Here is a 72,089-nt window from a genome sequence, read left to right as displayed (position 1 = left end):
CTTTCTTAAAACTTTACGAGGTAAATATTGTTATAACCATAATACAAATGAGGAAATTGAGGCCAGCTGTAATTTGAGGCAAGTCAAAGATCGCAAGGCAAAGAAAAAGGCAAAGCATGGTCATTCTCCTTGGTTCCCTCACTGACTGAACAAACCAATCATCACGTAACTATTTGCAATGACCAGTTGATCAGAATATAGTACAGTTTAACTCAGAATGTTCTGATGCATCCAGACCTTTCCAAAGGAAATGGGACGAGTTGGTTTTTGGAGGGGGTTGTTTGTTGTTTCTTAAGATAAAAAGAGTGATGTGTGTATGGAAGTGAATACAAAGTAGTAGGAAGTGAACACAAACCTTTTAAATAAAATGCTTCTCTGCAAGTATATGAATCTGTCATTGAAATATAGGCAATACTGAAGTCACCATTTAGAAGGATATGGATTTCTTGGCATGTTTTCCAAAGCCACATTCTCTTGCAAGCAGAATTGTCAGGCATGGTCCCAATACCTTCACATACAAGACCCTTTTAAATAAGTATTGAATTAGCCAGTGAAAAACAATTTTCCCTAGTATGTCTTCAATTATGTTTGGTTTACGTCACAAAAAAACCCTCCTGCTCACAATCCAAGAAAGTAAATCAATCAAGACTTGGCTCATCACCTTAGTATATTTATGAATGAATGAATGGATGGGTGGATGAATAAAATTCTGAGGTCATGGAGGCTCTAAAATATCATGGAGTGCCACAAAAAAATGCCATCAAGAAAGCAAAAAGACAACCAACAGAATGAGAGAAAATATTTGCAAATCATATATCTGATAAGAGACTTGTATCTAGAATATATAAAGACCCCCTAAAACACAATAACAAAATAATAAATAACCCAATTAAAAATGAGCAAATGAACTGACCGGCATTTCTCCAGAGAAGACATACAAATGGCCAGTAAGCACAAGGAAAGATGTTCAAAATCACTGACCAGCAAGAAAATGAAAATCAAAACAACTATGAGCTATCACTTCATATCCACTAGGATGACTATTATTAAAGGGACAATCACAAGTGCTGGTAAAGATGTGGAGAAACTGGAACTCGCAGACACTGCTGGGGGGCATGTAAAAAGGTGTAGCCATTCTGGAAAGCAGCTTGGCAGTTCCCCAAAACCATTATCTATGGCTGAAATGACTTTTGAAAGAATGTCATGGTGTCACATGCATTCTAAAAAACTAAACTGAAGACACTGATATATTCATTGGGATATTACTTAAAATTAAATGGCCATTAAAAAAAAATAACTAAACCAAGCATGCAGTTATAGATCCTTTGCGTTAGAAGTGAATCCAGATAGCATCTACCTATCCGACAAAATATGGCACCGAGGAAAAATGCTCAAAGAGCAGCCTGTGTGCTGCCTCCCTTTGAGTGTGACCTCTTCAGACTTCATCACCGTTTTGGCATGTCCCTCTCTCTCTTACCACCACTAGCAACCATCTTGTGACTAAACTGAAGCAGAGAAAAATCAAAAATCAAGAAATCAGGCTGCCTCGTAGTAAACTGTAAAACGCTTCAGACACCATTACTTCTAAATCAATATAAAAGCATTTCTAGGATATTCATTACCCTCAGGAAATCAGTCTTAGTGGAAAGCTCTTCCAATTAGTGAAACGTATCCTTTTTAAAACCAAAACTTGTTTTTAAAAATTAAAACATTAGGAACACTCTCTAAAATGTGTGATGTACTTCGTACCTTTTCAAACAAAACCATGGAACAGCCAGCAGTCTTTTTTTGATGACTCAGGGATCATCAAGGACATCCTATATTCACAGAATACAGGATCTTTTCAACCTTTACATTAAACGAGTCTGGGAATCCTATGGGTTCTCTGACTTTTCCCATGTGGGGCTACTCCAGTGGATCCTACTTCTCTCTTCCTGCCTTGGAGTGGCTCCCTTCTGGCCTTGCGATTTGGTCCTCGTGTGCTGTAGGTTTGAAAACCAAATAGCAAAACTCCTCGGAGCATTTTGACTCTTACTTGATGCACTATCTTAAATGAAAGACTTGCCTTCGAGTTCGTCTCAGAATCTTGAGCGTATGTGCCATTGCTTTCTGGGCTTCAGAGTTCCCTCATGATCGGTTCACAGTTTCTTTTGTTGCACATTGTCATCTGACTGGACAACTGAGCTCCAAATAAATGATATGGTGAACTATACATTCATCATCTCTCAGTGAGGACTTGTATTTGCAAGTTACCCAAGACCAAACCAGATTGGCTTAAGCAAAATAGGGAGTGTATTGACTCATACAGCTGAAAACTCCAACCAATTCAGGCATGGCCAGATCCAGGTGCTTAAACAATATTGTGAAAGCTCTATCTCTCAACATCTTTGCCTCTATTTTCCAACATGTGGCCTTTGATCTCAGGCAAAGCTGGCCACCAGCATATATGGGCTGTTGCAGAGGAGAGAATAGAGGCAGGCAAATGTAACAGATGTCCACTGATGTTCATCACAGGCCACTTTAGTCTAGGTTTCCAAGGGGTCTAATACAAGGAAATTTTGGAATAATCATTTTGCTGGAAAGTCGTATCTGATAGTAACACTCCTAAAAATTTTCTGTAGGCAGGAAGCTGAACTTGGCCCTAAAACTGTACCATGTACCTCTAAGTTAAGTAGAACATATTTCTGTCTGCTGATGACAGCATGTTTCTATCATCACCCTTATAATAAGTTTCACTCTTTTTCTCTCACTTGAAGTAAAAATTTCAGTGTGAAATTTCTCTCCTGTCTGCAATGCCATTATGTTAGCAGTTTTTCTGTCTTTGTAGGTCTTTCTGGAACACCATTTTCTCCTAAAACAGGAAGTACGAGAGCCAAAAATAATCTTTCCTTTAAGCCTAGTAGCTCTCCAGTGAGTGTGGCTGGACGCTTTAATAAAAAGCAGTGTTCGCAGCCAGGGCACTCCAAGCTGGTGGTGCACAGAAGGCATCTTTTACATTCCTTTGGGGATCCATATCGCAGGCAGGTGTCTTTCTCCCTTGGAGAAGACTGTTTCTCCGCAGGGAACCGGCTGGGCTCTGCCTTTGGTGCGGAGCAGGAGTCTCCGAGACGCAGATGGACGCGCGGAGTGCAGCCCCACTCAGCGTTCCTGCCCACGTGTTCACATGGTGAGAACCGGCCAGGCACCTCCGTAAACGCTACTGCAGGGGAGGGGCCAGGAAACAGATCTGCTCTCTCTTCAAAGGCTGAGGAGCCAAGAACTCTCCAAGTTCTTGCGTCAGAATCACCCTTCACTAACTCTGCCTCGTGTTCTTTCTCAACGCCCTCCTGGCAAGGGGCCACACCATCTCTTGGAATCATCGACCTTCCCGTGGCTCTGGAGGAAGAACACTGCGCTGGCTTGCGGTAAGGGGACGGGATTTGAAACTTGATCCTGCCACTTACCAGCAGAAGGGTCATTCCTCTTCACCTCCATGGGACCCTTCACTCCCTTTGCTGACCACACCACTGTTTCCTTTTAGCACTCCTCCCCTCCGCCACCTCCCATGCATGTCTTCCAAGCAGGGCTCCCCCAGAGGCTAAGCCAATCAGCACACTTGTATTCCCCTGGATACAGCCACTGGTTCAGAGACAGGCCTTGGTCTGAGACAGTCGAGTCCGAGCAAGTCAGAACAGTTTGCAAGAGCTACTCAAATAAGCATACTCTTTCCTGCTGAACATAAAGCTGACCCCATACCAGGGACCAACTGTGACAGTTTGCCTCGTACTTTCTTGGCTTTCAAACTGAAAGTCGAGTGTCCAGGGCACCCTCTCTGTCTCAGGCAAACCAGAGTGGTCGGTCACCCTGGTTGTGAGGGGTGGAGCTGCTGCAACCACATTGTTACCATATGAAACCCCAAAATGAAATCAGCACAAAGAAAGTTGCTGAGAGGTGGAGAGACGACAGTTCCTAGTCAGGTCTTCAAACCCCTGGATCTAGCAATGCCTGTAGCCAGAAGCCCTTGGAACCGCCCACTGTAAGAGCTGATTTTTGTGTTTGTGTTTGTGTTTGTTTTTGCTTAAACTTGGAGTTCCTTAAACTTGTTTTTGCTTAAACTTAGACGAACTTGGATTTCCCGACACGTGCAACAAAAAGTCTGCTCCCTAAAGCATTCACTGTGCAATGTTGTACAAGTTGCTTAACCTCTCTGAGCCTAGTGAGTTCATCTGCAAAGCTGGAATGATATTTTCTGAAGATCAAAGGAACCACAGAGTCAAGTGTCTGTCCTAATGCCTGGCATATAGATTTTTTGCCTCCTCGTTTAAAAGCAAGAGCACCCATAAACTCTATAGAGTGAGGGCTGGAAAGGAAATAGAGGTGCACTTGTTCCGAAAGCTTATTTTACAGATACAGACGCTGAGACACAGGGGAAAACTGATTTAGCTAGAGCCCTGCAGCTAGTGATGAAATCAGAACTAGAACCAGCCCTCCTGTGTTCTACCTACTGCTATTTCCATCACATCATGAACCCCAAATCTTATTTTCTCAGGTCAGCTTGTTGATGCAAAAAAGAGGAGGAATCTCTCACAGCCCAAGGAGACTCTACCCGAACATGTCTGGGCAATGCCAGGAGCCAGCCCACAGCAAGGGGCTCACCTGACCAATCTTTCTAAATGGACATTCGTCTAGAATCCTCACAGGTCGTTACCAGTAGGGCTTTTCTCCTGCCCCAGGAGCCCCTGTCCCAAGCAAGAGAAGTCTTTCCCCTGAAATGCAGACTTGAATTCAAGTCGGAGGGACCCATTCTTCTAACCACATAATAATGAAATGGATCAATATCCAGTGACACTGTAAGATTCAGAAGCTACCTTCAGACTTTGTTCTCTTCTTAGGAAAATAAAATTCATTCTCAAAGTGAAGCTCCCAGCCCTGTTTATAAATGCCTTTCCCAAAGCAAATGATCCTGGGGAGGGGGTGGGAAGCAGAGGGGACAAAGAGGAGAGACTGTAATAACCATTCAACCATTCACCATCCTGGATTTCTGGTGGGGGTGGGGAAAGGGCAAGGAAGGCTTTGTCCTTTTTTGTCACCTGAGGGAGCTGCTCAGCACTCAGCTGGTCTGCTCTCGCCTTCCACATCTTGGCAGTGTAGCCAGGGACTCACCAGGATATGGGGAGGGGAGCCCAGCTGTCTGCTCTGCAGGTAATTTATTTGCCATGCCCACCGCCTGTTCTCTGATAGCCTGAGCTGGTTTTACTCTAAGCTGACTTGAGATCATAAAAGGAATATTCCGCTTGACTGCCTCATGTTTGGGAGGGAGTCTGGGACACAATGGCCAAGTGATTCCCCCAGGAGTACTGGGCTCTAATCCAACTGCTTTAAAAAATCTTGAAGGAATGTACAGTACTGAACTGAAGGAATTTTCCTCTCCGTAGACTAGATCCAGAGTCAGAAGAGGGTGCTTATAACCCATGATACATCCAAATGTGCCTGCCAGACTCTTGAGGGCAGGGACCATTACTGTTTTGCTCACCAACCATCACAAGACTATGTGTCCGGCACATAACAAATTGGGCAAGTGGGAGTTTCATGTGTGCCGTGTTTAAGAATTTGTTTCTTCACATTTCTCAACCCTACCGATTCTAGACCAGTGGACAAGTAGACGGAAGAGTCAGATCATGATCCAAGCATCACTTGTATCCTTGCTCAAGCTGGATTAGAGGTCTTAGCTTAAGCCTGGGGACAAAAGAAGCTCCCTTCTCCCTCCTGAGCCCTCCTGACTCGGGGAAGGCAGAAGAGCTGGATACCTGCCTGCTCCATTCCCTCCAGGCCCGGACTTGGTGAGCTTTTTACAAGAAGATGAGAAGGGCTGTGGGCAGGCAGCTCTGAAGGAAAGAGCCATTAAGGGCCAGAGCATGACATGTTGTATGACTCCCTTTGCCGATCCCACCAATTGGATAAATCACGCCCTATCCCAGGAGGAGGGAGTCACAGAAGGAAATTCAGAAGGAGTTTGCCCATTGCTTTATCCAGAGGTTCCACAACATTGCCCTCGGAGTTCAGAAAGGCGTAACTTACAAGTAAAAGTGGCTTCTCACTAAGACTGTAGATTCTCCTAAAAATAAACTCCCTAAATGAGCTCTCCAATAAACCCCTTTTCCCAAAGTCCAAATGAAAACAAAGGGTCCTACGGCAAACCTCTTACACTACTTTGTGCTCTGCCATGCCTTGACCACATTCTTTGGTTTTCATGAGTTCAGAATACACAAGTAAAATTTTCATTTAAAAAAATGTGATGATTAGCAGCCCTATTTCAAAATACCTAACCATCAGCCCAACCCAGGCACCAACAATCAGAGGACAGGCTGGTGACCTCAGTCATGGAGATTCCTAGCTGGGCCATGTGCAGGCCCAGACTTGTGTATGAAGCATAATCCATAAGATTAAGCAGCCAAGAGTGCTGACAAGCACTCATGCCTACAAGCCCTGGGAGGGGCGTCAGCAGTGTACACACATGGTGGTAGGTTTTTGTCAAATTTGCAAAAACTAAGTGAAATTAATCCTTATTGGCTCAGGGGTGTTCACTGTCTATTTCCACCCTGCTGCCCCTATCACACTTCCCTCCATGTTGAGTGGTACTGAAGTAGCTGTGGGCATTTTGGGATCTGGCTAGAGAAAAATTGATGTAGGAATACGTTGGTTTGGGCTTAGAAATAACACATGTAGTTTGCAGTCACTTCTGTGTGTAGTTAAGTTATTATTAACTGTTGTAGGGTAGAAATAACTTGCAGGAGTATTTTTAGATTTATTTTTAATGACATTTTCATTGAAATAATTGGAGGTTCACATGCAGATGTAAGAAATAATACAGAGATCCTTTGTACATGTTTCCCAGTTTCCCCTAATAACTTTTGCCAAACAATGGTGCAATATGACAACCAGCTATCAATTTTGATGCAATTCAGTGATCATCTCGGGATTTCCCATTTTACTTACATTCATTTGTTTGTGTGTGTATTAAGTTATATCAGTGTCATCACTTGTGTAGGTTTGTGTATCTATTATCACAGTCAAATTACTGAGCAATGCAAACACTAGGAACCCCGACGGGGCCCCTTCTAAGCACACCCACCTTCCCTCATCCCCTCTTCTCCCTAACCCCCAGCAACCACTTACCTGTCCTCCATCTCTAAAATTTGTCATTTAAAAATGTATAAATTTAATCATATAGTATGTAGCCTTTCGGGATTGGCTTGTTAATCACTCAGCAGAATTCCCTTGAGATGCATGCAAGTTGTGCGAATCAGCACTTCATTCCTTTTTTATTTCAGAGTCATGTTCCATGGAATGGATGTACCATAGCTTTTTAGCCACTGACCTGATGAAGGACGTCTGAGCTGATTACAGCTGCTATGAACATTCAGGTCCAGGTTTTCGTGAATTTACATGAATATAAGTTTTCATTTCTCTTGGGTAAGTGTCCAGACGTGCAATTGCTGTCACGTGGTAGTCACATGTTTACATTTTTTTTAAAAACTGACAAACTTTTTTCTATACAGCTATACCATTTAGCATTCCCACCAGCCAGGTGTGAGTTAACCGGTCTCTCTGCATCCTCAGCAACATTATGTATTATCACTATATTTTCTTTTAGCCATTCTGATAGGTGTGTAGTGATAGCCTATTGTGATCTTAATTTGTGTTGCTCTAATAGCCAATAATGCTGAACACCTTTTCATGTGCTTATTTGCCATCTGTGTATCCCCTTCAATAAAATGTCTGTGTATGTCTCTTATTCATTTTTCATTTGGATATGCATTTTTTTACTGTTGCTTTTATTATTGTTTCTGAATGTTTGTGATGCTATGTTATTTATCAGGTGTTCAAAATTTATAATTTGTTATGATTTCTTACTCTACATATCTTTTCTTGCCTGTACCTAGTATTGTGTTCTTGTTGTGAAAGTGGGGACTCCAAATTAAATAAGCTTCAGGTTCCACAAAATCTAAATCAGCCCCTGACAAGGTATGAATCCTTTAGTTGCCAGATCGTGAGATGTTATGTAGTGTCCCAATGGAGGTGGCCATAGGGGGAGGGAGAAACATGGTAGAAGAGTATTGAGTAGGCTCATAAGAGTAGCTAATTACCAACTAGTATGGAAGTATTTCAGTGTTTTACCTGGTATGCACCTACTAATGAAGTCCCACTAACTACAAGTCCTGTCCCTTATATTTATGTCAGTATTTTGTTAGGGTAGCAGAAACTGGACAAGGAACCAGAGGCCTTCAACATGAGGCAATTCTTGAGAAAAATAATAAACTTGCCCCTTGAAGTATTCAACTGGAATTTATTGAAAGAAAAAGCACTAACTTTGGAGGTCAGTGGCTCAAAAATAAATAACAATAAAAACAATTAAAGTAACTACTGCTGCTATTATCAACCAAATCTTGTACATTTTTAAACCGCCAACAAAGAAGAAATGATACTCAACATTGAGATGCTGACATTTGTCAAAGTAACAGAGCCTTTTAGTCATTCCTATCAGATATTTACTATCATGGGACAAGACTATTGTTGGAACTACTATCACTGATCAAACTTTCATTTCCAGATTGCTATTTATGTTTAAAGTTTTCTCTGCACGAGAGAAAAGAAAGTCTTCCACTTCATTCCATCCATGCACGAACAGTTTTAGAGAGGAATTAATTAAACTTAAAAAGAAATCCATTTCTAAAACTCTCAAAACTACAAAGATATATTCACAAATATGTACATGCTTTGTTAAACCTTGAATTAAAACATGAGATCAGCAGGGTTATATAGTACCCTTTACAGTACTTACAAAAATAGACTTAGTAAGCAAATTAGCCATTTTCAGATAGATTTCAAGAAAAAAATGTTCACTTCAAAATGTTTCTAAGAGTTTTTAAAGCAAAAGCATAATCTAAGTGCTAATCATACTTTGTTATTAATCTCATGACAGCAGGCCCCTAAAAATGTTACCTTTGATACCTTTCAGGATGAAAGCCTGAGAGTAATCAACCTGCATTGGGGAAGTGATTATGGTCCAGGGAAACACGCATAGACATTTTAATCTAAGACACAGATTCAAATTTGGATTCAAGAACTCATTAATTAGCCTGTAAGTTCTAGGACCCTTGGTTTTCTCATCCATAAATTGAAATAATACTTCATATCAGAATTATTACAAGAAATTAAGGTATGTCAAGAACTCCAACATTTCCTTATTCAAATAATTGTTTTTAAAACATTTTCAATTCAATCTGATTTTTTCATACCAATTATCCCAACGAAAAAGTTTTATTTTATATAATTTATGTTATATAATTTTATACAATATGACACATCGTGATGATCTGGACTATTCTTTCTATTAAAACCTTGGAAAAGTATACATTTATTTGAAAAAATATTCTATTGAGATATTTTGGGTCACAGCGAGCTACTTTAACTTCTCTCTTGAAAAGAATGTTCCAATTTTGATCTAAAATATAGTTCCCTTGATAGCTATAAACATCAGAGCCCAACCTATATTTCTTATGGAAGCAAAATTCCTGCCAATCTTTCTGACACTCTTGCCTACAGAAAGTCTGAAAAATTCAGGCCAATGTTTCTTCACCGTAGTTCTTTTTTCTGTTCCTTTATATGAATCTGGTAGGGCCTCAGGGAAGGTAACCAAATATAAAAAATATCATCATAAATATTTATATTTAAAAAATTGGTGTTCACCCCTTTTCAGGACTTGGCTTGTCTCGAACATTCTGCGCCTGTTTCAAAGACACACCGAAAACATCTAAGGCATCTACCGTAGCTGCCAGTTTCAAATCCTCACACAGTGATAAGACAATGGAATTTTTAAATAAACTAAATGGTTTTTGGCCAATCCTGTTTTCTGAGTCATGTGAAAATGTATTTAATGCTGTTGACCAAGGTGGTTTTGTTTTTTATTTCATATTCTCTAAGGACTGACTGAGAACTGGGTTTTGATCATTTGCCCAACAGGATTTTGAATGTGGTGTCCCGGGCAGGCGGGCAAACTGGCACTCAGCAGCCTCATTAGCATAATTCTGATATGCATGTCCCAGGAGGCAATCCTTCCAGTCAAGGGTGGAGTCAAAGAAGTCAGCAGACCAAAGTCAAAGCCAGATGGAAAATCATAGGCGCAACAACATAAATGTCCTATTTCTCAAGACTGAAAAAGGTGCTAGGACACAAATAAGCTAGCTTTCTCACCTCTCCTGAAATACGCAGCAGCAGTTTCTACTCGAGGAGGTGGAAACAGGGAGTCACCTTGGATCAGACTCTTTGTTTCAGGAAGTTCACCAGAAATAGCCCCTCATAAAGAAGTTTTGAAGCAAGTGACTTCCAGCAGTTCTGGGGGGAAAGTTCAAGAGTGTTGCAGAGATTTGCAGTGGCCCTGAACTGAAATTGTACTGGCAATCAAAATGCCTGTACCCTTCCCAATTAAATAGTTTGAAACTATGAATTTATTTGTGGCCTTCTGTGAGATATAGGGAAGTAGTTCTAGACACCTCTCTTTAAGGCTCAACCTTTTAAGCTCAGTCTGTTTAGATTGAGGCCAATAGTAAGAAAATAAAACAACCAGATGGGAAATTTTCCAGAAGGTGGAGTCGAGTTGGGTGGTCTGAGTTTAAAACTGGAGCCCCAGTACTGGGAATGTTTCATGGCTGTTGATGTCATGGGATCCTTCCTAAATTAGTCACCATGACAACCTGAGTCTGTCCTCAAGGCAAGGTCAGTTTAAGACCTTCAGAGGCCCTAAATACTGACAAGAGTATGTTTTCCATCCAATCGCCATCCCCACTATAAATGTCATGCAAAATAATAATTATGCTAAACCATAAAATAAGACTAAGAAAATCCAGGAGTAAAAACTAGCCCATAATGCCACTCTGATGTTTCTCTTGAAATATCAACACTTTCAAAAGAACTTTTTAACCACAATTTTCATGCCTCGTTATAGTCTGAATTTAGAGTTGTCCAGCCCTGCCATGAGGGAAATGGCCAACTATTCCTGAATTCAAAGACCCTGGACCTATTCTTGCCTAGAGAACCCAAAGCTAAATGGACACTCAGTAGGTGTAAGTCCTCTCATTTGTGATGAGTTTTATAACAAAGTGCTTCCTGGGTACCTCAGGCTTGCACTGGGTGGCTACATATTCTGTTTCTAGCAACATCATGGAGACAGAGAAACCAGGGCTGCAGCTATATTCCAGGCAAGAGAAAATGGGGACTGAAACTGGACCCATAGGATGAAAATTAGGCATTGGACAAAGAAGTATTGTGAATGGAAAATTGGAACAAGTTTACGGTGGATTAGGGTTGTGAGTGAAGGGAACTGTACCAATAAGGGAGAGTTTCTCACTTGGGTTATAGGAATGATGCTAATGCTGCCAATCAAGGTAGAAATTATGAGAGCTGGAGAAGATAGTGAACTCAAGAACATAAGGAGAGGTGATTTGGGTTTGGGGCAAGTTGAATTTTCTGACTGTCTCCCCATGCCAAGCTGGCTGTGCAAGAGGGGACACATAAGAAGAGAGCCACCCCAGTGGTTGAAGATAAGGGATCTATAAGAACACCGTTAGTGTCAAAAAGAATTCAAGGAGGGAAATCACAACAGTGACCATGAAGAATAAAGAGGAGAAGAGATCAGAGTGCAGATGGATGAGTTAACCCGACAGAAACAGGAGAAAGTCATCATCTGATAAGGAAAAAGAAGAAGCAAATATTGGCCAAGATGGCTATATTTGAACTGATGGAAGGCTTGAAGAAGTTTCCATCAGGTAGCCTTGCCCTTCTCAGAAATTAGGAAAAAGTATCATTACTGAGCATGATAGGGCGAGAGGTAAATTAAAGGCTCAAAGAGAACAACAACAATGAAAAGCTTAGACATGCTTGAGAAGTCAGTGGGGTTCAAGGCAGAAAGGGGATTAAATGTCTGGGATGATCAGAAACAGAGCAGCACCCACTTGGGGAAGGTGTCCAGAAGAAAAAAAGGACAAAGATCTATGAAAAATTGGGGGTAGAAAAATAACCAATTATATTTTTGTATTTATCTTCAAATGTTTGGCATAAAAAACAGAAAAATAATCCTCAGATAAACTACAATCTAAAAACTGACACTTTTCTAAAGAGTGAGTCCTGTCATATTTCAAATCTTACAGAATAGCCTTTTTCACAAATCACAAATATATTATGACCTCGACATTTCACATAAGAGAAGAAACAAATTCTTCAAATCAAACATAGACCAAAAAACTAATTAGGTACTCGAAAGTTCTGCTTAAATAAGATCAATTTCTTTTTCTCTCCAGCTTTATTAAGCTGGAACTGACATATAACATTTTTTAAGTTTAAGGTGTGCATGTTGGTTTGATACACTTAAGTATCACAAATGATTATCAGCATAGTGTTAGCTAACACCTGCCCCATGTCACATGATTGCCATTTCTTTTTTTGTGGTGAGAACATTGAAAATCTACTCTTTTAGAAACTCTCAAGCCTAACACACAGCATTATTAACTGTAATCACTCTGCTGTACATTAGAGCCCCAGAACTTACACGCTTTATAACCGTCAATGTGTACTCTTGATCCATATGCCTTCTTTTCCCCCCAACTCCCAGCCACCGGTAACCTCCTTTCTAGTCTCTGTTTCTGTGAGTTTGGCTTGTTCACATTCCACATGTAAGTGATGTCATCCAATGTTTGTTTTCCTCTGACTTTTTTCACTTAGCTCAATGCCCTCAGGTTCCATCCACGTTATCGCAAACGGCAGGATGTACTTCTTATGGATGAATAATGCTCATATATATGTCTCACACCTTTATCCACTCATCTGTTGACAGACACTTGGACTGTTTCTATATCTTAGCTATTGTGAATAATGCTACAATGATCAATTTTCATAAACCATATGAAGAAACTGATCTTAAATATATTGTGATGGTTAAATTTATGTGTCAACTTGACTGGACCACAGGGTGCCCAGACATTTGGTCAAACATTTTGTGTGTGTCTGTGAGGGTGTTTCTTGATGAGACGAACATTTGAAACAGTAGGCTGAGAAAGGCAGATGGCCCTCCCTCATGTGGATGGGCCTCATCTAATCAGTTGAAGGCCTGAATAGAACAAAAAGGCAGACCCTTCTGTGACTATTAGGGAACTCCTCCAGCCTGACTGTTTTTGACCTGGGACACCATGTTTTTCCTGCTTTTGACGCAGATTGAAATATTAGCTCTGCCTAGGTTTGGAGCCTGCTGGCCTTCACACCACAAGAAGTATACCATCAGTTTCTGGGTCTCCAGTTTGCTGACAGGTCTTAGAACTTGTCGACTTCTGTAATCACACGGTCCAATTCTTTATAAGAAATCTCTTTACATATATATGTAATAGTAGACTATATACATACATAAGCATATGTACTCGTATATATGTATATGTATATATGTAAATATATTTACATAATATGTAACAGTGGAATATATGTATTCTACTGGTTCTGTTTCCCTAGAGAACCCTGACTAATACATACATATATTTTATATTACATATTTATATAATATACTATATGAAATGAACCACATTTTTAGTATCTCTAAAGAGCAATTGGGTCATCAGAATGTGATGTTGCCTTTAAGTTTACTGTGTACTTTTTGTTCCAAAAAAGGCAATCTTAGAAAGGGGGATTGACAAAAATCAGTCATGAACCTGGAATTTATTTTGCACCTTCACGTTTCTACAAAGTCCACTTTGGCTCACATACCGATCCCCAGTCAGCCGTGACACCAAGAATGAATGGGTGCAGCTCTTATCAGCTTTCTCACCTGTAATGAGATGGTAAGAGTCCCACGAAAGTGCAGTTCAGCAAAAAGAATTGGATCTGCCAGGAGACTCTGTGAGGCCAGGAAATGAGTTTCACAATGCAGACTTAGAGGGACAGACAAATCATTCTGTTGATTAATGATGTCTCTCCTTTCTGAGCCAGATACATTTTAGGATACTGGCAGTTTTCCTTTCGAGGCAATATTTTACAATTCTCATGATACAAAATTTGTTTCAAGTGCACTTCTTTTTTATCTCTAACTTAGGGTATCTGGCTAGGGATGACATCTCTCTGGGCCTGTTTCCCCATGGGCAAAATATTCAGACATTAGTAAAGTGGTTCTGGGCAGTCTCTTTCCATGCTGATGTCCTACTATTAAAAGTTAATGTCAGAAGGACATTCCTTTAATAAAAGGGTCATTCCCATTTTGTTATCCATTTAGGGTTTGCTTTCCTTTTTCTATGTAACCAAGATGTCAGGTGATACCTCCAAGATACATCAAAATCCCAATTCCAAACACTGTGCAAGTCCAAACCATCTGCCATAATTTCTACAATCTCCTGAGGCAGTTTTTGGTCTTACATGAACTTCCTGTGTTAACCTTGGCTTTCTCAGTTGATGTATCATTTTTGTCATTTCATATCTGCCCTCCAGGGACTTAAATGTAAAACTCATCCCTTTTGTACATTTCTCCTGTTTCTAACAGAAATGGGGGGTGGCTTTACTACAGATTTAAAAGGGATACAAGGAATACATAAACAGAAAAATAAACAACCCATTTAAAAATTAGGCACCCCCACTCCCAGTCTATTTCAACATCAAACCATCTGCCTATTGGGCATTTCCACTGGCCAATTCACCCCTATGAGACCCTGAGAGCAGAACGATTTTTACTTTCTTGTTGTGTGCACTTTAACTGTTTTTGTTATTGCTCTGGCTTTATTTTATTGACCTCAGGCTCTTTCGCACCTGCTATACCAAATATCTTAATAGAGTGCTATAATAAACAAAGACAGTTTTCTCCCTAAGAATTAGCTAACTGCTAAGAGAATGTATTTAGCTAACTGCTAAGAGAACGTATTTTTCATACAAACTCTCCCAACACACACAGTGATAATGGCAACCGTACTGCTATATGAAGACCTATTATACTTCCACAGCTCCCATATAAATTCTAAGAAGCTCTCATTGTCTTGTTCACAAAATGACCACGGCCAAATGCTTATTATCAAAGACGTAAGGGCCTCGAAAGTTCTAACAAGCCAGAAAAGGGTTGATGCTCTTCTCCATGAAAAATACCACTGACTTAAGTGCACTGTACAACTGAAGCTGAAGTAAAATAATACTGTATGTCAACTATAATTACACACACACACACACACAAATATATAGTCATGGGACGTAGAGTATAACATAAGGAAGATAGTCAATGGTATTGTAACTCGTATATAAGATGTCAGAGGGGTAGTAGCTTGGGGGAGGGGGGTTATCACTTTGTGAGGGGTTAAATATCTAACTATTATGTTGCTTTGTATGCCTAAAACTAATAAAATTAAAAAATACCATTGCATTCAACAGCACAGACCTTTCCCTCTGGGAAGCCACAGGTCACTCTTGTGCTGGGAGACCTGGTGGGGAAAAGTTGTAGAATGTTTACAAATTAAATTCCATGTTTAAAACCACTCAAATATGTCCAACAATTGAAGTTATACTTGAAAAACCTTCGTATGGTTCTTCCAATAAATTTCTCAAGTCGGTAACTATTATTTTGGTCCGTATAGGGGCTGTACCAAGGAACAGCTCTCCTTGATCAGCCTGGCAAATCAGGCCAATTAAACTGGTTTTTATTTTAGTCATTTATTTATCACCAGTGATGAGTTTCGTTTGGAGAGTGCATGTAAATATTTTTCATTTATCTTGTTTTGCACAATCTTTTCTACAAATAAAGGAGCCATACATTATTTTTATTCTTGTTACGGTTATCTGGTATTACTACATATTCCTAAACAGAATATAATCAATTTTATTTTAATTGTTTCTTCTTGCCTTTTTAATTATTAGGTTGGTGCAAAAGTAATTGTGCATTTTGCAAATTTTTTTAACTTTTTAAACCACAATTACTTTTGCACCAACCTAATAATAATTTATTTATGTTGGCTTTAGATGTCAACAATATGCTCGTCTGATTCACGACAGAATTTCTTAAATACTATCTAGACAGAAAAATAATGCTTACTTCTAAAAATAAATCATGTTTAAATATAATTTAAATAAATAGATTGTAAAGAGTATTATAGACTTTTATAGCTTCAGAACATCAATTCTCAATTCTCAATTCTCAAAATATATTTGAACATACATGAATGATATCTTGTGAAATTTCAGAATGTTGATTATAGAATTAATTGAAAATTTGTATTTCAATACTTGTTATTTTGCTTACATGGACTTAGTTTTTCAATATTTTCATGGAATTTAGTTTTTAATATTCTTAAAAATGCAGTCGACCTAAAAAACTTTTTTGAAAATTCAATTTTTCTGAAACCAAAGAATGGCTATAATTCTCTGAATTATCTTGTATTTAAGTAGATTTAAATTCTCCTGAGATTTATTTTCTCATCATAATGGACAAGACTTTGATTCAAGCCAGAAGGCCCTTAGACTCCCAAAACAAAAGGTCTAAAAAATGTATGAGACCTGATTTAAGCCATCTGAGGAGGATTATTACAAATTTGAATATGTGAGACCCAATCTTCTGGTTTTCTGCCTGAAAGCCTTGTTTTCATGCTCAAGTTATCAAGAAAAGCCATGGTGCCATGTAAACCGAACCCAGCACCTTGCAAAATATCTATCTCACAGAGAAAAAGATTTGAATATTTATTTCTAAGCATCTCAAAGTGCAAAGAAAGGATCAAAGTCCTTTGATGAGACTGGTCACTGTGGTGCTAGACAGATTTCAGTAAGCTGCTAGTTACAACATCTCACAATTAACAGCTAATGCCAAAATCCCTCACCATACTGCAGCACCTCTCATTTGACCCGCCCATATAAAAGCCCTCAACACTGTGTTTGAAAAGTAATCCTAAGGGTAAGCACATTGATGTGATGTCACATGACATAGAGACAACTCTGATCTAAAATAGTATTCGATGTAAAAAATTTCATTACAGAATGATGGATTCATAGGTGTTAGTGGGCTATGGATGCAGGACAGAAAAGAGTTTGAAATTAGACTGAGGTTTTAAAGAATTGAGAGGAATAGGAAACTATAAAACTGTTCACCATGTCATCCAGAAGCCTTCGGCCTCGCAGAGAAGGCGCCTTCATCACAGCTCAGGCACTGATTGAAGACAATGGAACAATGTCATCTTTACACCCCACCATTCAGGACTGTTCCATAGGCTGGTTTTATACATAAAATGGTAGTGACAGCAATAAGTACCTTCTATGGATCTTAATGAGGATGAAGTAAGACAATATCTAACAAGCACCTGCCACACAGTAAATATAAAGAAAGGGGGTAACAGGAGGAAGAGCAGGAGGGATGGGAGTAGAAGAAAGAGAAGGGGTTTGATTTCACTAAAATTGTTATCTGGTTTCTGGAATGTTCCATCAATGGCCCTCAGGAAGAATGCATTGCCCTGTCGTACAGCTAATGATTTAGATAGTGAGATCATCTGCTAAAGTGGGCAGGAATCACCGCCTGTTGACAGGGTGCCTGGTGCATAGTAGCTGCTCAGAGAATGTTACTAAACAGGTGGCAATGACAGCCCAGACAAACTCAGCGATGCCCAGCAGCTCAGAGCCATCCACCCAGCATGACTGGAAGATTTTGTGTCCTGGGCCCCTGCAGCAACACTCACTCCTTCTGTCAACCTAGGAGACAGGCTCCAACAAGACACTGCTGCAAACACCAATCTGCTTCTTTCTACTTTCCTGGCCTGTTTAGGTCCCTAGATAACTGCCACTTTATTCATGAATGAACTGAAGGGAGATTTATCCCCCAATAATTTTAGAAGAGGTTGGAAGAGGTTTCTGACTAATTACAGTGCTCAGTAGCTTCTGTTAAGAGTGACCTTCCTGTCTGACACACCGTGAGTAATGGGAGATGGCAGCATTCATTTCATTACCCAATCTGAGCACATGAATGCAAGAGTAATACCATGAGGTCACCTTGTCTTCAGCTGTCGGCCCTTCCCTTCCCAATATCCACTTTGCAGAGATGGAGGTGAGGCCTCCAGCTCTTCCAAGCTTGGGCTTTCATGGATGACACTTGGGAGAAAATCCTCGTGGCAGGATAGAGTAATGGTTAGGGTAGTGAGGATGAGCCCTGATTCAAGTAATGTCTCCACTGCTTATTAGATGAGTGGCTTTGCGTAGTGTTGTGAACAGAATTGTGCCTCCTGAATTCTTGTGTTGAAACCCGAGCCCCCAGTGTGACTGTCTTGGGAAATAGGGCCTTTACAGAGGTAATTACAGTTAAATGAGATCATAAGAATGAGGCCCTAATGACTGGTGTCCTTATAAGAAGAGGAAGAGACACAGGGATGTGTGAGCAGAAGAGGGGCCATGTAAGGTGGTCATCTGGAAGCCAAAGAGAGAGGCCGTAGGAGAAACCAAACCTACGACACCTTAATTTTGGACTTCCAGCCTCCAGAACTGTAAGAAAATAAACATCTGTTGTTTAAGGCACCTGGTCTATTGTAGTTTGTTATGGCAGCCTTAACAAACTAACACAGGCAAGTTTTTCAAACTCAGTCGCAGGTCCCGTCTGTAAATGGAGACAATCATAGACGTACCTCAAAGGGCTAGTGCAAGCACTGAGTGAGGTAATGCCCGTAAAATCCTGGGCCAGTGCCTGGTGCAGAAAAGGTGTTCACACATGTGAGATGTTAATTTTAGTAATACAACTCATCAACTGCAAAAATGCATAATATGAGCTCCAGAGAAGTTAAATCACAGCTCAATATAGTGAGCTATTTGGCACTGGGCGCCAGGATCCTCAGGGTCAGGATTTAAGAGAACGTGATTGATGACTATGTCATCATTATCCAATGTTATCTACAGCAGCTGCCTGCATTCCTCATTCCTAACAGCCGTGTAGGGTAGTGGTTAGGAACACAGGGTCAGGGCCTAAACTGTGTTCTGACCAAGGGCCAGGCACTGTTCCAGGTGCTGAAGATGTGGACGTGAATGAGGCAGACGACGTCCCTGCTCTCCTGGAGCAAACGTTCTGCAAGCAGGAGACAGACGCTGACTGAACAAAGCCTAAGCACAATAATTTCAGAGACGGATAACCTAGGTCCTCTACTACAGAGGGACTGCCAAGAGGAGCAGGATGTGCAAAGGCCCTGCGGCAGGATCAAGCTGAGACTCAAGGACTAGTAAGTAGGACTTGTGATGGTTAGTTTGTCTTTAACACACCTTGTTGCTATTCTTCTTTTACCAAGACACCTGGTTTACGTATAGATTAATGTCCAACAGATATGACTTAATCATGATGGAAAAGAAAAAAAAAATTATGTATCCTTTTCCAACTTAACTGAAATCCAAAGTGAGGGCCGATTTCAAAAGGAAAAGCCGAAAGACAGTAGAAAGGGAAAGTGATGGCAGAGGTGGTGATAGAAACTGGCCAGTGCTGAGCAGACAGAAGCCATGAGACCACACATAGCACATCAGAGCTGGGAAGAGCCTTGGACATAACCTTATTTGACAGCCTCATTTTAATGAAGAGATTGAGGCCATGAAGACTTCAAGGACTTCATTAAAGGCACATAGTGAGAGTAGCAGAACCAGGACTAGAATGCAGGCCTCCTAACTGGGACCCCAAACACGTAGCTCGTTTCCCTCTTCCTCGTCAGTACCTCCCTAGGGGCTTGTGGGGTGAGAAGCTGGGGTACGATGAGTCTTAAGCCAGAGTGATGCCTACACTTTAGGGTCCTGAGTGCACGCTATCCCATTTATATTGTGATGGAACCAAGGTTTAGAGGAACTAAGTGACTTGTCCAAGTTTACGTCAGCAAAAAGTAATGGAATGGAATCTTTTTGTGACAACATGGATGGACCTAGAGGGTATTACGCTAAGTGAAATAAGTCAGACAGAGAAAGACAAATACTGCATGATTTCACTTATACGTGGAATCTAAGAAACAAAACAAATGAATAAACTAAACAGAAATAGACTCATAGATACAGAGAACAAACTGACAGTTGCTACAGGGGAGAAGGTGGGAGATGGGTGAAAACGGTGAAGGAGATTTTCAAGTACAAACTGCCATTTATAAAAATAGTCACCGGATGTAATGTACAACACAGGGAATATAGTCACTATTATCCTAATAACTATGTATGGTATGAGGTGGTTATTAGACTTATTATGGTGAGCACTTTGCAAGGTACAAAATGTTATACACCTGACACTAATATAATATTGTAGGTCAACTATAATTTTAAGTAATTAATTTAAAAATAATAGAAAATGCTTGAAACTATAGTCTCTCTGCCTTCAACATCTGAACTCCTAATTAGTTGTTGAACAAAGTAGTGTTTTGGCACGTATCAATCATACACATAGGCTCATTCCTGACGCATAGAGGAAGTCACAACTCTGAAAGATAAAAATCAACAAAGGCAAATGCTCTTGAAATCATAGGCTCTCAGTAGACTAAGCCAAAATTCAAAATATCTTAGGAAATTGCCAAGACAAAAGGATTCTCACTCAGCATTTCCAATTCAGTTCTCACAAGAAGCCTATTTTGGTACCGCTCTCTCCACCCCAGCAATGACCATTGTGTCTCTCACATGTTACTCCAGTACCTCACGGCTGCTTTCATTTTATACATATATATTAGAAATTTTTATTCTAACTTATTAGAAATTCTAAAACCATTCTGAGTTAGAGATAAAGCAAAAAACATCTCTTGGGAAAACCAAGCCAATTTTTATCTGACGTGGGCAAAAGCCTTCGGAACCCAACATCTGACAGCTCTCCACCACAGGGCGAGGCTGGGACTGTTCCCTCCCGTTGCTCCTCTTTACTTTTTAACACTCACAACCCATGGGTGCCCGCCACAAACAAGGCAAAGGGCTGCCTAGGAAGAAAATATGACTAAAATGCATTGGTAACCCTGAGGCCTAAAGTGCTATGCACTCTGATCCAAAAGTTGAACCATTTTAGTTCCCAGTGGGAAAAAAATAAAGATCGAGATGTAAACAGCTTTAGATTCATATTTTGAAATCCTCAGGAACCATGCTCTGTTTCCACAGCTCTATTTTATATGCTTATTTTACGAGTCTCTTGATGGAAATCTAAAGCTTGAAAGATCTTAACAAACCATTAATCATTAAAATACAATTCAAGAAAGAGGCTGTGTGGCAATCAACTGCTAGCATCCAGAATTGATAGAAAATAAAGGAGCCCTTGGGTTTTTAGAAGTGCCTGCAGGCTGGAGAATAGGCCACTCCTGTAACCATGGTAACACATCCAGAGGTGGCACAGCCATGAGCGCATCCACTCATTTCTCCTCGGAAACTGGAGATAATTTAATGTTGCCTAGCAAGGAATAAAAAGGAAGAAATAAGGGAGGGAACGAATAAAGAAAAAAAATTAGGTATGTATTATTCCCTAGAAGTTGAGACATAGCATAGAAACTCACAGTTTCCTAACAGAATTTTCACCTTTTTATTTTTTTCTTCTTTCTTGGATTCTCTTCCAGTTGAAAGGATCAATTACTCCCTCTACCTTTGCTCAACCTTGGGCTTTTTGTGGTAAAATCAACTTACCGATAACTAGTTGTTGAATGCATGGTGTTTACAGAGCACTATGTGGGAGTATAAAAGATACAGGAAATACATTGTCCCAGGATTCAAGGTGAGTGCAATGTATGAGAAATTTATGAGAAATAAATTACACATTCTTGAAATCATTTAAGAATATTCTAGTGGTAGGTAGTCTCCAAAGATGGTTCCATCATTTCCTTTCCTTTGTACATGCATGCTGCTCCACCTTTCAAGAGGTAAAGTCCATTTCTCCTCCCCTTCTAACTGGGCTAGCTTTGAGACTTTCTTTTGACCAATATGGAAGAAGTGATTTTCTGGGACATCTGAGCCAGGTCTTCAAAGGACAGATAGCTTCTGTTCTTTCTCTATGGGAAACCAGTCACCATGTAATAAGTCCAATTCCTCTGAAACCAACATGCTGTGAAGAAGTCTAAGCTAGCCAGAGAGAGAGAGAGAGAGAGAGAGAGAGAGAGAGAGAGAGAGAGAGAGAGAGAGAGAGAGAGAGAGAGAGAGAGAAGGAGCTGCCCTACCAACCCCCAGCCATTCAAACCATCTCAAGTAATGCACAGATTTGGGAATAAAGAAGCCATCTTGGACAGTCTAGCCCTAGCAGACCCACAAGGAGAATCACCTAGCAAAGACTAGCCAAGACTACAGAAATATGAGAAATAAAACATTGTTATTGCTGTTTTAAGCCACAAAGTTTTAGGGTGGTTTGAAAAACAGCAATAGAAAACTGAAATAACTCCAAAGCAACCACAGACCTAAAAGTTGGTAATACATTCAAATGCTGTACAAAAGAACCACTGGGGTGAGGTTTATTCAGAGACTAAGGGCTTAACTGCCAGTCACTGGTCTAAGCAATTTACATGTATTAATTTGTTTAAACCTCACAATAGCCTATATAAAGGACATACCATTATTATTAACATGAATTTTGTGAGGAAACAATTGAACCCATAATAAAAAGCATGTCCCAGATAGGGGCTATTGGTTCAGTCTGAGTCTGCAAGGGAAAGGGAAAGGAGCAGACCACTTAGAGACCTGCAGTCCTCTGTTACATGAGCAAAAAATAAATGTATGTGGTAAAACACCAAGATTTAGACTGTTTGTTATGCAGCATAATTCATTGAAATCTGATAAATGTACCAATTTACTAGTAAATCCAATAGCAATTAACTAGCAAATTCCTTGAAAACCATAGCATCTCACCCTGTAAAAAGAGGAACTCCAACCAGTTTTAATGAGGAGTTGCATGGAATCAACAAATCTGGGCAGCTTAGGGATGCATAAATCACATAGATAAGGAGAGCACACAATGAGTGATGGGGACCCTAAAAAGAACCTTTGGCTGGGATAAGAAGAGCGCTTGGAGAGCCAGCCCTGCCCCTTCCGTTTCTAACGCTCGAAGCTAGTGGGATTTCCTCAGAACCATTCATCCACGTAATCATGGTGTCCAAAGAAGTTCTTATAATCAGGACAGAGGAATTAGTAGGTAAATAGTGTTCTACATTCCAAGTCCCCAGAGAAAGAATATCCCACTCTGGGTTTATTCAATGTGATGACCCAGATGATGTCAAGAGAAAAATGAGATCAGCACTCAAGTACTAATTTCAATGTCCACATGCTTATTTAAAGACAAACTTAAGACAAACTTTCTTACTCAATTGTATATTATCTTTTGGACTACTTTTTTCCCTTTCAAGTACAGAGAGAAAGACTGCCTAAAATGTTTTACTCTCTAGACAGATAGGTAACATGTTATAGAAAATTCTGCTCTGAACTCAGCCACTGGAGTTCAAAGAAAGCATTGCAAAGTTATATGTTTTCCAGGCTCCTGACTTCATATATATATTATATATATATATATATATATATATATATATATATATATATATATATATATATATATATATATATATATATATAATATAATATATATATATATAATCCCTTCCATAGTTCTCCAATTACTTTTATTCCCAAGAACTTTTCCCCTAAGTTAAGGCAAGTTTTACTCTGTTTGAATCAGCCCAGGGAGGGTGAAATCCAGACCCAGTTTAGGTATGCCTCAAGAATTCCCCTTCCATCTACAGGATGTGTATAGCTCTGGTTGGCTCATGAGGCCATAAAAAAGTCCAATGGTCTGGTGGTTAACAGCATGGTGTGTGGAGTCAGACTGCCTGGTTTTCAACCCCAGCTCCCACACTTATCAGCTGCATGCCTTTGATGATTCATTAACCTCTACAGGCTTTAGTGTCATCACCTATCAAACAGAGCCTATAATAGCACCCCCCATCTAGGGAAGTTATAAAGATTAAGTGAGCTAATACAAGGGCCTTGAAACAGTACTTGGCAAATTGTAAGGCTCCATAAATGTTCATTATTATTAAAGATGGCTTTGAAATTCAGTATCCATTCTTGGAGAGAGAGCTAAAAGGTTGGTCACCACTGGTGCAGATATGCCACTAACTTTTGGTTTGGGAGCCCTGCAAAACTTGGCAGCATTTTGCCAAATGCATATCCAGTCTGTAACAGCTGTAAGGTTTACTCTTGGCCGTGAAAAGAACATAGTTTACTTTATCTCCAGCCTTACCCATTCACAAAAGAAAACAAGGGAAAATGTTCCTATTCTAATGTTGAATCCTCAATAAATGTACCATCTCATTCATCTCATTTAACAAATATTGAGTTCTTACTGTGTACCAGGCACAGTACAGAAGCTGGGGCTGCCAAAATGAAAATAAATCCAAATTCTGGCCATTTGGGAGACATACAATAAATAAAATAAGCAAATTATTCATAAAAATAAGAGAATTACAGGTCCTAGGACCCTCCTATTACTCTGCACCAGACCCTGCCTCCCACTAAGTTCACTCTCCTTTTCTACTGAACACATTTGCTGGCCTAAAATGTATTGTTGCCATTGGTTGCCATACATTTTGAGCCTTAAGGATAAAATTAGAAGTCAAAGATTCCTGTTTTTAAAATACTATTTATTTTTCTCTAGAACTACCTTGTCTTCTGAGTACTTATGGAGTTGATATCCATAGATTTCGGTTCTAATCCTGGCTTGACCAGACCTCACCATGTAACTCTGGTCAGATCACGAAAATAATAAAATTAGGCCTTCATGAGTTTGTCTCTGAAAAAACAATAGAATTGGCCAATAATTGGTTCTCAAAGTGTGCTCCCCAACTCAGTGGCATCAGAATTATTTTGGGACTTGTTAGAAATGGAAATTCTCGGATTCTATGACACGACAATTGAATCATAAACTCAGGGAGGGGAACCCAGCAATGTGAGTTTTAGCAAGCCCTGCAGGCTTTTTCTTTTTTAAAAAAATCAATGTCAACACAAATCCCAAAAGAAAATCTTTATCTTTTCAGCCAGACCTCCGGAAGTTTTGTAAGCAATATTCAACACTCATTTTATAATACAAAAAAAAAAAAATGCTTGCATTTAGGCTTTCCAAGTTTGGAGGTTTAAAAAAGTATTTTGTATTTTTCTCTCCTGATTCTGTCTTTGTGCTAAATGATAAGCATTCTTGATGCCACTTTATAAGCTAATTAGTGATGGTAATTGCCAGCCTCTTTCCGGTAAATGTCCTCATAGCCTGAGTACTTATTTTTCATGGTTGGCTCCATATCCACAGTGCCTGCCTTCACAGAACCTCCTTCCCCCAGGGTTCTTCAGCATTTCACACAATATGAAACAAATAGCATGCACCCCCTTCCCACAGGGAAATGCAGCTGCCTCTAAAACAAGCCATGAGCATAACTCAATGGGACAATACAGCCACCACCAACCACATGCAACCAGTGGGGAGCAGCATGAGTTACAGGAACTCCTGGCAGATACTGTTAGCCAGAATGCCCAGGAGAATCCAAACAGGATATATATGCACAGTTGAAAGTTCTTAAAAACGAATTTTAAATTTGAAATTAAAATTTGATTCTCTTTCCACACTCCCAGCACTTGGATGTTGAATCTCCCTCTTTTTATCTAGTTCCAAATCATCAGAGCTCGTGTGGTCCACTGCTATACTCTTCTAAGCTACCTTCTGTTTTTCCAGTAAAGACTTGATATTAACAAATCATGCTCAATGGGTAGAGGCATATACTGTATTAGGAAGGGCATTTTAATATTTCAAAGATTCTTTAGGGTAGTCCACAAGGAGTTGCCTTTCCCTTATAACTTTTCATTCTCCGAATAGAGCTGAGTTTTCTAGGAATATTCAATTGGGATATCTTGGATGTGTGTCAGTCCAGTTACTCTGCTTGGAAGCAATCTTTTTCAGTCATCTGGGGAAACATTTTTATTTGTAAAGTAGATAAACTTTCAAAATAAGAACCCATTTAGTGGATACCCATCTCATAAGCTATAAAACTTTTTTTTTTAGTTGTTTCTTTACTTGCTCCTAAAGATACTTGGCGAGGACAAAACCAGCTCACTCTAGGACCTGAAGTTTATTGTAGGTAATGAGGTTTTATTTGCATAATATTAATATTTGGTAGAACTCTCTGGCTCACAAAGCAAAATAAGAAAGAAAAAGAAAATGTGTTTACTTTCACAAAGAAAAAATAAGATGTGCTAATAAAACTAAACAGACTAGCAATAACTAGAATCAGGGATTGTGGATTTCACTATGTGACATCCAAGAAAAGACATCCAAAAAAGTGACATCCAAGAAATGAATGAATCAGCTATCTCTGAAAATGGTCAGCAGTGCTAATGTTCAGGTCAACATCATGACCAGTGAAACAGATCAGTATTCATCAAGAAATTGCTTTTTAACCACAATAACATATCTAAACACTGAACAAACAGTTAGCATCAGACTAACTGTTCCTAAAGGCCTTCGCATCTGTAAGATTCTGTAATTTCACATCTTTGAAGTAGAGCTAATTATCATCCAAATTGCCTTGAAGATTTGTTAGCCCAATGCTAAATATTTTCCCAAAGTATGATCCAGAAGGCCTATATGAGGTCTGCCTACGCAGTCAGGCTTTTGCTACAACTATAGATAAGTAGAGTTTTACCAGAAGTCTTAAAATCATTATGAAATGTTCCACTAAATCACAAGCAATCAGCAAATACTGGAGCTGGTAAAACTACAACTTTGGAGAAAAATAAGACATTTAGTAAAGAACCATTGCTTGGCTTGTAAAGTCATTCAGATGGCTCTGGCCTGCTAGAAGATGGTGGGAAAGACCTCATAAAAAAAGGGACAGAAATTTTAAAAGAATCAACTAATTGAAACTATCCAAACGGGCAAACTCCCTGGAGAAAAACACTTATGTAATGCGATTTATGGGGTTCTGGGAAAGGTCAGCCATACCAAAAACACTACCTACTCTAATTAGCCTTCCACAGGCCTCAAATTCTCCTATTACTCATTCTTTCCTTGGTCCTACTCCTTAGATAAGCTACCTAGTAAAACTTTTAAACGTTATCAACAATTACCACCTTCACAGAAATTGTGTTTTGTAAGATTAGCCACTCACACATTCAGCAGGACACTTTAGGAGGAGAATACAAACAGGTAAATGTTGGAATGGACTAAGAATTCATCTAAGTCTAGCACCGCTCAAGGGTAGAAAGGATGGAGTGCTGTCGTGAAAAATCCAGAGATCCTAAACTAAAGGGAGGGAAGGTAAGGCTGGGGAGAAAGAGAAGGAAAGTAACATTTGGTGCATAGCTACTCTTTGTTGGGTACATTTCTAGACACTTTACATTTATTCTCTCGTTTTATCCTCAAAACAACCTGTGGGTTAGATATCATTAGTTCCATTAATAATATAGTATTATTATAATAGCTGTATTATCTTACAGCTGATGAAACTACAGGCTCGAAAGAGAATACGTTTGTCCAAGTTCAAAGAGCTAACAAACAGTAGAATCTGAATATAAACTCGTGTCTCTGTGACTCTAGAGCCCGGGCATGTTCTCTGTCCTGCGTGGCTTCTTACATTTCACAGGCCTTATCCCCCAGAGGCCCAGCATAGCCGTGTGTTGCTTACTGTGTAGGACCTAGAGGGAAGAAAGGAATACAGACCCCAAAAGCCAAATTTACCTCCTTTCCAATTTTGCTTTAAAGCTATGGTTTTCAAATTTTGCTTTTAACCATGGAACCCCTGTTTTCAAACTACCCTTAGGCAAAACCCAACCCACCCACCATGGAAGCCCCAAGGCCCAGTCCCTGAACTACGTGAGTGCCATGTAAAAGCTTCAAAACCACAGCAGAAAAGATGGGAACGAGCACTCCACAAATAAGAATATGCAAATGGCCACTGAGCACGTGAAAACTTGTTCAAAATCTGTAATCATCAGATGCATATTAAATACATATTAAAACAACAATGTAAAACCACTAACATCTATTGGAAAAGCTAAAATTCAAAAGACTAGCGAAGCAAGGATGCGGAGCAACTGGAGCTCTTAAACTTTGCTAGTAGGAATGCAACATGGTACAGCTCTTTTGGAAAATAGTTTGGCATCTTCTTATCAAATTAAAATGTATCATTACCACGTACAACCCAGCAATTTCACGCCTACATAATTACCCAAGAGAAATGAAAAGATATGTTCACACCAAGACTTGTATGTGAATGTTCACAGCAGCTTCAGTCATAAATGCCCCAAATTGGAAACAGCGCAAATGTCCAGGAACAGGTATACAGGTAAATAAATTGTGGTATTCCATACAAAGGAATACTAACCAGCAATTAAAAGAAATGAACTACTGGGGGTAGATGGTTAGCTCAGTTGATTAGAGCGCAGTGCTCTTAACAATAAGGTTACTGGTTCAATCTCCACAGGGGCCACTGTGCACTGTGCCCTCCACAACTAGATTGAAACCACTTCATGACTTGGAGCTGATGGGTCCTGGAAAAACACACTTAAAATACATTTTCAAAAGTTTAAAAAAAAAGAAACGAACTACTGATTCACTCAACCATATGGATGAATCTCAAAAACATGCCAAGCAATAGAAGGCAAACACAAAAGAGTATATTATATGATTCCACTTATACAAAATTCTAGAAAAGATAAATCTAATCTACAATAATTGAATGCAGATTAGAGGCTAAGTAAGGGTGTGGGATAGAAATGGGCTGTGAAGGAATCCAGTGTTTTTGGCTGATGATGTTATTCTATATCTCTATTCTGTGATGGTTTCTTGGGTATAGAAATTTGTCAAAACTCAAAGAACTTTTCACTTACAAAATTGTGCATTTTACCTCAATAAGGCTGGTTTAAAAAAAAAATACCACTACAATTACCAAGCAATTGTTGAGGTAGAACAGGGCCCAATGGTATCATTACTCAGGTGACATTTGGTCCTTTCTCTATATTGAATTTTTTATTTCTTCCAGTCTTTATCTCAGCTCGGCTCTCCTCTCCCGCCCCATCAAGGATGGCAACTCCATCTGTCCTGCAAACTTTCATCAGACTTCATTATAAAAATACCCCAGGACCAAAGCCAGAGCTAATGAGCATCTTAGACCACTTGGAAAAAGAAAGGCTATTTTTTGGCTCAGGATAATTGAGCTTCACTTCAAATCAGAATCTAAGCTATTATTTTCTCTGTACTGAATTCAAATCACTCAAATTCCTGAAATTCATCCACAGTTATTCTCTACCTGATGCCAAAATACCCTGATGAAAAGTGAAACAGGCAGCCAGTTGTGTGAATTCTTTGTCCTGAAATCTAAAAGCTCAGCTATTTGGCTGGATAGCAGACCAGCTGAACAGTGAACAGACGCTTCTGCCATGCATTGAGAAGCCTAGACTTGTGCAAATAAGGTCTTCTGCAAAAATCAAAATGTGAAGGCCCAATGCCAGTGGCCCTCATAATTGACCAAGTGAGATCCAAAGCATTAAAATCATGGAAATTTGGAACAGTGAGGATTCCCGTCCAGCTGTTTACAGATGAAGAAATTGAGGCAACTCCTATCCATCCTTTAAAACCTTGATCAAATGCCATCTCCTCTGGAGGGACTTTCTCCACCTCTCCAGGCTGCTCTCTACTCTGGCTCCCACAGCAGACGGCTAACACCTACCTCATTCTAGTATTTACCCATCACATGCAATTTATCCGTGTAGACATCTGTCTCCTCCACTTATATTGTAAACTACCTACGAACAGGACCACAAGCCCGTACACCTAAATCATAGCACACAAAGAGTGCACGAAGAGTGCTCATTGGTTGAACTTGGGTTGAGAATCTGAATAAATTTGAACTTTGAATACATTCTTTCTCCATAACCATGTTGAAATGGTGACAGTGAAATGCAATAGACATTTTAGACTAACAATTTAGACCCAAGCACTAAAACCTGAGCATCTTAAGGTTTCTTTGGATAAAGAAAACATTTAAAAAGTAAACTATAAAAGTCAGCAAAATTCTTGATATAATAAGATTATAATATATAGAAATTAAAATACAAAAGATATTTGCTGTAGTAATATCAATTTCAACATAATAGTGATAGTAACTAACACTTGAGTACTTACCATATGTGAGACAGTATTCTAAAAATTATATGTTTATTAGCACACTTAACTAATTGGAAAGCATTTAGTGTATGCTTATCACTAAAACTATATGGCACTTGATTTTACAGTTTGAAACTAATTTTTGTTTACGTGTGACTAAATGAAAAGCAAAGATAATGGATGTTAATTCTATATGGTAATCATTTCACAATACATAGATAAATCATTCTGTTATATACCTGAATCTTATACAATATTACATGTCAATTATATCTTGATAATAGTGGGGAGGAAGTAAAAAAAATTTTGTGAGCCAAAATTTTTTTACATTAAAAATAAAGGAAACAAAACAAATAATGTTTTTAAATGACTGTTGTCAAACTTTTCCTAACAATCTTTGTTTTCAGATTTCTTGTCCACAGCCTATTGTAATGTTCCATCTTTTAAAACCAGACTTTCTTAAAAAACTGAAAATATTCTTTAGATGTCAAATTGTTCTTTATAATGACATTATGATTAACAGTGTAAGGGGCTAAAAGCATGAGGGTTACACTTTTTTCAATGACAATGTTCACTTCAAAATCTAGAACTGAGCTTAGAGTGAATTTATCTGAGGCAAGTGTTCCCAAACTTTGGCCCCAAATGTTTTCCCTGTCTGTGTTGTCTGTCACCATGAAACTGGAGAAGATTTGGTAGATAAGAGAGTATGAACCTCACAAATGAATTTCAATCAGAAGGACTGGAATGAAAATTTCCATGAAAAAGAGAAACAAAAGAATTGTTTGACTCCATAAAGGCTTAAATTCAATTGCATTTGTTCAATAATAAGCCTTCTGGCATACAAACTTAATGACATTTCTTTTTTAATTAAAATATGTTTCCAAGCATTTTGAAGGTACCATCTTGTTATCATTGTCAGATATTTAATATTTCCAACCCAAAAAAAAGGAAGTTACCTTGTTTTTCTCTGAATCATTCGTAGTTCAAGAAAAAATGATCTTGTATACAAGACGCCAAAATGAATGTTTATTGAATTAATGAATAAATGAATTCCAATGACATGTTCCCCTTCTTTCCAGTCACTTTCTTGCCTCAACAGTAAGTCCTGAGATAACTATTCTATTCTATTCTATGCTATCAACAGTGACTAAATTTCCCACCCAAAGGGTCTCTCAGGCTTTGTTCAAGCCCCTCCCAGTCTCAAGCGAGCATCTCAGAGCCTCCCCTCTCTTCCCTCCGTGACCACCTGGTCCATGACCCCTCAGGCCCCAGTTGCTCCTCCTGACCAGATCGTTACCCCCCACCCACCCCAGGAAGATCCCCAAAGAGCTGCAGTCTCAGTTCAGGGCATCATTTCATTTCCAATATGTATTACAATAACTCTGCTCTTTCTCCTTTAAAGGATGCTGAGAAGACCGTCAAGATAATTTGGGGGGTGGCTGAGAACTTTAAAAGGTTTCACAGCTTTCCCAACTGATTGTAAATTTTCAGACTCATGGGGGGGGGGAAATGTGTGCTTTAGATAAAACCTCATGTGAATGCTCTTAAACAGAAATAAACATAATTTTAATATTATGGGGAAAATGAGGAAGACTATATTGTACACAGAAAAAAATACCTGCGCTTGCATCAGGTAGATAAGGGTTCAAATCCTAACTATGCTCCTTAGCAATTTGACTTTGGACACTTCCCAAAGCCTCAGTCTCTCCCATGTGAGCTGAACACCATAGAGTCACTGTAAGGACTGAATGAGATTACGTATTGAAAGGGACTAAGGCACATAGTGGGCATGCGGTAAATGTTAATTGATCTAGCACACAAATAATTTAAGATACAAAAGAAGTGATCATTAAAACTCTAAACTCTGATGAAAATCTCTGGTCGAGTGTGTGGTTATGCCTCAACAAGCAACTTTGTTTTCCTCTTCAGTAATACATTCTCATCACAGCGGTAATCAAGACGATGGCTGATAGGCAGTGTCTCTTACTTAAGGAGAAAGTAGGATAGCATAGATGTGCAAATGGATTGCTTGCAAAAAATCACAGTAGAGAGACATAACGCATCTATTCTATAGCAAAGTTCAGGCACATTACATTTACGTGTGTGTGTGTGTGTGTGTGTGTGTGTGTGTGTGTGTTGAGTGTATGAGAGAGAGAGAGAGAGAAAGAGAGAGAGAGAGAGAGAGAGAGAGAGAGAGGATCCCCCTATGTCTTTCTCGTATTCAAACTTGCCCTTAGACGGCACTGCCCAGGGACAGGGAGGCCATGACCAAAGCACTCTGAGAAACCACAGAAGTTTAAATTTTAAGAGCAACTAAGGGTCTCTGAAAGATAATTTTTCCTTACACTCTGATTGTAGAACCTAATCCCTGAAGTAAAATCAGATCCCACTTTCTATTAAAAATATGGATTCCAGTAGTAAAATACAAACATTTTGACATTCACATGCCAGTTTTGGACTTTTTTCCTGCTTTTTATCTTTGTTTTAATAGTATCATTTGATTTATCTGAAGACCAAAATTATATTTTATTATTTTAAATTGAATTCATTGTGGTAACATTGGTTAATAGATTATATAAACTTCAAGTATACAACATTATAATTTGATATCTGTATGCTCTATTGTGTGCTCATGACCCAAAGCCTAGTTTTTTTGGGTCATGAGCACAAAGGGGTTATATTTTGACCCATTTACCCAATTCACCATGCCCCCACCCTCTCTCCTTTCTGGTAATTATCATTCTGTTGTCTCATTTTTCCAATTGAAATATAGTAATATGTCTTTAGCCTTCTGTTTTCAGCTGGTTTTAAACTGATAAGTCCAAATGTTTAGTCATTATAGCCACAAAATAATGTCATTCATTGAATTACAAACAAGAGAGCCAAAATAGCTTGAATTTACCTGTAGTTCGGGGTGCTGTTTTGTTTCTCTGGTCTATAACATCTGCCCCTGGGTAGCCTAAAGCCTCCCTCCTTTCATGTTGAGGATGACCATCTTGTTTGTATGTGATTTGCAGGATGGTGTAGTTCATGGACCAAGAAACAAAGGAAGATTCTAAAACACTTATTTTTAATGTTTTGGTGGAAGGCCATGATGTAACCATGAATCTGACAATACTACCCACGCTCCACCAGAAACGTTTTTTTTCATTGTCCACTTACTTATTCAAAACGATGAATTTTTAAAAGTAATTTGAATCACAACTCATACACATAAAAGATACCTTAACCATTTTCTCAAGACCGAGAAATTACAAAAATTGAGTTCCTGAGGTCAAAGATGGCGGGGTAGATAAATGCCGTGCTTGCCTCATCCCATGAACACATCAAAATCACAACTAAATTATAGGACAATCAACCTGGAGAAACATCTGAAGTCTAGCTGAACATAAGTTTTATAACTAGGGATGTAAGTACGGAGACTGGTAGGAGGGATGGAGAGGCGAAACAGGCTGGTCCCGCACCCACCTGTGGCGGTTAAAAATCAGGAAAGATATCTCAGCCACAGAGGTTCCCCGTGAAGAAGTGAGGAACCCCAGCCCTCACACCAGGCTCCCCAGCCCACAGTACTGGTGCCAGGAAGAGAAGCCACCACAACTTCTGACTGTGAAAAACAGTGGGCATTCAACCTTCCAGGTGGGACGGGCAGGAAACCCAGACATCATATTAAATGACCCGTGCAGGCACTCACCTTGGACTCCAGCAGAGTGACGCTGACTCTAGGGGTGTTGGAGACAAATGGGACGAGGACTGAAGAGACAGTCCCAGTTTGTCCTGTGTGGGGACCGCCTCCCATGCAGCCAGCATGTGGGCGCCATTTTTTCTGTGTTGAGCCCTCCCCCACAGGCCAAATCTGAATCTGATTGGCCTGGTGAGCTCCACTGCTCCATCCGACTGACTCACTGAGAGTCTGCCCTACCTAACAGGAGGCTTTATCAGCAGCTGCACCTTATGGGAGCCAGCAGGTGGCAGCAGGCCTCATTTTGCAGCATGGCCTCTCCCACGGGCCTCCAGGTACAGCACAGGCAGCAACCAACTGTGAATTGCTTTGTAGCTCCTACCAGGTAGTCCCTGGTTGGTCACACGCAGTAGGTGATCTGGGCCTGCAGTGGAACCTCTCCCAAGAGGGCCCAAAACCAATATACTTATAGGTTGGCTTCAGATCACAGCAGAGCACCACCCAGTTAGTCCCACAAGCAGCACACACAAAAGGCGATCTCAACAGGCACCAGCGCCCGCTGGTAAGCCCCCTGGGGTAAGCCCCACACACAGCAGCTCATGGATGCTGTGGATGCAGCCAAACCCCATAGCCAGTCAGCCTGAGGGTCAATACCACCCACAGACATGCCAACAGCAATTAAGTCTCAACTGTAACAGGAGGGCACACACAACATACAAGGGACATTCCTGGAGCAGCTGGCTCAGCTGACCAGGGAGACTGTGCCACCGGGCCCCAAAGGACCCCCTACTACATTAGGCCACCGACAAGACTGGGACACATAGCAGCTTAGGTAGAGACATAGCAGTTTCTACCTAATATGTAGAAACAAACACAGAGAGGCAGCCAAAATGAGGAAACAAAAAAATACATCCCAAATGAAAGAACAGGAGAAAACTCCAGAAAAAGAACTACACAAAGTGAAGGCAAGCAACCTACCAGATATAGAGTTCAAACAATGGTTATAAGGATGCTCAAGGAACTTAGTGAGAACTTCAACAAAGAGACAGCAAGCATTAAAAAAGACATGGAAACCATGAAAGAAAGAACCAGACAGAAGTGAAGCATACAATAACTGAAATAAATAATGTACTAGAAGGAATCACCAGCAGACTAGATGAAGCAGCAGATTGAATCAGCAATTTGGAAGACAAGGTAGCAGAAAACACCCAGTCAGAACAGAAAAAGGAAAAAGAATCAAAAAAAAAAATGAGAATAGTTTAAGAGACCTCTGGGACAACATCAAGCATAACAAAATTCACATCATAGTGGTACCAGAATGAGAAGACTGAAAGCAAGGCATTGAGAACCTATTTGAAGAAATAATGACTGAAAATTTTTCTAACTTGGTGAAGGAAATAGACATACAAGCCCAGAAAGCACAGAGAGTCCAAAAAAAGATATACCCAAACAGGCCCACACCAAAACACATTATAAGTAAGATGGCAATGGTTAAAGACAAAAGTAGAATCCTAAAAGCAGCAAGAGTTACCTACAAGGTAGTTAGTTAGTTACCTACAAGGGAGATCCCATAAGACTGTCGGTGGCTTTCTCAATAGAAACTTTCCAGGCCAGAGGAAATGGCACAAAATATTCAAAGTGATGAAAAGCAAGGACGTACAACCAAGAGTACTCTACCCAGCAAGGCTTTCATTTAAAATCAAAGGACAGATGAAGAGCTTCCCAGACAAGAAAAAGTTAAAGGAGTTCATCGCCACCAAGTCAGTATTACAGAGAATGTTAGAGGGACTTCTTTAAGATGGAAAAAAGGTTTAAAAATATGAACAATAAAATGGCAATAACTACATACCTATCAACTATTGCTTTTGATGTAAGTGGATTAAATGCTTCAATCAAAAACATAAGGGTGGCTGAATGGATAAGAAAACAAAATCCTTACATATGCTGCCCACAAGAGACTCACTTCAGATTGAAAACACACACAGACTGAAAGTAAAGGGATGAAAAAAGTTATTTCATGAAAATGGATACAAACAAAAAAAAGCTAGGGTAGCAATACTTATACCAGACAAAATAGAGTTTAAAACAAAGGCTATAACAAGAGACAAAGAAGGACCCAGTAATCCCACTTCTGGGTATTTATCCGAAGAAACCCAGAATGCTACTTCGAGGGGCCGTGTGCATCCATATGTTCATTGCAGCCTTGTTTACAATGGCCAAAACGTGGAGGCAGCCTGGGTGTCTGTCGATGAAAGAATGGATAAAGAGGAGGTGGTACATACGTATACACAATAGAACATTGCTTGGCCACGGAAGGGAATGTGCTCTTGCCATCTGCAACAGCATGGATGGACCTGGAGGGTGTTGTGCTGAGAGGAGTATGTCAGACAGAGAAAGACAGATGCAATGTGATTTTTGCTTATAAGTGGAATCTAAAGAACAAAATAAACAAAACAGAAACAGACTCATAGATACAGAGAATATTTTGATACTTGCCAGATGGAAATGGGATTGGGGATGTGGGTGAAAAAAAGGAAAGGGATTAACAAGGGCAAATTGGTTGTTACAAAGTAGTCATGGGGTATAGCATAAGGATTATAATCAGTAATATTGTAATTACTATGTATGGTGTCAGGTGGGTACTAGATTATTTATGTGATAGATGAGAGGGGGTTGGGGGTGGGTGAAAAAGGTGAAGGGACTCAGAAGTACAAATTGGTAGTTACAAAATAGTCATGGGGATGTAAAGTAAAGCATAGGGAATATAGTCAATAATATGGTAATAACTATGTATAGTGCCAGGTGGGTACTAGACTAGTCAGGGGGATCATTTCTTAAATTATATAAATATCTAACCATATGTTGTACACCTGAAATGAATATAAAATAATATTGAATGTCAACTGTAACTGAAAAATTAAAAAGGAGGGAGAAATGTGAAGGGGAATAAGAGGTTCAAAGTTCCAAGTATAAAACAAATAAGTCATGGGGATGTAATATACAGCATAGGAAATATAGTCAATAATATTGTGATAGCGTGGTACGGTGTCAGAAGTTTGCTGGACTTATCATAGTGATCACCTTTTTAGGTATATAAATGTGGATTAACTGTTGTGTACACCTGAAACTAACATAATATTGTACGGTAACTATACTTTAATAAAGATCTTTTTAAAAAATTGAGTTCCTGAATTAAAATCACTTTGGAAAAATATAAAATTCAGGGAAATTCTAGATAAAAGGTAGCCCTATTATCTTTGGTGTTTCAAAGAGAGAATAACCCAAAGAGAAAATCATGAAAAGGCAGAGATTTGGCAGCAACATACGTGTGTTCTGCCATCTGCCCCGGGAAAGAGAATGTTCTGTTACTCCAACTTCCCTAAATCAGCCCTGTAGCACATCTTCTCCAGGCTGGCTTAATCCCCATCCTGGGTATTTTTAATGGAGATCCATCATAAACCTGTGAAAACATGATCCCTACAGAAGCACACACAGAAAAGAATTGGAGTGTCCCTTACTACCAAAGGGAATGGAAGTAGGTCTGCAACCTCAACTAAGTAGCCCTTAACAGCAAGTGGAAAAGAATGCGAGCTCTGAGTAGGGTGGTTACAACTCCTTGAATTAGCTCCACAATCATTGGCTTTTCACAGCCTAATCTCCCCAGTTAGTTGATAACGAGAGTGACCTGTTACTCAACTCTTTTATGCTTGTAATATCTCCACCCCACCACTCTACAAGTGCTATATCACCTACGAGTCATCAAAAAGAAGCGCCTGTCCCCTCCATCTCTCTATGCTTGACGTCCTCTTCCTGTAAAACCTCAGTTTGCTCGGCTCCTGGGCGCTCTGCCATCCTGATTTTATTTCTTGGACTGCTCCTGTGCTTTCTGCCTTTTCTCTTCCAACCCCAAGAAGTAGCTGGTCCCTGAAGGACTGCTCTTTGCCCTACTCTCTGTTCCCACTTATCCTTGGCTATTTCCGCCATGCTCAAGGTTTGAAGTCCATGTATTCATGCGCATGGCTCCGAAATCTGTCTCTAGTTCCAACTTCTCTCAAAAGTTCCCACACTGATTTTCCAAGGCTTTCTGGATATCATGTCAACACCGGCAAATCAAAAAGCACAACAAAATAAATCCTTTCCAGGATTTACCACTCATTTGTATTGTTTGCACTTCCACTCTCTCAATTATGCAGACTCCAAGGCTTGGGGTCATCTTGTATCCCTCTTCTTCATTATCTAGCATTCAGCTTGTCGATTTCAGCTCCTCAGTAGTTCTAGCTTCTGTGTCTTCACTTCACCTGCCATTGCTCTAGTACAGGCACTTCTTGCCTGTCGCCAGAATCCTGCTTTCTTTACCTCCCGCCTCTATCTTCTTTAGTTCGTTTTACAGAATGGGAAAAATTATGAGCACCATGGTGACAGAGACTGGGTTTTTATCATTGCACAGCCAGTACCTAGCATGCTCCATGTTAAATATTAACATTTTTTAATTTATGGAAGCACAGTTCCGATCATGTTATCTTTTCCTGTTCCAACAGTTCTCTGGTCCTCAGTATGTTCCTGATTAATGAAATATTTGGAGGGTAAATAATAAACATGTTAATGGAATGAGATTTCAGAGAGGGTCTGGTGTCTTAAGGGAAAGGAGAAAAGCTTGGGTTCTACCTATGTGTCTGATACCTGCAAAATGTAAGTTGGAGGACAGGTTTTGGGGGAAAGATAATGAGTTTGACTCTTGACATCAGGAATTTGAAGTGCTCATGGGACATCTGGTTGATAGTGTCACAGGTATTGGTGTTCATGAGAAAAGTCTAGAAAAGAACTGAATGATTGGGACTTGAAGATAGAGAGGCTGTACAACAGTCAGTTAGGTGCATCAACTCTGCAGCCAGATTGCCAGGCTCAAATCCCAGTTCTGCTGCTAACTAGCTGGGTGAACCTACCTGGTCAATGTTCTTAACCTCTGTGTGCCTCAGTTTCCTCATCTTTAGAATGGGCTTTCAAATCCCTATCTCTTAACTTGTCATGTGAATCAAATGTCATGAGAACAATGCCTGGCACATGAAAAGCACTTAATAGGTATTTGCTATAATTATTTACATAACAGTTAATGAAGATTTGAGGATGAATGAGATCACCCGAAGAGAAAATAAGAAATACAGAAAAAAAAGAACAGGATGAGAGAAAGTCCTTAGGAATTCCAGTCTGAAGTGGGCTCTGACTAAAGAAACAATAATATATGGTTCTGGCTTTCAAGAGGTTTGAAAAGCGAACTCTCTAAGGTTTCACATACTCTCTATGTGAAAGAGTATAACTTCTGCTGTAATGGAGGCATCAGGACAGTATGATGGGAACACAAAAAAGGAGAACATTTTGAAAAAGAAACAGAGTTTCTCCATCCAAGCACTATATCCAGTTCTTTGGCAGAAGTTCTGAGTGAAAAAGGATGATAGAGATGAGGGAGAGACCGTTCCTTCCATATCAGGGCCAAGAATATGAAAATAACGGACAGTGATATGTCCACTGGTTTCCGTGTCATCTGAAACCTCAGTCTACAGCTGAAGCATCTATTTTCAAGGATCTTTACCCAGCACCTAGGGACATCAGTCTTGAGAGCATTCTACACTGGGGAACAGCCTGTGACCCACTCGGGCACTGGTGCTAAGCTGAAACATGCAAACAAATAAAACTGAAGCCAAAGTCAGTAAGCCACATGAAGGATAACTACATTCAATCCTGCTTGAATATTTCCCTCCTTCTATTTATAGCTTCTTCCCTTTTATTAACACTTCCAGTGGTGTCACAGCACACTGCTTTGGGGTCTGTGCCCACTCAGATCCACCCCCCCACAAAGGATGATAAGTGCCAGGGTTTGACCAGCAAAAAAATAAGTCGCTTCCCAGCAGGGCTCATGGGGCAATAAATGAGACAACACCAGTGACTCAATTCTGCTCAGGAAAGCTCAAGGTCAGAGGCTCAAAGAAGAAGACCCTCTCAGGCTTTGTTTTCATGAAGCCTTGGCAGAAACCTCCATGGCCATGCCCACCATGGGAATCTTGAACCAGATGCCAGGAGACCTGAGTGCAACTCTAGCTCTGCTCCTGTCTCTCTCTATGACTTTGAACAAGTCCTTTAACTGCGCTGAGCCTTAATTTCCCTGTAATTAAACAGAGGGGTTAGGTTAATGATCTAGAGAGCACCTTCCAACATTCTTCATCTCCCAAATATCATCATACTCTACATGAATTAGATGGGCAAGGTTATGCTGCAGTAGCAAGAACCCCAACTTCTCAATATTTACCATAACTTAGATCATTATTGCTTCATGCAAAGACAGATGCAGGTTTGGGCAGCTCTCCAGAGCAATTGCCTTCCATGCAGTAACTCACTATTTCAGGCTGACACAGGCTGTATCTATTATTTATACCATCTGGAACACATGGTCTCATTGATGACATGCAGGTAAAAAGGGTGACTATAGAATCATACATGGGCTTTTCACTGACTCAGCTTATATGTGACATACATCACTTCCACTCAGTTTACATCAACCAGAATGAGTCACGAACCTGCCTGACCCCTGGTGGTAGGGGAGGAGGAGCATAAGAAGGGGTTGAGAAGTAGAAATGTCCATGTTCTCAGAAGCAGAGAAGAACCGGATACTGGTGAATGCTAGTAGTGTCTACACACAGCCCCCTATCAACGACAAAGACTTTTTTTCATTCTTCCAGTTGCTTATTAAACTGTCCTGGCAATGTTTTGAGGTCAGTAGAGAAGCTACCAATGAAGAGACATTCCCAGAAAGGTTGACCAACATATGTAATGTCACAGAGCTGCCTATTGGCTGGGACAGGACTAGATTCCATGTCTTACGCTCTCTGCTTTCTTATGATTTCAAGAGATTCTGATGTAAAGATTTTGTGTCGGAAGATCTGTTTTGGAATCATAATCATTCATTTCACTGGCCAGCAACAACTCCTTGAACTTCAACTTACATATCTGCATCAACGGTGCTAGAGACCTCGCTTAGCGTTCCCTTGGGAGGATCAGCTAAGATAAGGGGAAGACACCTATCACAGAGCAAAGCAAATATTAAGTAAACAATACATTTTGTCCAACTAATCACATCATGGTGTCCTCAACAGTTCAAAGACCACATATTCTTACACCCTTCTAGCACCAGAGGACCCGACACACAGAAATGCTCAACTAATGTCATAAGTCAACCAGAAATAGAGTTATTTTTATTGGCATTCATCTATATGAAGACTATGACCTCTTTAGGGGGTTGAACAGGTGTTATGTTTTTCCCAGCCCCTAGTGAAGTGCCTGGAAGAGAGTAGAAGCTCAGAGCACGGGGCGTAATGATTGGCATGTAAGAAGTGCCTAATAATAAGTATTAAGCATTGTGGTTATTGCTATTTTTTGTTCCTTTTGTGTAATAGGAGGAAGTGAGAGAGGAAGAGATGGAGGGAAGTTGAGAAAAGAGAAGGTATGGCCTGAATATTTGTGTCCCCCCACAATTCATGTGTTGAAATCTGATCCGCAATGTGATGGTATTTGGGGATGGGGCCTTCAGGAGGAAATTAGGTTATGAAGGTGAAGCCCTCGTGAATGGGATTAGTGCTCTTATAAGAAGAACCCCGAGACTTAGTTTGCTGTCTTTTTTCCGTGTGAGGATACAACGAGAAGACAGCTGTGTGCAAACCGGAAGTGGGTCCTTACCAGAACTTGACCATGCTGGAACCCTGATCATGGATTTACAGCCTTCAGAACTGTGAGAAATCATTTCTGTTGTTTATAGGCCACCCAGTCTATGACATTTTGTTATAGCAGCCAGAACTAAGAGAAGAAAGAATATGCCATTCACCTTCTTTAAATAGGAGTTGGAAAACCTCTCAGGACAAGAAAAAACTATAGTTACTGATGTGAAGCATTCTTTGATTGTGTTTCTTAGCCAAAAAATGCAAGGTAAGAAAAGAGATTCCTGGGAGAACAAAAGGTTAGCCCTGTATTGCATGAGGCAGGGAAAGTACAAGGAGACGAAACACAGGGTTGTTAGGACAAAAGGAGAACCATGGACTCACTACATCCCTCGTCCATGCCATGGATGGGGGCTGCCATGGGCTCAAAGCTTGTCACCTAGTCAAGGACCAAATCCCAACTTCCGTAGTGTCATTCTAATGATCCACTGCTGTAGGGCCATGGGCTCCTTCAAACAAGTGACCTTGGCTTATTATCTCCATAGTAACAGCTTACATCCCAAACTGTTCCTTCCTGTGTGGGAGGAAACATTACAGAAATGGGGAAAAGCAGAGCCGAACAGTGGTTTTTCTTTCTTATGACCCTTCTCCTTTGGCAAATTGCATCCTTTTCCTGAACATTGCAGTCTCCTGAGGAAACCATCCGCAGAAGGGGAGGTTTTAGCAATTTTATTTGCAGATGGATGCCCGGGACACATTTTAAAAAGGAGAAGCCCAAGTTGTGTTTCCTTTAGTTTCAAGCAGAGCTCAGTATCTCTGTGTTTCACTGTTCTTTTCATTAACCGCTCCCCAGAGAAGAAGGCCAGCATGTCCTCTCATTTTGAAAGAGAAAGACTTCAGGTCAGAGAAGTTGGCTAGCTTCCCCAGAGCTACAGAGCAGCGGCGGTAGAGTTAGTTTAGAAAGCCACACCTAACAAGGCTGAGCCTCTGCTGAGCCCCATTTACATCCTGCCTTCCTGCAGTCCAGTCCCTCCCTGAGCCACCATGCTGGTCAGTCATCTGATATGTCTCCCTCCAGCCCCAGACACCACCTCCTGTCCCCTGACCTATGATACTCCCTGTGATTTTCTCCAGCGGGGTGCCCAGATTTGGGGTAAAGCAATAGAGCAAATGTATGCTCTGTCTAAACCTGGCATATCAATTACATTGTAAGCAGCATGTTCTGTCTGTTTCACAATGTCTACGATCAGAGCAGCATTTTACAAGATGATAAATGACCCTTCTTCAGCTGAAACTGGAAGTGCAAGCCTGACCAAAAAACCCTCTAATTGCAGCTCTCAAATATACCATGGGGTCTATTTTCCAACCAGAGTCATGAGCCCAACTTCAACCTCTCCCAGCAGTTTTTATCCCACCATTCCATCCATGAAAAAAATCTTTTTCTCTACAGCATCCCTGCCTGACTTTGACGTACAAAGGTGTAATTAGAACAGCATGGAACAATCAGGACGATCCATTTACCTCATCCCTAACATTTAAGTGCTTTAAAATATGTTTCTAATATCCTAGGTGCACGGAGCCAAATTCCCTGCTCCGTTTTTCACATGCATGAGTAAATCCACACAGACTAAGCCCCTTGGGCCTTAGGTTCTGCTTAGAAGTTTTTTGTTTTTTAAAGAAAACAAATATTCCATTAAAAACGACATAGTGTACTATGCATATTTTTAGGACAATTAAAGTTTAGAATTCCCTCTCCTTCCGCCCCTGGTAAAAAAAAGAAACGTTTTCCTTAACTATTTCCTTACCAAGAATGACATTAAGCTGGGATAAATAGAAGGGCTTTCTTGTCTTTTAAAATAATCTTCTCATCTTACATTGTCCAAGTACCAAGTAATGGATGAAGAGCCCTAATATGTTTTGGGAAGGGTCCAGGCTCCCCTGCACCTTCACTACATAAATCCTTTAGGGAGACACTTGTGAACCTAATAGAAACATTTACTTGAAACAGGAAAGCCAAACTCACAGGACACAGAGAAACATAAAAGTAAAAATGTTCTATACCATCTGCTTGATTCAAAGTAGGCCATTGGTTTGAGTAAATTTCCTTTAGCCCTTCTGACCGTGTAAATAAAATCATAAAGCAAATAAAATCATAAAGCAGAGGCTGCAGCAGGCAGGCTACAGCCAGACCAAGTAGGAGGAGCTTAGAAAGTCAGTTTTTGTACAGAGGTGACTGGGAGAGGAAGGAGGGATGATCCTAAATCTCAGCTTTTGTTCTCCGGTGTATCTCTACATTTGTGTTGCTGCAACCGCCTGCTCATCAGTCTGTGCGGCTGTGACCACATGCGGATAATATTTGCCAAGCCAGCATGCAAATCAAAGATTGTCTTGCCACCAAATTGGGGGCAACATCTTTGTAGCACTTGCCATGTCACTGCACTTTCAAGTTCAAAGGCCCCACAGCCACCAAATTTAAAAAGAGAAACTGATGTTAAGATCGTCTAAAGCTTGTTTTTCATTCACTGCAAACCATATCACGGGATGAAAAAACCCAGCCCCATTCAGTCCATGATTCAGGCAGAAATAAAATACATCTTCCTACGGGTCTACCTTGAATAATGACCCGGATCCAGAGCCGTTTTGGAGAATGTGTCCGGGGATGTGTCTTGGAAACTACAAGTTATACTGCAGAATCAAAGAAAGAACTCAAAACTTCCTCGGGGGGGGGGAAAATGTGTTTATTTAAATTAAAAAATATCGTGGAAATTACAAACTGTTAAATACAGCAGACAATTCTGTACAACTTAATAGAATAAGAAGGAAGTATATACATCACTTTTTAATGGGCGCAGATAGATTTGCACCAAACTTCAGGATTAAGCAATGGAAAATGTGACAACGCACATGTCCATCGCAGTAAAGTTTCAGAATTCAAGTGATTCCAGGCAAGGGGCCAACTCAGCTTGGCTTCTTTCACCTTAAACAGCCCCCTTTGGAGTAAATCCATGCTCTGAGTTTTAAAGTGAAAGGAGGCCTCTTTTCCCCTAAAACGTAAATTTCCTCTAGTACTGTGTGAAGGCAAACTGGAAAACCAGCTCCTACACTGTTAACCCTTCTGTGGGAACAGTAGTTATTGCTGTCTCCAATCCAGGGAGAGTATGTTTTAAAAGGGGGGGGGTTGTTTTTAATAGAATTAAACTTGACCTTTGGTGTGTTTCTCTTCCTCCTCTCTTCCAGTGCCTACAGGCTATGCTGCAAAGTTACTGAGCACAGGAATACATGGAAACACTAGCAAGCATTCCTGAGCACTTTCTTTCAGCTTTCTTCTTCCCTTAGCTGAGTGTTAAGGTTCCAGCACCCAGAGAATGTTGCAGAGTAAAATGTGGTATCTGCTCTTGAGTCCACTGCTGGGGAAAATGACAGCCTGAATGAGTTGATAATTCGACCTGAATCTCCCAGTTACTTGTGTTTCTCGTCTCCAACTGCTCCTTTAAATGAGCAGATCCATTTTCAGACTGACTGGCCAAGGGGGAAATATTTTGTCCAAGCTTCCTCACACGAAGCCATGCAGAATTTATCACAGAGTCTTCAAATCTGAAGACATCCTCCCAGCCCCCTGAGGATATAGATCATCAGGAGTCTCATGAAGGCGGTAAGTCTCTTGATAACATGCCCAGGACCACACAGCAAATCAGTGTCAGGGCTCAAGATCAGGAAACAGAACTTGGACCCCAGCTTTATACAATCTGCCTGAGTATGTCCTTCTAGGTCTCAGCTACGTGACAAAAGGCCGTGTGATGGAGGCCCACATTATGTCCTCTCCCAGCTCAGAAAACTAGGCTGAGAAATGAGCAGCGAGAGAGCTAACGGTTGGCTTTGTTCAACTCCACCATTACTCCTTCTGGAAAGCCCGGGAAGAGTCCCCTACATGGCTATTCAGAGTGCAGGTTAGATTCTGGGGAAGACCTTCCAACCAAAAAACTTCATGCCAGCGTGAGATGCTGGACAGTCCCAGGTCAGAGTTCAAGGCCATATGTTAGAAAACGAGTCAAAATAGCAGATAGTGTCTTATAACCCCAGCCAATGTTAACAGGTTTAAAAGTTGCATTTTTTCCCTTACAGTATGCTAATGGGCCATGTTCAGACCTCCAGCTTTCTCCCACCAAAAGTCTTCCATCAAATGTCCACCTCCCAACCCAAAAGACCTCAAAAGAAGTGCAGTTACCCGCTGTGAACTAGTGCCACAGGTACCCAGTAGAGGAACCTACAGCCAATCAGATCTAGAAGAACAAAGCTCTAGGCAAATTAGCTAATCAAAACTAGTTACTCAGCATGTCCAAGGCATGGCAGCCCTGGGCGTGGGCCTCTACAGGAGTTACCCAGGGCATCCAGTGAGAAAACAACACCACATCCACCTGCCAAATTCTGAACAGGAACCCTGACCCCCAGGCCCCAAAGTAAATGTACACACTACACGTCTTCAGAGCGTTTGCAGTGGTGGGGCCACATTACAGTTGCGTCATGGACTCCTGGCTGCTGCTCGCTCCAGCTGAGCAGTGTCCCCCATCACCCCCCATTCAGGGGCTTGCCGAGGGTCTCTTCAAAGTGGCAGCTGCCCTGCAAAAGTGAAACCAGACACGAAAAGTGTCCTTCTTCTCTCTAAGCGTGCTAGTGGATGGGGCCACCTCCATAGCCCCTGGGGGTGCTAGGAATTCTGATGGATGTTCTCCGAGGACCCTTCACTGCTTTCGTTCAGGGGCGTCTCCGAAGTCTCCCCCAGCTCATCATCGGCCCCCTCCTCCTGGATGGTGAGATGCACGTCTGGCGAGGAGGACTCGGAGCTCACGCTGTCCCCTTCCATGGAGCAGAGGGTACAGGACAGGGCGGGCGCCACGCTCTCATGCAGCATGTTGAGCACCAGGGGCACCTGCGTCGACCTCAGGCCCGACACAACAGGCAGCGGCTTCATGGCCTCCCCCCAGAGCCTCTCCTCGTCTTTGTACAATAGCAGGAGGCTGGACTTCTTCTCCCGCCTCTTGGATTTCATGTAGCCCAGCATGATTCCAATCAAGAAAATGCCATAGAAGGACATGACCACCAGGATGTAGAAGTATTCGTTACCGTTGCCGCTCCCGCTGCTGGGCACAGGGGACTCGAGGGGGCTGCCGGGGGCTTCGGTGCTGGGGTGCGTGCTGTTCAGAGGTTCCATCTTCAGCATTGAAGCACGGCTCACACAGCCAGGGTCTGGGGAGAAACCTGCAGGTTAGAACTCTCCCCCGGCTGCACGGTACAGAGAGGAGGGTGAATGGAGGTGTGTGTTATTGCAATACCTAAACAGCTTATAAATGCACAGAGAAAGCCTAAGAGGTTCCACCAAACAGCTAACAGGGGTTAGCTCCGCGGGCTTGAGTGCATGGGGAAGAATGCAGAGAGAGGTGGGGGGAACCTAAGCAGGACTTTTATTTTTCATTGTATACATGCCCGTTATGTTTGCATTTCATAGAGTAAGCATTATCAAAAGCATTGCTTTTATAATTTTAAAAACAAAAGAAAAAATAAATATAAGACAACAGAGCATAGAGAAAATAAATAACGTGATCACAGGGAAACTTTTTTAACTGAACAGGGGGAAAAAAGAAAGTTTACATTTCTCAAACTTACAACTATTTTTAATTCAAAACAAAAATCCCTTTGAACATAAAACGGACAGGAAAACTTCATCTAATTGCTAAAAATAGCCTTCTTTCAAGGAGCATGGCTAACTTACCAAAGGCTGGCAAATTCCTCCCAAGTCCTGATTGACTGAATCGCCAAGTCCAAGGTGTTCTTCCTCCAAGCACAGCTCAGCACTCTGACAATTCGGCTGTTGCAGTTGGGATATATAGTCAAGAAATGCATCGTCACGTGTTCTGGGAGGAAAATTTACAACAGAGTTTGGTCGTGGCAGAGTGAACAGTGAACTCCAAGCATTGCAGCTCAACTCACTGAACTCTGCAGCTGTGAAAAGAAACAGACTGGGAACCAAGCAGCCACGCTGCTCACTTCCCAGCACCCCGCCCGAGTTTTCAGGTGGCCATAAAAATGAATGAGAGAAGAAAAGAAGGTGGCCAGGTAGAGCTGTTACCCCAGCGTCCACTCTCATTGAAAATTAGCTCATGTTTCATCTCCCTGTTAGGGAATAACCATGATGCCGTCTGCAGGTTTTCAGAGACAGTACAAAGTACCATACTCTGGATAAAAGACAGTTGGAAGCAAGTGCAGGATTTTACTGTCAAGAATTCAGGGCTTAGGTTTTAGTTCTTCCACTAACTGTGCAAATTTTTAAAATCTCCACTGAACCTTTCTGCACCTCAGATTCCTGCTTTGCAAAATTGTTGGACCTGGAAGGCTTCAACACGTAGGATTGTGAGAACTATGTGACTTTTTGAGCCCCTGTTAGTTTAATCATTCTGAGATTTAAGGCCCGCTGGTGCAGAGTAGCCCTTTAAAATACAGAGGGATTCTACCTGTCTTCAACATCAAGCTCATTCATGTATTGTTTATAATTTAAAAACATGTCTTCCAGATTCTTTTCAATAGTCTACATGAAATGGAAATGGGTTACCATACAAGACACGGTGGCAGTGTTTTCTCCAGCTCTGTGGGCACAGCTGCTCTTCTCAGCGTCACGCAGAGACCATCCACACATCTCTTTACTGTCTCTGCCAGGTCACGGGAGGAGCAGGGATTCTTCTGGTGAGCAACTGAGCACAGTTCAAGCTTTTAAAACCTAAGTAGACCTTGTGTAAAAAGGGTTGCTGTGATCAAAATTGGAAAAGGAACTGAAGACTTTGATGTCAGTCCATCTGCTTCCCGGGATGTTTATTCTGAACGGCTCTCAGCTCTCATTCGACGTGAAAGTCAACTGGGAAGAAAGCTCTGCCCCCAGCTGTCTGTGGCTCATAAATTGCAGCCAGACTCTCAGGAAATTAACTCTAGAGAAAACATCTCTTGTGGTTCAACTGTTGTTATATTGAAGCTGAGGGGAAGCATGGTGGCTTCCCCCTGCACCATCTGGAGCATATATGGCCCTGGACTGATACTTTCAATGCTGCTACATGAACCCACCTGGGTTAATGCCTGGTCTTAGTTCTTCTAGGATACCTGTGGAGCGGGATGATGAGCAACTGCTGCTGTGTTCTCCTCTGATTTATTCACCTTATGATTTAGGTTGTCTTCACCATAAGTCCCCAGATGGCTCAGAGGTATCAACTGCTAACAGTCCAACACCCAGATAATCCATACATTGGAACTTTGCTCATCCATAAAGACACCCTCACAGTTACAGCAATACTTAAAAAGCTCCACAGCTACCTTGGGTAAGGTAGACGTGGCTTTCTCAACCTGTATTCATCATAAGTACCTGAAGACTTCCATCTTCAGCTATGCCTACAGTGGTTTGTGGAAGACACTAGAAAAGAGATGCCTGTTGATTGTCGATACCAATACTGTTGATTATGTACCTTGGGACATATGAGATTCGTAGTCACCCAGGGATGGTCAAACGCTATAAATGGAAGCTTTGAGGAAGCAAAGAGGAGGGGGTGTAGGGGTCACCAGAGTTAAGGAGCTAGGAAGTACAAAGCCTAGTGCCAGGAGTCAAAGAGGCTGAAGTTTCAAACAAGATAAAGCCCTTAAAGTAAGCCAACAGTTCCAAGACAGTAAAACCAAAAAGAGACATGATGATTCTAGAATGTAGTCCAAAGGACAAAGCAATGCAGAGGCATAGGAAGAACAAAATCCACCGCAGGCAGGCATAAGGGAGGGAACAGCCCGAATGAAACTCTGCTGGATGCCTATTTGGTGCCCCTACTTCCTCTGGGACTCAGTGCTGACTTCGTGCATGAATGTTTCTCCTGCAGTTAAATGAAATGATGCAAGTACAGCATTTAATGCCATGTCTGGCAGAATGTATATGCTCAGTCTCTGCTTTTTTTGTCCTTGTTGAGAATGCCTTGTTGCTACCAAAAGCTTCAGATTGCATTCTGATGGGTGTGTGCCTATCTTTAGATTTTAATTGTTGCTATTTTCTCTCCTACCAAGAATGGAATTTAAGATGTGGGGCTTACAATGTCATAACACATAGGTCAATCTTCTCTCCCATAAGAGTATTATGAGAATTATGGCAGTGTACAATTGCATAAATAGTGAAGGAGGAAGGAAAATATCTAGGAGGTATATTTTATCAGGGAGAGGATGAGGGCTCTCAAAAAGTATTAATTATATCTACTCTATGCCACAGATTCAGGAGACAGTAATGTTAAAGAAATAAATTTACTTTGCAAATATTTTCTCCTAGTCTGTGACTCGCATCTTCGATTTCTTTTGAAGAGCAAATGTTTCTTAATATTGATGAAGTCCAATTTATCAAAAAATTTTTTTTCTTTCTTTTTTTTTTTTTTGTTTCAGGTGTACAAGACAAGGTAATACTTAGACGTTCATCATTTATATCCCTCACACTGTGAACCCCCCTCCCCCCATCCATTATCCCTCCGACCTCACACCCAGCCATCACATTATATATATAAAATTATAGTTGGCATTCATTAATGTTTAGCTTCTGGTGTACAATGCCATGATCAGGCATCCACATTATCTCTGAGGTGGTCTCCCAAATAGGACGCATGTCCATTGGATACCCAACAAAATCTTTACGACATTATTGAATAAGTTCCCCAAATTAATTTTCAGAAAACCCTGAGGCCATCTTGTGGTTACCAGCTGCTTCCTAATCCCTTCACCTTTCCCCTTATCCCCAACCCCCCCCCCCTCACCCCCGCCCATCTAACAACTCTTGGTTCAATTTATCAAAAATCTTTATGGTTTGTACTTTTTGTATCCCAAGAAATTTTTGTCTAACCGAAGGTCACAATGATTTTGTCCTATTTTTCTCTTGGACGTTTTGTAGCTCTAGTTCTTACATTTAGATCTATGATCCATTTCAAGCTATCTTTTGTATATGATGCAAGGTATGAGTCACGGTTCATTTACTTGTCTCATGTGGACATCCAATTGTTCCAGCACCATTTGTTGAAAAGACTGTCCTTTTCCCATTGAATTATCTTGGAGCTTTTGTCAAAATCAATTAACCATATACGTGCAGGTCTATTTCTGAGCTCTTTATTCTGTTCTTTTGATTTATCTGTCTACCCTGGCATCAATGTCACGCTTTTGATAAATCCGTTTTGAACTGACATTTTAAATGAGTCTAAGATATGCTGCAGTCCAGACCGAGCTGAGTGTCTATTACGTACCAGGCATTTGGTAGAGGCGCTGCCTACTTCAATCTTCTCAGGTTAGTGCTATCACATCCACCCCACAGAGAAAGAAACTGAAGGTCAGAGAGGCTCAGCAAATTGCTCAAGGCCATGCTATTAGTAGGAGAGAAAGGATTTGAACCCAAGTCTGTACAATTCACATCCCATTCGCTTTCCATTACCCTTTGTCCCACTCAGTGGGACCAGCAAACTGGGAAAGAGTAAGAAATAAAATATGGGTATTTTTCCAACTTCATTTGACTCTTCAAAAACTTTTTTTAAAAAAGTAAATTCCTAGATGGCCAGCTGGTCAAACATAAATGCAAACATTCAGTTACAACTTGTTTCTTTCTAATTCATGCTATCTTAAATACTGGAGGTTGCAGCAATCTTAGTATGTTCTAGCAGGTATCTGTAAAGTAGTAATACTTTCAGCTTTTGTCCGTATTTTTCATAGTAAAACAATTTCCCTTTTGCTTATATATATATACAGCTAACTTCTGGCCTTGTTTTGATTTTTCCCTACTTGATCCTGACACACAACTTTCTGCAGAAGTTTAAGTGTTTTAATTTCCTGATAATGTCATTTTCACCAGATGACCCAGGATTCCCTGGCCACACATCTCTGAAATTAAGTTAGCAGCTTCTGTGACTAAACAAAGTCCGTGCTGGGATACCAGCACGGCGGTGAATCTCATCAGATTAAACGTAAGTCTGGAGTCCGGAGATCTGACCCTCCTTAACCTCATCCATGCTACGTGACTGGCTAAGTTGCATAATTTCCCTGTGTTTCAGTTTTAGCCGCTTAGGCATGTCAAGCGTAGAATAAATAATTGTCTCAAGATATTCCCAATGTCCCATAACCCATGAGGATATCCCTCTCCTGCGTAGATAGTAAGGAACAGGGCAAAACAAGAAGTGGCATAGCCAGGCTGCGGGGCTGGCAGTGTATTGGGAAATGAAACCCTCAGTGCCTACCCTGGAATTTGTTTTTCCCAGAAACCCTTTCTGAAAAGTTGTGTCTGGGAACTCTTGCTGGGGTCATCCCTTCTAATACCCTGAGTCACCCTCCAGAGACACATACATTTCAGCATTCCTGGCACTTCAAATAAAACACGACTGAGTATTTTCTAGTGCTTAATAATACCTCCACACCCTCCTGTGACACCAAGGGCATTTCACAGGAAGGTGGCTGCAGGCAAGTTCTGCTTGGACATCATCAAAAACTGATTAGGAAGGAAGAACCCAGAACTCCTGAAATTGAAAAGGGCCGGGTAAAGTTGCCATTAACTCACCTTTGTTATTATTCAAACATTTTTTTCACTTGCTATTTAACAGATACTTGCATGCTGCCTAAATTTTCTCAGGAACTACTCCAAGTACTTTATAAATTTTATCTTTTTTAATCTTCCTAGAAATCCTATGAGGTAGGCTCTATTATCATCCCTATTATGCAGATAAGGAAACTGAGGCACAGAGTAGTTAGAGTACCTGCCTTAGATCACACAACCAGTACATGGCCGAGCTGGCATTGGAACCCAGATCTGAGATTTTGAACCCAGAGGCTTTGGATCTAACCAGTACATCGTGTGGTCTCTTCTAGTTACTGAGTGTTTCAAGCATAGCATTCTGCACTGGAACTGTAATAGGTGCAAGGAGAGAGAGAGAGAGGGGGAGAGAGAGAGAGGCTTAAGTGTCCACTGCAGCCTGCAACCTGCTGGACAGAGGACTAGGGTCATACCCAGACCTGGAAAAATATGAAGGGTAGGAGACTGTGTGCAGCCCCAGCTCTGGAGAGAGGTTGCTGAGTTAGAGAAGCTCTTGCTCCCAGAGTTTGTCAGAAGAAAGTTTATTATTCATCATCCTACTCTTGACATTGGAGTGTTTCCAATAGACCAGATGTAGGCCACACAGAAGGGATCACACAGACCTGAGATACAGACTAGTTCCCACCCAAGATGGCAGCCAGGGGCTGAAGGAGCTGATATTTTCCCCATGTCCAAAGGAAGTGCCTGGGATGGGGTCGGAAGTCATAGCCCTGCCCACCAGTGGCTTCCAGTCTGCCCAAGACCCGAGGGAGGCAAATGAAGGGGGAGAAGAGGCATGGCAGAAGAAGTTTAACTGTAAATGAACAGGAGAAGTTTTGACCATCCTGTGGGAATGGACATTTTAATTACTGAACTGAGTAATGAGGCTGTTTGAGGAGACTAGAGCAGCCAGGGATATTTTTTTACCTAAGAATGACCAGAAAAGTCACGGGATTTGTCTCCAGACCTCTACCCTTGGGCAGGGGAGGAACTGGCCTGAGTGCATGAGTCTGAAGAAATAGTGGGATTCATTATAAAGGTTTGCTTTATGATGACATCCTGAAAGTCCTGCTTGTTTATCGTAAGATTATGTGTGCAACATGCTTGGAACAGTGCCTAGAATTAGCAAGTGTTCATTTATCATAAATATTAAACAATGTTAGAAAAATGCAAAAAGACAACATTTGGGGAGCTCTGTGGCATTATCTATCTTAAATTTAAGTTGAAGAACCATAGTGACTGTGCACTGTTTTATTCCCAGCACATAAAATAGTACCTGGCCCACAGCAGACCTTCAAGAAATACCTATTAAATGAATATAGAAAGAATGTGCTCAGTGTTCTTCACAGATTTTCTTATGTAAATTTCAAAAGAGCTAAATAAGGGTTATTATGAGCAGAATTTTATAAATGTGAAGAGTAGGGCCTGAAAAGGTCAGTAACTTGTTCTGCTCACACAGCAGCACATAACTGACCTGCACTGGGCTATCCTGCCTCCTGTTGAAATCATGCCAGACACGTACTCCATTCCTGGGACACACACTGCTCAATTGTTTTGGGTCACTTCCTCTGGCCCCAGCTAATCAGGGGTTACGGCCAGCTTCAGATCACCATGGGAAAAGGGTGCTAACGAAGGGCTTCAGGGATTCCAGCTGAGGAGGGCAAAGTGATTCTCTTTCTAAAAAAGAAAAAAAGAAAAAGGGTTGAAAACCTTTAAAGGTTTTTTTAAACCTTCTACATTCCAGATTATAATACAGAACCCAGTAAGAACTAAGAGATACACTATGATTAATAATACGTTCTTGTATACTTGCTGAGAGTGGAACTTAAGCATTCTCATTACCAAAAAAAAAAGTTAACTAGGTTAACTATGTGAGGTGAGGGATATGTTCATTGTCTTGCTCTCAGCAATCCTTCTACAATATACATGTATATCAATATTTAAAAAAGAGTAATAGTTGGAGAACTTACATTTCCTGATTTCAAAACTTACCACAAAGGTACCAAATTCAAAACATTGTGATACTGGCATAAAACTAGACATATAGACCAATGGAATAGAATTAAGAGCCTCAAAATAAACCTATACATCTATGATCAATTGATTTTCCACAAAGATACCAAGTCCATTCAACAAAGAAAGAAATAGTCTTTTCAACAAATAGAGTTGGGACAACTGAATATCCACATGCAAAATAATGAATTTGGACCTCTACCTCACACCATATAAAAAATCAACTCAAAATGGATCAAGGAATTAAATGTAAGAGCGAAAACTATAACATTTTGGAAAGAAACATAGGTGTAAATCTTTGTGACCTTGAACTAGGCAATAATTTACTAGATATGACATCAAAAGAATAGGGAACAAAAGGAAAAAGATTAATTGGACTTCATCAACGTTAAAAACATTTGTGCATCAAAGGATACTAACAAGAACATGAAAAAGCAACTCACGGAATGGGATGAAATGTTTTTAATATTGTTTTGGCTAGTCTGGGTCCCTTGTAATTTCATACAAATTTAGAATGAGCTTGTCTATTTCTGGGGGGGAAAAGGAGTTGGAATTGTGGTAAGGATTGTACTGAATCTGTAGATCAATTTAGTAAGTATTGCCATCTTTGTTATATCAAGTTTTCCAAGCCGTGAACACAGAATGACTTTCCATTTATTTAGGTCTTTGATTTCTTACAACAATGCTCCCAAGTTTTCAGTGTGCAAGCCTTATACTTCATTTGGTCAATTTACAACTAAGTATTTTATTGTGTTTGATGCTACAATAAATGAAATTGCTTTTTTCATTTTATTTTCAGATTGTTTATTGCTAGTGCATAGAAATACAATTCATTTTATACACTGTTCATGTGTCCTGCAACAATGCCAAGGGTCACCTAGCTAGTAGTCTACACAGCAAGATGTAAAGCCACCCTCAAGTTTATGTCTTCATATGCCACTGAGCATCCATAAGAGAAGTCAGGGCCCAGAGGCAGAGAAGCAGACTGAGCGCTGAACCTGTTAACACTGCAATCCCCTGATGACTGGAGACTCCCATTGCCCTTCCCTCTTCTCAGTATACCCAACAGGGAAGGAAGAGTGACAGGTGAAGCACACAGGTGGTAAAATACGTTCCAAAGGTAAAATAAGCTAACAAAGGGAAAAGTGCAAATGGAGAAAGGGCTCAATGAAGTAAAAATCAGTGAGGTCATTTTCTCCACATTGATTTCATCCTTCCCATTGAGAGGGAAAAGATTCTTTCATCAGTTCCCATTTATATTTACATTACCTGGTTTCTACAGTCTGGTGGCATCCAGGAGACATGGTCAGCCATTCCAAACTTCTCTCCTTGCCCCAATAAACACCCCACTAGGAGGCGTAAAACCCACGCAGGCCAACTCCCAACCTTTGCCCTCTCCTGCCACATGCCCTAGGCAGCTCCACTTAACAAACAAATACTGAGCATCCTCCCTGGGGGGCAAAAAACACCATAACCCTTAGAGGCGTTCTACATTGGTGGAGGGGAGTTCAAAGATAAGGAACAATCACCATCTTCAAGAAGCCAAGAGTTGAGTATGAAAATAAAGCAAGGGCTCAAGCAAATGGAGAGCCATTAGCTCCAAGGGCCACAATGAGATAGAGACCATGGATCCAGAAGGTTCTGAAGGAAGTGCTCCTTTAGCCTGGGTGGATGGTGGGGGGTGGGGGGGGTGGGCACCGGCCTGAATAAATGGTAGGAACTGAGTGGGAGTTCAGCAGGTGGTAGGAATATGCCCTGGCGGCTGGAGCAGCACTGGGGAAACAGAGCGGACAGAGTATGTTCAGGGACATGCTGGGTGCATGCCAGTGAGCACCAGGAAAGTGAAAGCCATGGGAAGGAGGGCTCTCACATCAGACCAAACAATGTGGGCACAATACAAGTGTGGGTAAATTTGGAAAAGATGTGGGATCTAGGTTCGTTAACAGGGCAGGAAGATCTGAGAGTGGTGGCTTGTCCAGAGTGTAGCACAGGGTTTAGGGCTGGATTGGATAGGTCACCCACATTCAGACATTCTTAGCTCCTCACCCATCATGGGTCAACATGCCTTTAGAGCATGGGCAGCTAGAAAACCTAGTGGGAATGGTCCAGGGCTCATTCTGGAGCTGGCAAGAACTCGATGCTCCTAATATTCAGTCACAGGCAGGAAGCGTGGCCCAGACCAGCAAGGAATGGAAAACAGAAATAGGCTGGAAGGCTATTGCTCTACTTCTGGGAAGACAGCTGGAGTGGCATCAGTGCGAAGAGAAAGAGGCACTGGATGTGAATGACACTGTGGGCTGTGGCACGAGCAGCTCACACTGCACTTGGTTTTTTCTTTCTCTGAAATCATCTTCAGGGTAATGACAGTCATTTCCTACCCACCACTCTCCCCCTAAAATGGATAAGTGTGTGGTATGAGAGCATCACCTTTAGGGCATGGAAGGGAAGCACTCCGAAATATGGGAGAGGACAAATGTGTCCTGCAGCATCTGGGCTTAGAGAGAAGGAAACTGAGGAACCAGGGTCTGGATGTCTGGGCTCCTAGACACCCTTTCCAGCACTTGGGCCCTGGCCAGTGCCATAGAAAACATCTGGGCAGAGGACCAAGCCCCTGTGAGAAGCAGTGAAGGGCATTCTGCCACGTGAGTGCCAAGTGGAGGAGCTGAGGGGCACTGAGGGTCAATCCAACACCGTAGGAGCTCAGACATAGGCTGCCCTTTGCATTTAGACCTCGCTAGCATCTCACACGCCTTGTGGTGAGAGGAGTAATTGCAATCTGCACCTGGAGAACTTATTTCCAAACCACTGAGCCAGTCAGTGAGGCCTCCACAAGCTACCTCCCTCCCCCACTGTGTACCTGGAGCTGGGTGGTGTGATGCAGGTGTAGGAAGAATCTGATCCACCCACCTGGAGGCAGGACTGGGGCACACTAGGGCATCCCAAGAGATGTGGGAAGACAGGAAGAAGGTCAAAGGACACATTAAAGTTTGCTGTCCTGCATGAAGAGTGAAGTTGGAAGGATGTGCTCGCTTGGAAGAGAAATGACGTGTTTCCTTTGGATGCAAGTGCCCAACAGCCTATTCATGTAATCTGCCCCATATTGTGCAGAAAGTTCTTCAATAGTTAGTTCTCTGAGATAGAAAGTTCTCTGAGCTGCTGTTGGTCTGGTCCCCAAACTGTCCACTCTGGAGCACTGTCTCCTCCCACCCACATCTTCACCTACTCTCTACTTTCAAGGCTTAATTCTAGTGCCAGGACCACATGCCACCCCCAAAACCACTTCCCTTCCCTCAACCTCAGGAGACACCCCCACACTCCACTCTCCAAAATGCTTTGCTTTTGGCTGACTGATGGCTCCAAAGATGGGCATCTAACTACTAGAATGTGGTACGTGTCCACCAGGCTGTAAGCTCCTGACTATGGGGCACAATCTTATTCATGTTTGTTTCCCCCACAGAACCAATCCAGAGCCCGAGTAGACTCATATTATATATTTACTGACCTAGTCAATGACTCAGTGTTTGACACCTTTCTCACAAGACAAAGGACAAAGATCTTCCTCACAAGATGGCTGGAATTGTCAGAAAGTTCTTAGATCAGCCTAAAACTGTGTCCCTGTAGTCCCTGACCTTTAGTCATAGCTTCCCTCTTGTGACTATCTTAGAATATTTTCTTCCATCTTCAACATGACAGCCACCAATATTTGAAGTCAGCATTCACCCGCTGTCTACCCCCACCAAAGCTCATCTTCCTCTTTTTCAGCATACTCATAGTCTGAAAGGGGTCCTAATTTTGACTCAGTAACTAGACATGGGGATGGGGCTTGTGATGGGGGAAGAAATCTGAGTTCAAATACAATGAATGACTTGGATTGGTCTGAGATTTGGACGACATCCAGAGGGACGATTCCATGATTCATTCTCAGGAAAGAAAGACATAAATCCCTGGAATTCTCAGGAAAAACAGTGAAACTCAGCCACCCCCTCTCAGGGCACCAAGGAAGGACATTCTGGAAGGGGACACAGTAGCTCGGTGATGCTTTCATCCCTGCAGCAGTTGAGTGCAAATTGTCTGCAGACCAGTACTACCTTAGTGGAGCTACGGAGACCTAACAGAAGCATGTGTCTTACTCAACAGACAGAAGGGACCTCAGAGATCATGCAATGCAGTTCTTTCCATTTACACACAAGACAACTAAGGCTCAAAGAGAGGAAATGAATTAAACAGACACCTAAATGTATCTTTACAGATCTAAATTTCTAATGTCATTAACTGGGTTCGTGTCCAATCCCCTGCAATTACAATTTCAGGCAAACAAAGAATGGTTCCTCGTTCACCTACTTGCTAACACTTACAAAGTACAGATGCTCAAGACTAGAGCTAAGAAATGCTGTAAATGATATCTTCAACTCCAGGATGTCACACCCTGGAGACTATGGATTGATGTAAATTGTGATATTCTAGATATCAGGTTGAGGTTGATAGTTAGTTTCATGAATGTTAATTATGTTATTTTCTTTATAACATATATGTACATCACCATTTTAAGATGCATCAAATGTAATACTTTTTTAAAGATTATAAAGGAAACAACATGTGATTGAGTTCTATCTCCCTTCTTTCCTTCAAGCAAAGAGGAGAGGGGGAGACAGCAGAACAAAGCACCCTAAGAACTGTTAGAAGAGTTTGTTCTAGCAAAGAAGGGCATTTCGAGAAAGCTGTTCAAGCATTGTTTTTTGTTGCCATACAATGTACACCATAGCCATCGGATCTCTACCCGAGGGTGAGGAGATCGTTTGCATATGTTATTTGGTAGAATGTTTTTATGCCTGATATGTTAATAATGCGTTTTTTAAGCCATATCAGAATGCCGCCTCTCCATCATAGAGATCAGAACAAAGACTTCTCTCATTGGCCAGCCACAAACCAAGGATGTTTTTTTTGGTCCTCTTTTGCCAATGTAGATCTCATTGGGTGGAACACGGGGAGAGAAATTGAAGAGAAGAACAAACGGAATAAAACAGGGCAGGAGGAGGGAAGGCTGGAAAAAGACACTTGACCAGGAAATAAAAGGAAAATACGTGGAATAGTCCACAGTAGTTAAAATGAGTGCGCGAGCGGTGCACATTTCAACACACAAATCTCAAAAATGTAATATTAGACATAGAAAGCAAATTGCAGAAATATACATACAGTGTTATATCATGTATCTAAAGTTTAAAAGCATGAAAAACAATACTATAAGCTGTTTGTGGATACCGACATAATAGAAAAAGTATAAACACTTGCACACAGGTACTGATCACCCAAACAAGCTGGTGGCTACTTCTGGGGAGAAGGGAAGAGGGAGGAAAGAAAGGAACAGAGACTAGAAGAAGAGATGAAGGCAGCTTCAATTGACTTTCTATGGTTCTGTTTCTTAAGCTGGACGGTGAACATATGTGTGTTTGCTACATTATTATTGTATGTTTTTGCATACCTGAAATAGTTTATAACCAAAAATAACTAAGTCAGAGTTACCACAAAAGAACTGAAACACTTCTTGCACTGCCTCTTTCTTCCTCTCCGTCTCTCTTCTGTCTTCTCAGTGTATATTGATCTATATATGACCCATATTTTACATATATATAAAATATATATTATATATAATATAATATATATATATGGGAGGGAGAGGATAGCTAGATTAGATAGATAGATGATAGATCTATGAGAGAGAGAGGGAGAGAGAGAGAGAGAGGATAGATAGAAATAGATAGGATTATTACTGAGTTGGTGCAAAAGTAATTGTGGTTTTTGCAATTATTTTTAACCTTTTAAACCGCAATTACTTTTGCACCAACTTAATATCATGTGTCAAGTGCTTTTCATATTTAATCATGACAATGACCCATCTTACAAAAGAGATAACTAAGACACAAAGAACCTATGTTCTCAGAGCTATCAGGTAGCAAACCCCCAAATTAAGCCCTGGTGACCCTGAGCCCAATACTCTGCTGATTTCCTGCATCATAATGCCATTTGAAATAAGGAGGATTTCCTTTAAAAGTCCTTCCTTTAGAAATCCAGAGAGTGGGGAACTTGAGAAATCAAACAACACGTAAATAAAGATAAATTGTAGGAACAAAACCAGTTGTTCTTAGGGTAGACAGGAAACTGTCTCCCAGGATCCACCCACTGTCGTCCTGATTTCTGCCTGCCGCTGCGTGACGTATGGCCCTTCTCACTGTCTCATGGAAGAGACACACAAATAACTGCAGAGAGCATCATAGTATTTGTCAACAGTGGCCATTTTAAATCTTCCCTTCTGTTTTAACTCACATTAGTTGACACTTCAGCACCAAAACATAGATGTTTTTCTGCATTTACAAACCCGAAGTCCTGTGAACAGTGACGAAGCAAGCTGGGAAGGTCCTTTTTGACGAAAAGCTGCTTTCCTGGTGCCAGAATGAACAACTAACTGTATTGGTCCAATAGATTAGTATCAAATGCCATTATGGACAGTGACTCAAGAGGGAACCTCACCAAATCTGCACCTTTTCGAATATGTGTCTTTTTAAAAACCAACAAGGACATGAAGTCGTGGGAGAGAAAATTCATCCTTAGAAAAATTTGAAACAGATCAAACAATAATTCTTAAAATTCATATTTGGGGCCGGGCCAGTGGCTCAGGTGGTTGGAGTGCCATGCTCCTAATGCCAAAGTCGCCTGTTCGAATCCCTCATGGGCCAGTGAGCTGCACCCTCTACTGCTAAGACTGTGAACAACGGCTCCCCTGGGAGCTGGGCTGCCATGAGCAGCCAGAGGTTGGCGTGAGTTGCCGTGGGCTGCCGTGGGCTGCCATGAGCTGCAACGGGCTGCTGAGTGCTGCTGCAAGCTACCGTGTGCCGCATGAGTGGCCGGTGGCCAGTGTGAGCGGCTGGCAGTCATCTTGAGCGTCAGGCAGCCAGCAAGAGCTGCCATGAGTTGTTGTGAGCGGCTGACCGACAACTGGCGACAAACTGCCTCAGCTGGGGGGAGCACAAGGCTCATAATACCACATGGGCCAGGGAGCTGTGTCCTACACGACTAGACTGAGAAACAATGGCTTGAACCGGAGTGGAGGGGGAGCGGAAGAAGGAGAGAAAAATTCATATTTGTGGAAACTTAATTAGAAACTTAAAGGCTTATTCTTATTTGAAAATTGCATGTGTAGGTTGTTTGGGATTAAAACTGTAAGATCCATCTAACCATCTGCTTTGTGTTTGCTCTTAGCATTGAAGTTGTGGTTAAATGATACATATTTTATATTTAAATATTTGGAAACACGGGCAAGACTCATTTAAAAAAGCAAACATTTAGCTCCTTATTTCCTCTGACTAATTTCCAGACCACTTTTGTCTATGCCATTATGGGAGAACAGTGACTAATCACACCAAACCCAGACATATTCATTTCAATGATTTTAAGAATCTAAGAAACTTACATTGCCAGAATATAGGTATTAGAGATAATCTAATCCAATAATGTCTTTCTACAAAAAATCTCTGAGGCACAGATGAAGGAATGAATTCCTTGGACCTACAGGGGAGACATTGACCTCTGCTTGGGAACGTTCTTTATGCAGCTCACACAGATGAGTTTTTGTCCTCGGTACCAGGATGGGACATTTTTACAAGCCTCGGAATGTACCCTTACCTTAGGCATTTTTCTCCTCCTGCTTTACCTAAGGTCAATACTACCACAACTTGACTCTTTGGGATTGAAGAGGTCAAAATGGCATGCTTAGTTGACAATTATCCAACAATCCTTAGTTTATTGTTGCTAGTTGTGGCGAAGATAACTAGCTGTCCCCCAAAACTTGTGCTTTCTTTCAATTGTATCATTTTCATTGGGAAGTGGCTGCCAATCCAGGACAATGTCCCCGGTCTATTCTACACTTAGGAGGGGCAGTTCTCATCAAACCCACTTTAAACTTTATCTGAGTGAGCAATAACTTCTGTCGTGTTAAGATGCTGAGGTTTAGGAGTTCCGCTGTCACAGCAGCTTGCATTATTACTAACACATGGATCAAATGAGAAGCATCTCAAAAACATAAAACTATATCCCAAGCCAGTAAATTGCACGGAGACCCTGTCTGCATGTTCTGTTTGTTACTTAAATGATGAGATTGCAGTTCCCAAGGTGGTGACATCAGTGCCTTCCTAAAAAACAGCAATGATCCAAGTCAGATCAGCCCCAGGAAAAACCCGCAATAACCACTAGGGATGATTCTTCTGACTTGCCCAATATACAGCACCCAGACTGTCTCCATAACAACCCCAAAATGATTTCCACCCTTTCTTAAGTGGGATAAAGAATGTGGAGAATATTAGATACACAAGTCATTCTGTTTTAAATTTCTGGAAGTCCCTTAAACCCTCTGTTTTACCCTCACAAAATAATGAAAAGCTTAGCTAGAAATGCCCTTTACAAAAAAGGTTCCCCAGAGTTTCATGTCTGCAGTTTTCATTTGGTTCCATTGACTTCGTCAAACAGGTCACAATTAAGATCAGAAGGAAAAAAGTCAAAAAGCCATTGAATTAATTTGGCACATAACCCACTGAGGAAATGGCTACATAAATATAGCCCTAGCTTAAAGCCCTCTGTTTGATCAGCTGTGTTTATTTAAATTAAATATGGGCCCTAACTAGGGCCAATATTTACTATTCAACCCCCATCTGCTCACCTGAACTAGGGATTCTTAGTTGCAGAGAAGTAGGACCAATGAATTAAATGCTTATGATGTGTTTATTTGCATTTAAATTCAGATGAATCACCAAAAGTTTGTTCCGGGTGTTCAGAGACACTAGCCTTAGAGACTTGAAGCTTCAGCCTGCCTTGTAGCAAAGCCCAGTGCTTTTCAAACATTTTTTTAACACTGGAGCCCATATTTCTAAAGAGAGCTTACAGAGATAAGCTCTCCAAATAAAGCAAGTAGGCAAATTCTGAGCTGCTGCAATGGAAACAGGGTTGGGGGTCCCAGAGCATCTCCACCACTGCTCCCTTTCTCTCTGGCGCCCCCTAGAGCTCCTCTGCCAAACCCTTGGGTTCCAAAGATCATACGAAAACAATTTATCTGGTCAATACATTTTCATTACCAAGAAAGAAACTGAGGTACAGTCGCATGCCTATCTCTATTGCGCTAGGACTGGAAATTGTCTCCAGACTCCCAGGCCAGTGCTCTTTACAGGCAATGGGCCGTTGCTCGCACTGCTTCTTCTCTAGATGTGTTTATGCAAGCTCCCTCTCAGACTTCCCTGCCTACATTGGGAGCGTATCCACAGACACTTATCTTCTGGTTCTGAGGTCAATTTGTGCAGCCGCCTCCACTGTAAACACCCAGGGTCATGGTGTACAGAGATGGAAGGGTTCCTGGAGACCATCTCCATTCTGTACCAACAGCCTCATTTCACAGATGAGGACATATATGTCCTGGAACTTTATAAACTGGAAAGTACTTTAGAGATCTACGCAGTCATGTCTGTGAGGCAACTTGGGCTAGAAAGTGGTTTCTGAAAGGGAGTGTGATGGGTGGAATACCTATACTGGTATTACTAGGGGTGAGTAGCAAAAATGTAGCTTCATAGATGGAGCATGAATCTAGATTTTTGCCCACCAGCCCAGATGCATCGTCTTCATGTAGCACTGGTAGCAGAAAGAGCATAGTCAGGAATGATAAGTGGACTTGTGTTCACAGCCTCGCTCTTCAATCTTCTAAGTGGTGTGTTGGACCACACAGCTTAACCTCCCATGTCTCCCATGGCATGACTGTAATGCTCCAGGAAGTCGTGGTGGGCAAACTTCTAAAATACTGACCTAGAGAAACAAGCCTCCATGCCTGCCAGAGGGATTGTCTGGCCCCTTCCCAAATACCTTAAGTCAGTTGATTCAGGCCTCTGGGACAACTCCCTGTTGCAGCATTGCAGAGCTCTTCAGAGCAGCTGACCTGCCTCCTCTGTCCATCACTCATTGGCTTCCTCCAGCAGGCCAGGGGGTGTCCCAAGGTTGTGAGGCCCTGGCTCAGCTTCCTCAGTCTGAGGCTACACTGGCAAAATGAATCTTCTCTATCCTCCATTTAATAAGGCATGCTTGTAAACAGTAACCTGTTAGACAAATGTAAGCCACTATTACTATTATTATTATTACTATTATTATTATTATTATTATTATAAACCCTGAAAGAGGTATGAGGCAGCTTGCAACTCAGCTAGAGAGAAAGGATCCACATCCAAGACAGAATTTAAGGTGGAAGCTGGTATGAGTCCCTCTTGAAAGTGGTAAGATAGATAATCATTGCCACAGGCAGAACAGATAACCATGCAAAGATGCTGTGGGTTTAGGAAGGCCTCATGTGACCAAAGGGATGTGGATCTACAGAAAAGTAGAAAAGGGGGGCAGAGCTGAGCAAGGAGATATAATAGACTGGGTGGGTTACAAACAACAGAACTGAAATCTATTTCTCGCAGTTCTGGAGGCTAGAAGTCTGAAATCAGGGTGCCCAGTTGGTCGAGTGAGGGCCCTCTTCCAGATTGCAGACAGCTGTCTTCTTACTGTGTCCTCACATGGCAGAAGGGGTGAGAGAGCTCTCTGAGGTCTCTTCATATAAGGGCACTTCATGAATGTTCCCCATTCATGACGGTTCCACTTTCACGGCCTAATCACATCCCAGAGTGCCCACCGCCTAATACCATAACATTGAGTAAAGGCTTTCAACATATGAATTGTGGAGACGCACAAACATTCAGTCCGTAATAGAACCAAAGCCAGTGGAGAGGCCTCACTTGACAAGAACAGATGGTGCACATCTGGGGAGTGGTGTAGAGACACATTTAGTGGCTAGGTGGGCCAAGGCCATAGGAACAGAAAGCCACTCCTTGGGGTCAGCGAGTACGCAGTCCCAGTAAGCCTGCCTCCTCTGTCAATCACCCATCAGCTTCCTTATATATAAAATGAAAAAGTAATGGCACCACCAGGCAGAATTACTGGGGCTGTCTCCTCATCTATGAAATAGAGCACCCTGCAATGCACGGGACAGCCTCCAACAACAGAGAATCAGCCCGGCCCAAATGTCAGTGGGGCAGAGGTTGAGAAACCCTGACGTAATGAAGACCACAGAGTAGCTTTCTATATGTCAGGCACTCGGGTTTGGCATGCATTCTGTCATTTACTCCTCCCCCAGTCCTACAGGATATGACAGCATTGTCCCAATACACAGATTAGAAACTGAGGCTCTCATAGAGGCTCATTAACTTGCCGTCATTTGAATCCTGGCGTTTTGGCTCGGAGTCCTTGTTTTGGCCTTATGCCACACTGACATCCCAGCAGGTCAGGGGGCTGAACCCCAGAACTAATGTCCCTTTTTCCATCCTATCATTTCATCGCAGCAAGCACCTTCCTAAAGCTCTTGCTCTTTGGTCTAGAAACTCTGAAAATACTCATTATAACCTCTTTTGTCATGCTGATCCCAGCGTGTTCTGTCTGGCAAAAGAGATTGAGACTAAATGGAAGGAATCAAGATCTTTTCCTTCGGTGACATTACCAGGCTATTCACGTAGCACAGCATGAAAATGGAAAGAGGAGATATGAATCCCAGGCTTGGAGCCTGATGCGTTCCTCCCTTATTCAAATTCTTGTTACAAATATTTGAAAAATGGTACAGTCAGCAGTAAATGGACACTGACTTCATCTCACCCTAGTTTTCCCTCACTAGCCGAAGGCATCATGCCCAGAATATCACGCAAGGGTCACATTTATGTGTAAATAACAGCCACGGATGCAGGATTCTCAAGGGCAGTCAGCAGAGACCACCTCTCAACATACAGGGCAGGACCTCTTGTGTCACGACAAGGGCTTCAAATCGGGGCTCTCCTGGGTGACACTCCTCAGTGCTTCCGTTTCTGCCTCTGTAAAACAGGGGATACAATAGCACCAGTAACATTGGAAGGAGGATAACATGAATGAATAAGGTAAAATGCTTGCAACGGTGCCTGGCACATTGTAAGTACGCAGTAAGAGTCAGCTATTAGTAGTAGACAACTGCTTTCTCCCTGGGTGAACTTGATGGGTTTTCTGACCTGTAAATAGGAACACGGCATACTACTTGCTCTGCCAGCATCAACAAATTTTTGTGAGACCCAAGTAGAAACGTTGACTTAAAATCATTTTGTAAATTGTGGGTACTATACAAATGTCAAGGAAATAGTGTGCTGGTTCTCTGTGGAGACTGCAAACAAAGGCCTAGCTCCCACATACAGCCCACATAGCAGGAAGTTCAATACCGAGTTCCACACCTCAGCTCCCAGCGTCAGTCCTGAAATTCACCAGACTCATTCCAGAGCCTGCTTGCTCCCCAGCACCATCCCTCCCACCCCCTGAGTGGTCACGTCTCTTTCTGTCCTCAAGATGATTTTGTCTCAATGCCCATCCATGTCACTGGGCATGGCTCAGAGCCACAGCTGGCCACCCTGAGAGGTTTCAGCAACAGTGAGTCTTAGGCAAAGGTTATTGCACGCTCTTCCTTTCCCCTCCAAAAGCCCCAGGCAAATATTCCTACCCTCGCCTGCAGCTTCCATCCTCCACAAATCATTGGTTTCCTTCACCTATTAGTGAAGTTTTGATTCGCAGCTATCCTGCTTCATATTCAGTCCAGAGAAGACTATTTCAGACCCTTACAAAGATGATCACCTCCTTCCAGGGCCCTCTGCAAATGTCTTCTCGGAAGACAGGAATCTTGTACCCAGGCAGTCTCATTGTCTGAGTAACCACAATTCTTTGCATCGCTGGCCTCTCCAGAAGATTAGCTTCTGTGAGGAAAAACACAAGTTAGGGAGGGCTTGTGTGAAGCCCAAACACCCCAGAAATGTTGTAAGTGAACCTGAGTGCTCGACTTCCAAGGACTCAATCAAAAAGACGCATCATGTTTTAAAAAACCATTAACTCCCAAACTCCCAACCTCCTGCTCAGCTTGGCTGTAACCAGACTCTGGGTGAGGAAGAGATCATTGTACAGAGCTACCTTTGGAAAGGAAATACATGGAAGTCAGCTGAGAAAAGAGCTTTCAAAAAAGACAAGGTGCATCATCCATCATTATAGTATTTGTTCATCCTGTCTTCTAGGTTGACTGCTCAAGGGAAGACCACAGACTTACGACATTTGGTGCATTGCCACGTTTCTTCTGACAGGATTCAGCCAGGGCACTCTGGGCCTGCTTGTGAACCAGGACTGTCCTTCTCTGACTGTGTTGGGGACAACCATGGCCTGCCCATTACCCTTTGCTTGTGTTAGCACTGGGCAACTTGCAGCAAGATCTTCGGAGGGGAGAGAAAACTCCGGTCCTTATCTGCCTAGAATCAGACTAGCTGGTATTCATCCAATATCCCAGACATTTGTGGGAGAAAGAAAATTTTTTAAAGAACCCTTGGAAATGCAGAGCATAAGACATGAACTAATCAGGCAGCAAAGCAAATACAGGCTTCTCTACTCTGTTGTTCTTTTAATCCAGATAATCCTACAGTGTATTCCTTCAGAGTTGGTCAGAATGTTCCTGTATTGGACTGACAACTGCCTCTCCTCCCCCCTATAAGTTAGAAATAGGTGAGACCTCCATGGGAAGGCATGAGTCCAGCTGGCTCAAGTGGTCTTGCCAGAGCGAACAGTGGCTGTCTCCCATCCCAGCATGACCTGGAGAACAAGGCGAGGGCACAGAGCAACTCGAATTCCATCAAAAAAGGTTTTGCAAATACCAACAAAGCTTGTTCCAGTTTTCCATCACTACATACCAAGCCATCCCAAACAGTGGCCTAATGCAATAACCATCACGTGGTGCGAGTTGTCTGGGCTCCACTAGGCGGCGCCCTCTGCTTGAGGTCTCTCCAAGATGGTACTCAGAGATCATCTGGAAGCGTTTCCTACTCACACAATGGGTATCGAGCAGGGAAGAACCAAACAGTTGGGGGTGACTCTCTGGCACTCCTTAGACAGCTCTCTCTACCCCTAGGTGGTCTCTCCACACGATCCCTTTCGCATGGTGGCTTCAGGGTAGGTGTTCTTCTTGAATGGCTGCTCAGGGCTCTAAAGGCACGGGGGTAGGGGAGAGAGATGGGGAACAGAGAGAGAGACCTAGCGCCAGGTGGATGCTGTGTCACCTTTAATCATCTAGCCTTAGCAGTTGTGTGACAATACTTCCTGCATTCTGCCAGTTCAAAGCCAGTCACCCAGAGGACCCACATTCAAGGGAAATTAGATCCACCTTTTGATAGAAAGAATATCGAAGAATTTGCAAACATATTTTCAACCCACCACCGTGGTTTTTAACCCTGCTTACACACTAGAATCACCTAGGGAGCTTTCTGCAATTCCTGATGCCCAGACAACACTTCAACCAGAGAAGAATCTCTCAGAGTGGAACCAAGGCACTGAATTCTTGACAACACAAACCCAAGCTGAAGAACCACTGCTTTAGACATGCAAAATTTAAACCATACTTAAAACTTACTTCAAGTGATGCTCACATCTCAACCTCAGCAAACACAATGCCAGCTTTTGGTCATAAACATTTTTTATTTTATTTTTTATTGATATGTAACTGACATATAACATTACATTCATTTCAGGGGTACAACAAAATGATTTGGTATTTGTATTATTGTGAAATGATCATCACAATAAGTCTAGTTAATATCCATCACCACACAGTTACATTTTTTCTTGTGATAAGAACTTTTAAGATCTAATCTCTTAGCAACTTCCAAATATATACAACAGAGTTATTAACCATAGTGACCATGCTATACATTCCATTCCATTACATATTCATATTATAAGTGGGAGTTTGTACCTTTTGCTCACCTTCATCCATTTTGACCACCCCCCCAGCCACGTATAATAAATATTTTTAAATGTATTCTTTACATTCTGCATTAAAATTTATAGGTAATATAATTTGCCTATACACATAATTTCCAAAAATGTCTCACTCCATTAAAGGTAAAATACATAAAGGGTAATTTATAATGTAATAATAGGAATGTCATTAAGAAAATTGCTAATACACAACAATATTATGTATAATGTAGTCAAATACTTGCAATATATGTAGAATCACCATGAACGTTACAGTCACAAATGCAGACTGACACGAATGTGTTGTATTGGGGACTCAAACGCAATAAGCAGCTTTAACATCACTGGTGTAATTTTTCAAAAATAAAGCAACTGTATTAGCTTGCTAGGGCTGCCATAACAAAACACCACAGCCGAGATGGTTTAAACAACAGAAAGCCATTTTCTTGCAACTTTAGAGGCTAAAAGTCCAAAGTCTAGAAATCAAAGTCTAGAGGCCAAGATCAAAGTGTCGACAGGTTTGATTGCTTCTGAGGCCTCTCTCTTTGGCCACCTTCTCCTTGTGTCTTTCCTCCATGTGTCTGTGTCCTAATCTGCTCCTCTTATGAGGACATCGGTCCTATTGGACTAGGGCCCACTCTGTTGACTGCATTTTCACTTAGTTACCTCTTTACAGGCCTCATCTCCAAATACAGTCACATTCTGAGTACTGGGGATTGGGATTCAACATATGAGTTGAAGGAGGGGATGTAAATTCAGTCCATCACAGCGACCAATACTTGGTAAGCTTCTAAACAAAACAAAGTAGTACAATCCTCCCTCAATTTTCAAAGTAATGCCTCCCCGTAAAATGTATCATATGTTATTAAAACCATGCCCCACCCCAACAAAACCAACATTATGTTTATATGTAAAACAGAGTTAAACTCTAGGCTCAGTTTATTAAAAACAGGTTTTCCACCTGCACAGATGTCCCATTGGGCATTTGATAATTACGAAGGCCAAGAGACAATTCATCTGTGCAGGTCTATTGGGCTTTGAGCCAATTCAGGCACCACCAGCTTCCCCCTGCCAAATGCCAGTGACATACTTTAATTATTGTGACACTCAATATGCTCCCTAGAGGGCAGAACTGGTTCTGCTGAGAATGCTTGACTTAAAGGAACCCAGGAATAAATCTTAATCTAAATATTTCTGTTTTCAGAAGAAACCACGCCCCCCCCATTTCATTTGCTTAGTAAGTTTTGATTTTGTTATTAGCTTTCCTAAAATTGGGGACACATTATTATTTCCTTCGATACTTGACCTTGACTGCAGGGTGAGGTGACATACTGGAAATTACCCAAGTCAAAGAGAACCCCAAATAAAAACTGTTTTGGTTTTATGCTGTTCCAAATTAGCCATGCCAACAATTCTGCCAGTTGGTCTAATAAATAGTTCAAAGTTGAAAGCATGCAATAAGGTAGTAGAATTTTTCCCCTTGTTACACTATTGGGGAAAAAACTCAATAAATAACTAAACTAAATGTGCCATTGATCACATCTCCTAAAAATGTTTCAAAGTTTGAATGTTGACCTTGAATTTGAGTTTGTATGTGTACACACAATTGAAAAAGGATAAAGCATGATATAAAGAAAAGGCATCGTTGTTGAACGAGTAGTATTATTGTCCCCCAAATCCCAGAGTCAGCAGGTGGTGAAGCCACTTACCCAGCCCAGGTCTGTCTGACACCAGAGCCTTACTCTCCACCTCCACTCAACACCACATGGATGGAATGTCCTGGAGAAGGACAACAACAAAGCAGACACACACTATAGAAAGTGCAGCATTTCTCAAAAAAACCAGGAGAGTTTTCCTGGCAGGTAGAACATGTGTGACACTCCCTTAAAGCACCTCATCTCCATCACCTTTAGATTTTGTTTTATTTAGACATAATTTTATTCTCATTATCAATGTCTAAGTCTAGAGAAAAAAGACATACTAAAACATACATGCTTCAAACAATTGGGCTCAACCTGAACTTTTAAACTTTAAAATGTTGACTACATTATTGCTGTAATGGTTAGATTTAAAGGGGTCTGACAATTGACCCTATGTTTCTATGATTCTATGTTGATTCTATGTTTGGCTAGTCCCTTCTCCAGCATATGAAAGAGTTTGCTCGGTTGGGTCTTGAGATATACCAAGGGAATTATATTTTTACAGAGCTGGAGGCAAGACTGTCCCACAAGACTCGATACTCTCCAACAAGCCTCTCTCTGTGCCTGCTCTCAGCAGCCAGGAGTTTCTTCCATGGAGAGAAGAAAGAAGGGAGCTAAAGTCTTAATGTTGTTGCCTCTTTTTACTTTTTTTTAACTGATTTTACTTTGATGACAGTTATCGATGCTTTTATAGCATAAGTGTAATTACTTACAGCCATGTCTATATGTTGCAAAATAAAAGACATCCTCCAAAATATTAGCTAGAATGGTTTTCCTAGTTTCCATAGCCAATATGAATCATAATGCAAGTGATGGCATTAATAGTTTGACACAAATTTTTGAATGAATGGATGGATGATAAGACAGATTGAAAGCACGTGAATACTTGAAAAGTCAAAATGATCTGGAATGGTGAATATGGTGACAGACATGATAAGAGTCTCACCAGAATGTTATCTTCTAGTGGACAGAAACTAGGGATTTTGTTTTAGCTAAGGCATGCAAAACCATGTGTTTTGGATGTTTTTAGACACAATCATCATTTGTATTTTGAGTCATTGAATGGTTCTCAAGGACTTTATTCTGGCAAGAAGAGATGTTGTTTATAATACATCAGATGCATGTTACAGTACTTTATATTGTGTAATTTCATCCCAAAGTCCCAAGAGTCCCTGTGATACTGAGGCTGTAACAGTGTAAGATTAAAGAACAGGCTCTTTGCCAGGGGTGTGTAACCATTGCTCTCAACAATCCCACAGGTTCTCCTGTAACCCTATACCCATAGTATATACATGCCACCTGGTATGGGTTGTAAACACTGTAGGAATTCAGAGAACATAGTAATCAAGTAACATTGGATTTAACCAAATTCTTTTCCCTTTCACTTCCTTCTTCTCTGAAC

The 72,089-nt window shown here is 41.3% G+C and overlaps 1 protein-coding gene across 1 annotated transcript; it reads right to left on the bottom strand.

Annotated features, from left to right (window-relative positions):
- Window positions 1–44,233: 44,233 nt before the first annotated feature.
- Window positions 44,234–47,510, bottom strand: KCNE4 (potassium voltage-gated channel subfamily E regulatory subunit 4). Its single transcript, XM_081052228.1, has 2 exons — window positions 47,277–47,510; window positions 44,234–46,753 (listed from the first exon to the last, which is right to left on the bottom strand). Exon 2 carries the CDS (start codon window positions 46,725–46,727, stop codon window positions 46,215–46,217), a length of 513 nt encoding a protein of 170 aa, XP_080908354.1. The 5' UTR covers window positions 46,728–46,753; window positions 47,277–47,510; the 3' UTR covers window positions 44,234–46,214.
- Window positions 47,511–72,089: the final 24,579 nt, after the last annotated feature.

This window comes from Rhinolophus hipposideros (assembly GCF_964194185.1).
Source record: "Rhinolophus hipposideros genome assembly, chromosome: 6".
NCBI lineage: Eukaryota > Metazoa > Chordata > Mammalia > Chiroptera > Rhinolophidae > Rhinolophus > Rhinolophus hipposideros.
Note: the sequence above shows the minus strand (reverse complement) of the source record. Positions and strands in the feature narration are given on the sequence as shown.

Bases quoted from the DNA above. Each gene is read 5' to 3' on its own strand.
- KCNE4 (XM_081052228.1), bottom strand. From the start codon at position 46,727: ATGCTGAAGATGGAACCTCTGAACAGCACGCACCCCAGCACCGAAGCC.